We start from the raw sequence: 72,089 nt of genomic DNA, 5'->3' as shown, positions 1-72,089 counted from the left end.
CAGTTCCCTCCCTTCCCATTTCTTCCCTCCCCTTCACTTCCCTCCCTTCCTTCCCTCCCTTCTTTCAGTTCTCTTCAGTTCCCTCCCAGTTCCTTCCCTCCCCTTCACTTCCCTCCCCTCCCTTTCCCTCTTTCCATTCCCTTCAGTTCCCTCCCATCCCATTTCTTCCCTCCCCTTCACTTCCCTCCCTTCCTTCCCTCCCTTCTTTCAGTTCTATTCAGTTCCCTCCCAGTTTCTTCCCTCCCCTTCACTTCCCTCCCCTCCCTTTCCCTCTTTCCATTCCCTTCAGTTCCCTCCCTTCCCATTTCTTCCCTCCCCTTCACTTCCCTCCCTTCCTTCCCTTCCTTCTTTCAGTTCTCTTCAGTTCCCCCCCCCAGTTTCTTCCCTCCCCTTCACTTCCCTCCCCTCCCTTTCCCTCTTTCCATTCCCTTCAGTTCCCTCCCTTCCCATTTCTTCCCTCCCCTTCACTTCCCTCCCTTCCTTCCCTCCCTTCTTTCAGTTCTCTTCAGTTCCCTCCCAGTTTCTTCCCTCCCCTTCACTTCCCTCCCCTCCCTTTCCCTCTTTCCATTCCCTTCAGTTCCCTCCCTTCCCATTTCTTCCCTCCCCTTCACTTCCCTCCCTTCCTTCCCTTCCTTCTTTCAGTTCTCTTCAGTTCCCCCCCCAGTTTCTTCCCTCCCCTTCACTTCCCTCCCCTCCCTTTCCCTCTTTCCATTCCCTTCAGTTCCCTCCCTTCCCATTTCTTCCCTCCCCTTCACTTCCCTCCCTTCCTTCCCTCCCTTCTTTCAGTTCTCTTCAGTTCCCTCCCAGTTTCTTCCCTCCCCTTCACTTCCCCCCCTCCCTTTCCCTCTTTCCATTCCCTTCAGTTCCCTCCCTTCCCATTTCTTCCCCCCCTTCACTTCCCTCCCTTCCTTCCCTTCCTTCTTTCAGTTCTCTTCAGTTCCCTCCCAGTTTCTTCCCTCCCCTTCACTTCCCCCCCTCCCTTTCCCTCTTTCCATTCCCTTCAGTTCCCTCCCTTCCCATTTCTTCCCTCCCCTTCACTTCCCTCCCTTCCTTCCCTTCCTTCTTTCAGTTCTCTTCAGTTCCCTCCCAGTTTCTTCCCTCCCCTTCACTTCCCTCCCCTCCCTTTCCCTCTTTCCATTCCCTTCAGTTCCCTCCCTTCCCATTTCTTCCCCCCCCCTTCACTTCCCTCCCTTCCTTCCCTTCCTTCTTTCAGTTCTCTTCAGTTCCCTCCCAGTTTCTTCCCTCCCCTTCACTTCCCCCCCTCCCTTTCCCTCTTTCCATTCCCTTCAGTTCCCTCCTTTCCCATTTCTTCCCTCCCCTTCACTTCCCTCCCTTCCTTCCCTTCCTTCTTTCAGTTCTCTTCAGTTCCCTCCCAGTTTCTTCCCTCCCCTTCACTTCCCTCCCCTCCCTTTCCCTCTTTCCATTCCCTTCAGTTCCCTCCCTTCCCATTTCTTCCCTCCCCTTCACTTCCCTCCCTTCCTTCCCTTCCTTCTTTCAGTTGTATTCAGTTCCCTCCCAGTTTCTTCCCTCCCCTTCACTTCTCCCCCTCCCTTTCCCTCTTTCCATTCCCTTCAGTTCCCTCCTTCCCATTTCTTCCCTCCCCTTCACTTCCCTCCCTTCCTTCCCTTCCTTCTTTCAGTTCTCTTCAGTTCCCTCCCAGTTTCTTCCCTCCCCTTCACTTCCCTCCCCTCCCTTTCCCTCTTTCCATTCCCTTCAGTTCCCTCCCTTCCCATTTCTTCCCTCCCCTTCACTTCCCTCCCTTCCTTCCCTTCCTTCTTTCAGTTGTATTCAGTTCCCTCCCAGTTTCTTCCCTCCCCTTCACTTCCCCCCTCCCTTTCCCTCTTTCCATTCCCTTCAGTTCCCTCCCTTCCCATTTCTTCCCCCCCCTTCACTTCTCTCCCTTCCTTCCCTTCCTTCTTTCAGTTGTATTCAGTTCCCTCCCAGTTTCTTCCCTCCCCTTCACTTCCCCCCCTCCCTTTCCCTCTTTCCATTCCCTTCAGTTCCCTCCTTTCCCATTTCTTCCCTCCCCACCCCTTCACTTCCCTCCCTTCCTTCCCTTCCTTCTTTCAGTTGTATTCAGTTCCCTCCCAGTTTCTTCCCTCCCCTTCACTTCCCCCCTCCCTTTCCCTCTTTCCATTCCCTTCAGTTCCCTCCCTTCCCATTTCTTCCCCCCCCTTCACTTCTCTCCCTTCCTTCCCTTCCTTCTTTCAGTTGTATTCAGTTCCCTCCCAGTTTCTTCCCTCCCCTTCACTTCCCCCCCTCCCTTTCCCTCTTTCCATTCCCTTCAGTTCCCTCCTTTCCCATTTCTTCCCTCCCCTTCACTTCCCTCCCTTCCTTCCCTTCCTTCTTTCAGTTCTCTTCAGTTCCCTCCCAGTTTCTTCCCTCCCCTTCACTTCCCCCCCTCCCTTTCCCTCTTTCCATTCCCTTCAGTTCCCTCCCATCCCATTTCTTCCCTCCCCTTCACTTCCCTCCCTTCCTTCCCTCCCTTCTTTCAGTTCTCTTCAGTTCCCTCCCAGTTCCTTCCCTCCCCTTCACTTCCCTCCCCTCCCTTTCCCTCTTTCCATTCCCTTCAGTTCCCTCCCTTCCCATTTCTTCCCTCCCCTTCACTTCCCTCCCTTCCTTCCCTCCCTTCTTTCAGTTCTATTCAGTTCCCTCCCAGTTTCTTCCCTCCCCTTCACTTCCCTCCCCTCCCTTTCCCTCTTTCCATTCCCTTCAGTTCCCTCCCTTCCCATTTCTTCCCTCCCCTTCACTTCCCTCCCTTCCTTCCCTCCCTTCTTTCAGTTCTCTTCAGTTCCCTCCCAGTTTCTTCCCTCCCCTTCACTTCCCCCCCTCCCTTTCCCTCTTTCCATTCCCTTCAGTTCCCTCCCTTCCCATTTCTTCCCCCCCCTTCACTTCTCTCCCTTCCTTCCCTTCCTTCTTTCAGTTGTATTCAGTTCCCTCCCAGTTTCTTCCCTCCCCTTCACTTCCCCCCCCTCCCTTTCCCTCTTTCCATTCCCTTCAGTTCCCTCCTTTCCCATTTCTTCCCTCCCCTTCACTTCCCTCCCTTCCTTCCCTTCCTTCTTTCAGTTCTCTTCAGTTCCCTCCCAGTTTCTTCCCTCCCCTTCACTTCCCCCCCTCCCTTTCCCTCTTTCCATTCCCTTCAGTTCCCTCCTTTCCCATTTCTTCCCTCCCCTTCACTTCCCTCCCTTCCTTCCCTCCCTTCTTTCAGTTCTCTTCAGTTCCCTCCCAGTTCCTTCCCTCCCCTTCACTTCCCTCCCCTCCCTTTCCCTCTTTCCATTCCCTTCAGTTCCCTCCCTTCCCATTTCTTCCCTCCCCTTCACTTCCCTCCCTTCCTTCCCTCCCTTCTTTCAGTTCTCTTCAGTTCCCTCCCAGTTTCTTCCCTCCCCTTCACTTCCCCCCTCCCTTTCCCTCTTTCCATTCCCTTCAGTTCCCTCCCTTCCCATTTCTTCCCCCCCCTTCACTTCTCTCCCTTCCTTCCCTTCCTTCTTTCAGTTGTATTCAGTTCCCTCCCAGTTTCTTCCCTCCCCTTCACTTCCCCCCCTCCCTTTCCCTCTTTCCATTCCCTTCAGTTCCCTCCTTTCCCATTTCTTCCCTCCCCTTCACTTCCCTCCCTTCCTTCCCTTCCTTCTTTCAGTTCTCTTCAGTTCCCTCCCAGTTTCTTCCCTCCCCTTCACTTCCCCCCCTCCCTTTCCCTCTTTCCATTCCCTTCAGTTCCCTCCCTTCCCATTTCTTCCCTCCCCTTCACTTCCCTCCCTTCCTTCCCTCCCTTCTTTCAGTTCTCTTCAGTTCCCTCCCAGTTCCTTCCCTCCCCTTCACTTCCCTCCCCTCCCTTTCCCTCTTTCCATTCCCTTCAGTTCCCTCCCATCCCATTTCTTCCCTCCCCTTCACTTCCCTCCCTTCCTTCCCTCCCTTCTTTCAGTTCTATTCAGTTCCCTCCCAGTTTCTTCCCTCCCCTTCACTTCCCTCCCCTCCCTTTCCCTCTTTCCATTCCCTTCAGTTCCCTCCCTTCCCATTTCTTCCCTCCCCTTCACTTCCCTCCCTTCCTTCCCTTCCTTCTTTCAGTTCTCTTCAGTTCCCCCCCCCCAGTTTCTTCCCTCCCCTTCACTTCCCTCCCCTCCCTTTCCCTCTTTCCATTCCCTTCAGTTCCCTCCCTTCCCATTTCTTCCCTCCCCTTCACTTCCCTCCCTCCCTTCCCTCCCTTCTTTCAGTTCTCTTCAGTTCCCTCCCAGTTTCTTCCCTCCCCTTCACTTCCCCCCCTCCCTTTCCCTCTTTCCATTCCCTTCAGTTCCCTCCCTTCCCATTTCTTCCCCCCCTTCACTTCCCTCCCTTCCTTCCCTTCCTTCTTTCAGTTCTATTCAGTTCCCTCCCAGTTTCTTCCCTCCCCTTCACTTCCCTCCCCTCCCTTTCCCTCTTTCCATTCCCTTCAGTTCCCTCCCTTCCCATTTCTTCCCTCCCCTTCACTTCCCTCCCTTCCTTCCCTTCCTTCTTTCAGTTGTATTCAGTTCCCTCCCAGTTTCTTCCCTCCCCTTCACTTCCCCCCCTCCCTTTCCCTCTTTCCATTCCCTTCAGTTCCCTCCTTTCCCATTTCTTCCCTCCCCTTCACTTCCCTCCCTTCCTTCCCTTCCTTCTTTCAGTTCTCTTCAGTTCCCTCCCAGTTTCTTCCCTCCCCTTCACTTCCCTCCCCTCCCTTTCCCTCTTTCCATTCCCTTCAGTTCCCTCCCTTCCCATTTCTTCCCTCCCCTTCACTTCCCTCCCTTCCTTCCCTTCCTTCTTTCAGTTGTATTCAGTTCCCTCCCAGTTTCTTCCCTCCCCTTCACTTCCCCCTCCCTTTCCCTCTTTCCATTCCCTTCAGTTCCCTCCCTTCCCATTTCTTCCCCCCCCTTCACTTCTCTCCCTTCCTTCCCTTCCTTCTTTCAGTTGTATTCAGTTCCCTCCCAGTTTCTTCCCTCCCCTTCACTTCCCCCCCTCCCTTTCCCTCTTTCCATTCCCTTCAGTTCCCTCCTTTCCCATTTCTTCCCTCCCCTTCACTTCCCTCCCTTCCTTCCCTTCCTTCTTTCAGTTCTCTTCAGTTCCCTCCCAGTTTCTTCCCTCCCCTTCACTTCCCTCCCCTCCCTTTCCCTCTTTCCATTCCCTTCAGTTCCCTCCCTTCCCATTTCTTCCCTCCCCTTCACTTCCCTCCCTTCCTTCCCTTCCTTCTTTCAGTTGTATTCAGTTCCCTCCCAGTTTCTTCCCTCCCCTTCACTTCCCCCCTCCCTTTCCCTCTTTCCATTCCCTTCAGTTCCCTCCCATCCCATTTCTTCCCTCCCCTTCACTTCCCTCCCTTCCTTCCCTTCCTTCTTTCAGTTCTCTTCAGTTCCCCCCCCAGTTTCTTCCCTCCCCTTCACTTCCCTCCCCTCCCTTTCCCTCTTTCCATTCCCTTCAGTTCCCTCCCTTCCCATTTCTTCCCTCCCCTTCACTTCCCTCCCTTCCTTCCCTCCCTTCTTTCAGTTCTCTTCAGTTCCCTCCCAGTTTCTTCCCTCCCCTTCACTTCCCCCCCTCCCTTTCCCTCTTTCCATTCCCTTCAGTTCCCTCCCTTCCCATTTCTTCCCCCCCTTCACTTCCCTCCCTTCCTTCCCTTCCTTCTTTCAGTTCTCTTCAGTTCCCTCCCAGTTTCTTCCCTCCCCTTCACTTCCCCCCCTCCCTTTCCCTCTTTCCATTCCCTTCAGTTCCCTCCCTTCCCATTTCTTCCCCCCCCCTTCACTTCCCTCCCTTCCTTCCCTTCCTTCTTTCAGTTGTATTCAGTTCCCTCCCAGTTTCTTCCCTCCCCTTCACTTCCCCCCCTCCCTTTCCCTCTTTCCATTCCCTTCAGTTCCCTCCTTTCCCATTTCTTCCCTCCCCTTCACTTCCCTCCCTTCCTTCCCTTCCTTCTTTCAGTTCTCTTCAGTTCCCTCCCAGTTTCTTCCCTCCCCTTCACTTCCCTCCCCTCCCTTTCCCTCTTTCCATTCCCTTCAGTTCCCTCCCTTCCCATTTCTTCCCTCCCCTTCACTTCCCTCCCTTCCTTCCCTTCCTTCTTTCAGTTCTCTTCAGTTCCCTCCCAGTTTCTTCCCTCCCCTTCACTTCCCCCCCTCCCTTTCCCTCTTTCCATTCCCTTCAGTTCCCTCCCTTCCCATTTCTTCCCTCCCCTTCACTTCCCTCCCTTCCTTCCCTTCCTTCTTTCAATTCTCTTCAGTTCCCTCCCAGTTTCTTCCCTCCCCTTCGCTTCCCTCCCCTCCCTTTCCCTCTTTCCAGTCCCTTCAGTTCCCTCCCTTCCCATTTCTTCCCTCCCCTTCACTTCCCTCCCTTCCTTCCCTTCCTTCTTTCAGTTCTCTTCAGTTCCCTCCCAGTTTCTTCCCTCCCCTTCACTTCCCCCCCTCCCTTTCCCTCTTTCCATTCCCTTCAGTTCCCTCCCTTCCCATTTCTTCCCCCCCCTTCACTTCCCTCCCTTCCTTCCCTTCCTTCTTTCAGTTCTCTTCAGTTCCCTCCCAGTTTCTTCCCTCCCCTTCACTTCCCCCCCTCCCTTTCCCTCTTTCCATTCCCTTCAGTTCCCTCCCTTCCCATTTCTTCCCTCCCCTTCACTTCCCTCCCTTCCTTCCCTTCCTTCTTTCAGTTCTCTTCAGTTCCCTCCCAGTTTCTTCCCTCCCCTTCACTTCCCCCCCTCCCTTTCCCTCTTTCCATTCCCTTCAGTTCCCTCCCTTCCCATTTCTTCCCCCCCCTTCACTTCTCTCCCTTCCTTCCCTTCCTTCTTTCAGTTCTCTTCAGTTCCCTCCCAGTTTCTTCCCTCCCCTTCACTTCCCCCCCTCCCTTTCCCTCTTTCCATTCCCTTCAGTTCCCTCCCTTCCCATTTCTTCCCCCCCCCCCTTCACTTCCCTCCCTTCCTTCCCTTCCTTCTTTCAGTTCTCTTCAGTTCCCTCCCAGTTTCTTCCCTCCCCTTCACTTCCCCCCCTCCCTTTCCCTCTTTCCATTCCCTTCAGTTCCCTCCCTTCCCATTTCTTCCCTCCCCTTCACTTCCCTCCCTTCCTTCCCTTCCTTCTTTCAGTTCTCTTCAGTTCCCTCCCAGTTTCTTCCCTCCCCTTCACTTCCCCCCCCTCCCTTTCCCTCTTTCCATTCCCTTCAGTTCCCTCCCTTCCCATTTCTTCCCTCCCCTTCACTTCCCTCCCTTCCTTCCCTTCCTTCTTTCAGTTCTCTTCAGTTCCCTCCCAGTTTCTTCCCTCCCCTTCACTTCCCCCCCTCCCTTTCCCTCTTTCCATTCCCTTCAGTTCCCTCCCTTCCCATTTCTTCCCCCCCCCTTCACTTCCCTCCCTTCCTTCTTTCAGTTCTCTTCAGTTCCCTCCCAGTTTCTTCCCTCCCCTTCACTTCCCCCCCTCCCTTTCCCTCTTTCCATTCCCTTCAGTTCCCTCCTTTCCCATTTCTTCCCCCCCCTTCACTTCCCTCCCTTCCTTCCCTTCCTTCTTTCAGTTGTATTCAGTTCCCTCCCAGTTTCTTCCCTCCCCTTCACTTCCCTCCCCTCCCTTTCCCTCTTTCCATTCCCTTCAGTTCCCTCCCTTCCCATTTCTTCCCTCCCCTTCAATTCCCTCCCTTCCTTCCCTTCCTTCTTTCAGTTGTATTCAGTTCCCTCCCAGTTTCTTCCCTCCCCTTCACTTCCCCCCCTCCCTTTCCCTCTTTCCATTCCCTTCAGTTCCCTCCCTTCCCATTTCTTCCCCCCCCCCTTCACTTCTCTCCCTTCCTTCCCTTCCTTCTTTCAGTTGTATTCAGTTCCCTCCCAGTTTCTTCCCTCCCCTTCACTTCCCCCCCTCCCTTTCCCTCTTTCCATTCCCTTCAGTTCCCTCCTTTCCCATTTCTTCCCCCCCCTTCACTTCCCTCCCTTCCTTCCCTTCCTTCTTTCAGTTCTCTTCAGTTCCCTCCCAGTTTCTTTCCTCCCCTTCACTTCCCTCCCCTCCCTTTCCCTCTTTCCATTCCCTTCAGTTCCCTCCCTTCCCATTTCTTCCCCCCCCCCTTCACTTCCCTCCCTTCCTTCCCTTCCTTCTTTCAGTTCTCTTCAGTTCCCTCCCAGTTTCTTCCCTCCCCTTCACTTCCCCCCCTCCCTTTCCCTCTTTCCATTCCCTTCAGTTCCCTCCCTTCCCATTTCTTCCCTCCCCTTCACTTCCCTCCCTTCCTTCCCTTCCTTCTTTCAGTTCTCTTCAGTTCCCTCCCAGTTTCTTCCCTCCCCTTCACTTCCCCCCCTCCCTTTCCCTCTTTCCATTCCCTTCAGTTCCCTCCCTTCCCATTTCTTCCCCCCCCCCTTCACTTCTCTCCCTTCCTTCCCTTCCTTCTTTCAGTTGTATTCAGTTCCCTCCCAGTTTCTTCCCTCCCCTTCACTTCCCCCCCTCCCTTTCCCTCTTTCCATTCCCTTCAGTTCCCTCCTTTCCCATTTTTTCCCTCCCCTTCACTTCCCTCCCTTCCTTCCCTTCCTTCTTTCAGTTCTCTTCAATTCCCTCCCAGTTTCTTCCCTCCCTTTCACTTCCCTCCCCTCCCTTTCCCTCTTTCCATTCCATTCAGTTCCCTCCCTCCCATTTCTTCCCTCCCCTTCACTTCCCTCCCTTCCTTCCCTCCCTTCTTTCAGTTCTCTTCAGTTCCCTCCCAGTTTCTTCCCTCCCCTTCACTTCCCTCCCCTCCCTTTCCCTCTTTCCATTCCCTTCAGTTCCCTCCCTTCCCATTTCTTCCCTCCCCTTCACTTCCCTCCCTTCCTTCCCTTCCTTCTTTCAGTTCTCTTCAGTTCCCTCCCAGTTTCTTTCCCCCCCCCGTCACTTCCCTCCCCTCCCTTTCCCTCTTTCCATTCCCTTCAGTTCCCTCCCCTCCATTTCCCTCCTTTCACTTCCCTCCCCTTCACTTCCCTTCCTTCCTTCCCTTCTCTTCCCTTCCTTCTTTCCCTCCCTTTCCTTCCCTCTATTCCCTTCAGTTCCCTCCCTTCCCGTTCCTCCCCTTCACTTCCCTCCCTTCCTTCCCTTCCCTTACTAGAGAAAACCGACTTCCTCGCCCCTTTTTGGCAGGAGGCTCTGGCAGAAGTGCATTCCTTGGGCAAGTCTCTCTGTGAGGAAGCAATGCCCACCCCTCCCTCTCAGTGAATTTACCCAAGGGAGGCCTTCTGGCAGCAGAGTGGGTTCCTCTGAGGCCGAGAGAGCAGGACTCGCCCCATTGCCCGCCCTGGGTTTCCCTGGCTGAAGGGCCCCCAGAGTCCGAGTCTCAACCCTCCCCCCTTTTCTCCCCCCCCCCCCCCCAATCCTCTTCTGCCTTCCTTTCTGATGCCGAAAGAAAAAAAGGGGGGCTCCAGGTCTCCATTTCAGGACACTTTAGATTGGAAGCAACTTCACCCTTTGGCCAAAAGATCGCATTGGTCCAACCTGGTGACCTGCGAGGAAACCGCCCCACTTCCCTTGAGTTCCAACGTTCCTTCCAGATTCAGAACCTTCAGGGAAACCAACGGCAGGAAAGAAACGTTTTTCAACTGCCGTTTTTCCTCGTCCCAGCTCTTTCTCTTTTGCGCCGCCTTTCAGAAACCCTCTTTATCTTCTTTGAAGAAAATGTTCTCAAGGCACAACACACTTGACATTTATAAGTACAACATCTTATATATATATAAATAAAAATATGTTAGTTTGTGGGATTAACATAACTCAAAAATCACTGGATGAATTGACACCAAATTTGGCCACAATACACCTACTAACCCAAGTAGTGACCATCCCATCTCATTTGGAAGTTGTAGTTCCTGGGATTTATAGTAAACCTACAATCAAAGAGCATTCTGAACTCCACCAAAGATGGAATTGAACCAAACTCGGCACACAGGGCTCCCATGACCAACCGAAAACACAAGAAGCGTTTGCTGAGCATGGTCCTTGAGTTTTGGAGTTGTAGTTCACCTACATCCAGAGAGCACTGTGGACTCAAACACTGAATCATTATCTATCTGTATCTATGGCTGGGTGGCTCTTTGTCAGGAGGGCTTTGATTGAAGAGAATTGGACTGGATGGTGTTTAGGCAGCATTTCTCAACCTGGGGGGGGGGGGGGGGTGGACTCCTGGGGGAAGTCATGAGGGGTGTCAGATGGGTTTTCAAAGACCACCAAAAAACACTATTTTCTATTGGTCATGGGGGTTCTGTGTGGAAAGTTTGGCCCAATTCTATCGTTGGTGGGATTCAGAATGCTCTGTAGGTAAATTACAAATCCCAGCCACTACAACTCCCAACTGTCAAGGTCTATTTCCCCCAAACTCCATTGTGTTCATATTTGAGCATATGGAGCATTTCTGCCAAGTTTGGTCTAGATCCTTAATTGTTTGAGTCCACAATTTCTCTGGATTTAGGTGAACTACAACTTCAAAACTCAAGGCTAATGCCCACCAAACCCTTTTAGTGTTTTCTGTTGGAGTCTTGTGTGCCAAGTCTGGTTCAATTCCCTCTCTGGTGGAGTTCAGAATGCTCTTTGATTGTGGGTGAACTATAAATCCCAGCAACTACAACTCCCAAATGACAAAATCATTTTTTTTTTAGTGATGGTCACTCCTTGGGTTAGTAGGTGTCTTGTGGCCAAATTTGGTGGCAATTCGTAGGAAGGATTTTGAGTTATGATGTCACCCAAAACAAACAGAGTATATGTGTGTGTGTGTGTCTCTGTGTGTGTATAGATTGTTAAGATGATCGATTTACTAATAGTAATCTTAACATTCCCACTCCTCTCTCTATTCCCTACCACACATTTTGGAAAAATATGAATGAAAAGAAGTATTCAAAAAAATTGCTAGGCATGCTGTGTGGGAACCAAATCTTGAGGTGTGGGTGTAGGATATGGGGTGAAATCCTTGTTCTCTTGCTTTTGGAGACTAACTATTTATACTCTGAAGGTTTTGATGATCAATTCAGGGAGTGCTGTGGTTTTGAACTTGTTAACTTTGGATATGTTTTAATGGTTTTGAACTGTGCATTTTTAAAGACTGTTTATGTTTACTTCTGTTTTAATGTTTGACTATTGGTATATTTTAAATTATATGCTTATGCTTTTATGTTAAGTTCCTTAAAGTCTCCTACAGGAGAGATAAAGTGAGGAATAATAATAATAATAATAATAATAATTATTATTATTATTATTATTATTATTATTATTATTGGCCATGTCCAAACTCCTTGTTCTGTGGCATCTGACAGAGAGCATTCTTCTGGATTGAAAAGTACATGCTTCCAGGTGGATTTTGGCTTATTTGGGGGGGGGGCAGACACCCCCTTGATTTATCATTGGCAGTTGGGATCTTTACACATCTCTCCATGTTTTCGACAAGGCTGCATGCTGGTGGCATCTATTCTAAGAAGTTTGTTTAATCTTCCAAGTGTGAGTTTGGAGACTATGGCAACAGGCCTTCTGGGTATTTCAAAACTGGATTTGGGGTTCAGGGGAAAAAACCCTCCCCAAGTCCTTATTCAGGGGAATAATTTGCCTTGTGAGGTTTTATGTAAACAGGGAGTTGGGATTTAGGAGCCAAACCCAATTCTTGCAACACTGACTCCCAGATCTGATTCCAGGTTGGGAAAGAGCCTTGAGTGGCCCTGGAGTGCGACCTCAGACTCTTTTCAAATGCAAAACATGTTCCCCAGACATTAGCTTAAGAGTGGAGGGTGCTTCACCTTGATTAATGGCACCTGGATTTGCTTGTGGGTCGTAAGCAAATGTCCTGTGTGTAAATGCCTACGTGCAAGAATCCAATCCATGGATTAAAATAGCAGGGCTCTGGGGGACCTCCTCCAAGTCCAAAGGTGAGTTTGTTGGAGGCACTCTGTACTTGCCCAGAATTCATCCCTCCTGGAGTGCCCCATTCATACAAGACCTGGTCAGAAATCAAATCCCACATCTGAGACTTTGGGGGTTCTTACTCACACCCTGAACAAGGAAACCCTCTGGTCTGGATATCTAAATATCTGGGAAAAGACACTAATCGGAAAAATATGAAAAAATAAACTATAGTGAAAGATGATCTCCATTCTGTTGTGGAAAGAGCTGTTGTGTTGCTGTGAGTTTTCCAGGCTGCATGGCCATGTTTCAGAAGCATTTTCTCCTGACCTTTCACCCACTTCTATGGCAGGCACCCTCAGGGGTTGAGGGGTCTGTTGGAAACTAGGGAAATGAGGTTTATATATCTTTGGAAAGTCCAGGATGGGAGAAAGAACTCTCATCTGCTTGAGACAAGTGTGAATATTGTAAATGGCTACCCTGATTAGCATGTAATGGCCTTGCAGCTCCAAATCCTGGCTGGTTGCTGCCTGGAGGAATCCTTAGTTGGGAGGTGTTAGCTGGCCCTGATTAATTCTTGTCTGGAATTCCCCTGCTTTTTGAGTCTTGCTCTTTATTTACCGTCCTGATATTTGAGTTGTTGTGACTTCCTATAGAAAAGCCTCCTGTGAAAATGGGGGCAACCAGAGTGTTTTCGAGCAGAGAGGGCTCTGGATCCACACACACTCCGTGGAAACAGTCTCTCTCCGGCAGCACCATCTCCAGAAACATGTGAATTTGTAACTTCTACAGAAACCAGGTCCTTCTGCTCTCTAATGTCACTCCTTAAAAACCAAAGCTGCTGCTTCTGGGGTTTGATGAGGATGTTTGTGGCAGGAAGAGGAAGGAAAAGAACTCAGGAATGCAGGACGAGAGAAACAGAAACTGGAGAGGAGGGAGGCCACACAGGGAACACCCCCCCCCCCTCAGTTTCAGGACTCAGGAGAGCAGCCCGGCCCCGCTTTCCTTTCCTTTCCTTTCCCGACTGAACAGGGATTTCAAACTCATGGCCTACCATTGAAGCCACTACATCACCATGGCTCTCCACTAGATAGATAGGCAGACAGATATATGTACGTGTGTTTGGGTATGTCTATATAAGGTAAAGGTTTCTCCTCGACATTTCTAGTCGTGCCTGACTCTGAGGGTTCCATTTCTAAGCCAAAGAGCCGGCGTTGTCCATAGACCCCTCCAAGGTCATGTGGCTAGCATGACTGCATGGAGCGCCCTTCCCTTCTCACTGTTGATCTACTCACATTTGCATGTTTTCGAACTGCTAGGTTGGTAGAAGCTGGAGCTAATAGCAGGAGCTCACCCCTCTCCCTGATTTGGACCGCCAATTTTTTGGTCAGCAAGTTCAACACCTCAGCTGTTTAACCCATTGCCCCCGGGGGGGGGGGCATACACACACACACACATATATACATACATACACACACACACACATATATACACACACATACATATATATATATACTAGCCGTCCCCTGCCATGTATTGCTGTGGTCCAGTCTGTTGATCTGGAAAATAAAGTAACGAGAAAGCGTTGGTTTCTTGCTGTTTCTTTGTCAGTGTTGATGTGGAGATTGACTAGTTTGACTAGTTTGTCATGGTTTAAAATAGCATATTATATATATATATATATATATATATATATATATATATATGCCCCCTGGGGCAGCGGGTTAAACAGCTGAGGTGTTGAACTTGCTCACCAAAAGGTTGGTGGTTCAAATCAGGGAGCGGGGTGAGCTCCTGCTGTTAGCTCCAGTTTCTGCCAACCATTGGAGACTGAGTTGCGCCCGGAGGCTGGGGTTGAATTCCTTGGGTAGCCTCTCTCTCAGAAAGCAATGGCAAGCACTACCTCCAAGAACTTGTTCAAGAAAGCTCTCCTGGTAGCAGAGTGGGTTCCTCTGAGGCTGAGAGAGCGTGACTTGCCCTATTTCCCGCCGTGAGCTTCCCTGTCTGAAGGGCCCCCAGAGTTTGAGGAGAAAGGGAGGCCCCCCCCTTCCTTCCTTCCTCCAGATCCTCCCTCATCTTCCATTATTATTATTATTATTATTATTATTATTATTATTATTATTCTGACACAAAACCACAGTATGCCACAGCAAACGAGATGTATATGCTGGATTTCGTATCAATTATTATTATTATTATTATTATTATTATTGCATAAATATTGTAAAGCAAGGCTTTGGAGTTGGGAAGATTGGCCATTTACAAGACAGTTTGCCCAGGGGAGCATCTTTTGACTCAGTATTTACTCAGTCTTGGAGGAAGGCTCTTTCCTGCCTTCCCTCCTGAGGCCGAAGGAAAGAAAGGGGGGCCCTTCATAGTGTCTAGATCTAGGGAAGTCATGCTACCCCTCTATTCCGCTTTGGTTAGACCACACCTGGAATATTGTGTCCAATTCTGGGCACCACAATTGAAGAGAGATATTGACAAGCTGGATTGTGTCCAGAGGAGGGCGACTAAAATGATCAAGGGTCTGGAGAACAAGCCCTATGAGGAGCGGCTTAAGGAGCTGGGCATGTTTCGCCTGAAGAAGAGAAGGATGAGAGGAGATATGATAGCCATGTGTAAATATGTGAGAGGAAGCCACAGGGAGGAAGGAGCAAGCTTGTTTTCTGCTTCCTTGGAGACTAGGACGTGGAACAATGGCTTCAAACTACAAGGGATCCATCTGAACATGAGGAAGAACTTCCTGACTGTGAGAGCCGTTCAGCAGTGGAACTCTCTGCCCCGGAGTGTGGTGGAGGCTCCTTCTTTGGAAGCTTTTAAACAGAGGCTGGATGGCCATCTGTCAGGGGTGCTTTGAATGCAATATTCCTGCTTCTTGGACTGGATGGCCCATGAGGTCTCTTCCAACTCTAGGATTCTATGATTCCTACAATACATTCAGCTTCCCCCTTTGGCCAAAATATGGCCCTGATCCAGCCTGGGGACCTGTGAGGAAACCCTCCAACTTTCCTTCAGTTCCAGATCCGGGGCCTTCAGAGAAATCTCAGCCAGGAAAGAAACGTCGGTTAAACGGCCGTTTTCTTTCCTTCCTCTCTTTGGAAACTTTTGTGCTGCCTTTCAGAAACCTTTCCCCAAAGCACAGCACAATGTGGAAACGATTTAAACCTTCAGATGTCATTGAAAACAAAGATATCTAACATTTCATAGGAATCACACAAAAAACTAAACCCGAGGGGGGAGGTGAGAGGAGACAAGAGAGAGAATGGACTCTTCTGAAGGAAAGAAGGTGAAGAGAGAGAAGAGAGTCCCCCAAGGAAGGAAGGAAGGAAGGAAGGAGACCCAGCCAGGCTGGCCCTGGAGGGAGAGATTCAGGCCTCTCTCCCTTTACATCTGGTATTTCAGACTGTGGTTTGGGAGGAAAAAGGAACGAGAAGGGAATTCGGTTTGAGACTGAATGTGTAAGTTGACATTGAAAGGTCTTCCCTTTCTTTCTTTTTAGAAACGAACTTTCTATCTTCTTTGAAGGAGGCACAACACTCTTGACCTTTTTAAAATACTATATAATTAAAGAAAATATGATACACCAGGACAGAAGATGTAAAACATGACAGAGAGCACCAAAACCAGGGGGGAAAGAGCCCTGTGGAAGAGAAAGAGGGTCCAGAATGGCCTTGAATGAAGGGCCAGATGACTTTTTCCCTCCTGAATTCCCTTTTTTTACATTCAGAAGGATTTTACAGGAGGGAAGAACCCATTTGCCGACACTGTAAACAACGAAATTATTGTATTGTCGAGAATCACTGGGTTGTAGGTTTTTTAGGGCTATATGGCCATGTTCAAGGGGCATTCTCTCCTGACATTTCGCCTGCACCTATGGCAAGCATCCTCAGAGGTAGTGAGGTCTGTTGGAAGTAGGAAAATGGGTTTATGGAAAGAAATTGTTCATTTCAAATGCTTCCCACAGATAGAGAAAAGGGAAAAAAGAATACATAAAAAGATGGAAAGAAAGCATAGGAAGAAATATAAGAAAAGAAGAATGGGAGGAAACATGGAGCAAAAAACGAAAAGAAAATTGGATAAAGATGGCATTTGACACCACAAAAATTGGAAAGTATTACAAAAATACAAACACGAAATGCAGGGAAATAGAAGGTTCATATTTCTACATGTGGTGGATGTGCAGTAAAGCCAAAAACTACTGGAGAAATTCAGAAAAATATTCCAGAAATTTTAGAGAGAAAAATTCCATTAAAACCGGAAACCTTTCTACTGGGGCTACATGAACCAAAAAATAGATACAAAGAAAGATAAATTATTACTTCTATTAACTACCGAGGCAAGAAAATGAAAGAGATATCCGAAGAGGAAGGCTGGATGATTTATTTTATATTTATTTATGTATTTATGTATTTATTTATTTATTTATTTATATTTATGTTTATTTATTTATCGTGTCAGGAGCAACCAGACATTTGCATTACATGTTTAACAAAGCAAACAAATAAACAGACAAAACACAAAGTTTGCAAGCTTGGTAGTTGATTAAATGTCCTTTGGCCAGGATCTGGATGATAAAAAATCAAGGTATAAGATATGTGGATCGATTAACATTCCTGATCTCCAAAAACAAAGGAAAACCAAAAAAAGAGAGAGACAAATTGGGACCCAGTTACAGAATATTTAAAAAGGAACAAGTAAGAAATATTGATATGAGAAGAGGAAAAGAAAGAAGGGGGGTGGGGGGGAAGAGAAAAGAAGAAAAGAAAAGAAAAAAAGGGGGGGGGGGGAGAGAGAAAAAGGATGTGAGAAGAAAGAAGGAAAACGGAAATAGAAGGAAAAGGGGATACCCGGGAGCCAAACACCAAAAAAAACCACCTTTTTTGGTGTTTTTTTGGGGGGGGAAGGGGGTTCTTTAGGGCACCCTTTTCTTTCAGTATTTATTATTATTGTTGTTGTTATATTATTATTATTATTATTATTATTATTATTATTATTATTATTTCTTCCACGTTTTCTAGCTTTTCTTCATTGCTTTTAATTGTTTTTATGAAAATTTTTCAATAAAGATTATTTTTCAAAATGTTTTCAGAGTTTTAAAAGGCAACGGAAGAGCAAATGGTGAATCTGGATCCTGTTATAACGGGTGGTTGGGCCACTGGGAGAACTGGTTAGGGAGAACTGGTTGTGCTTCAACTCATGAATGCAGCATGCCCTCACTACCTCTGAGGATGCTTGCCATAGATGCAGGCGAAACGTCAGGAGAGAATGCCTCTAGACCATGGCCATACAGCCCGAAAAAACCTACAACAACCAGCATGTCCTTGGTTCCATCCTTCCACTTTCTGGGAAACTTCTGGGTTGAAATAGCAAGTTATTTAAATTTTATTTATTATTTGTTTATTTGAAACACTTAACATTCGGCCCTTCTCACTAAGGAGAGCCTCCCTTCTTCTTCAACCCCCAAAGAAATCAGAGCAGAGGAAGGAAAAGGGCAGAGAAGGAACGGGGAGAAATGCGATCCAGAAGCACAAAAGAGCAGCCTTGATCTCAGAGCCCGTCCACACAGACCTATATCCCAGGATATCAAGGCAGGAAATCTCATATTTTTCTGAGTGTGGACTCAGCTAACTCAGTTCCAAGCAGATACTGTGGGGTTTTCTGCCTTGATATTCTGGGATATAGGGCTGTGTGGAAGGACCCCAAGAAGGATAAGATTGGTAAACATCAGGGAAAGATTCCCTGTTTATATTAACCAATATACATTCTACGGTTGTGTCGTTTTTATACACACACACACATTACAGTAAATGTGTGTAAAAACAGTGTGTCTATATTGTTGTGTAGTATATATATTACAATATATGCATTGCTGTTCTTTGCCTTTAATTCGTTTCGGGCTTCTGGCGACCCCCAGACCAACCTATCACGGGTTTTATATCCTCATGCATAAACTATATAGTGTATATTCTGATATAAGCCAGTCAAAGGGAAGTCTCAGGCTAGTGAGCTGCTTTAAAATGTGATAAAAACAATGTGGTGTAGAAATAACAGGAAAGAAGTATTCCTTTTGCAAACCCGCCTTTGAAAATGCGAGTTGTAGCCCCCAGATATCTAACATTCAGAGTGTTTGGCCTCAAAAATAGGGATAGCCTTTTCGTACCCCAAAGCTGAAGATGTAATACTACCCACGACTTTATATAAATTCGTGGGCAAGAAATACATATATGTGTGTGTGTAATACTACCCACGACTTGTGTGTGTGTGTGTGTCGTGGGTAGTATTACATCTTCAGCTTTGGGGCAAGAAATATATCTTTGCCCTATATATATATATAGGGCAAAGATATATTTCTTGCCCCAAAGCTGAAGATGTAATACTACCCACGACACACACACACACACACACACACACACACATATATATATATAGGGCAAAGATATATTTCTTGCCCCAAAGCTGAAGATGTAATACTACCCACGACACACACACACACACACACACACATATATATATATATATAGGGCAAAGATATATTTCTTGCCCCAAAGCTGAAGATGTAATACTACCCACGACACACACACACACACACACACACACACATATATATATATATATATATAGGGCAAAGATATATTTCTTGCCCCAAAGCTGAAGATGTAATACTACCCACGACACACACACACACACACACACACACACACACATATATATATATAGGGCAAAGATATATTTCTTGCCCCAAAGCTGAAGATGTAATACTACCCACGACACACACACACACACACACACACACACACACACATATATATATATAGGGCAAAGATATATTTCTTGCCCCAAAGCTGAAGATGTAATACTACCCACGACACACACACACACACACACACACATATATATATATAGGGCAAAGATATATTTCTTGCCCCAAAGCTGAAGATGTAATACTACCCACGACACACACACACACACACACACACACATATATATATATAGGGCAAAGATATATTTCTTGCCCCAAAGCTGAAGATGTAATACTACCCACGACACACACACACACACACACACACACATATATATATATAGGGCAAAGATATATTTCTTGCCCCAAAGCTGAAGATGTAATACTACCCACGACACACACACACACACACACACACATATATATATATATAGGGCAAAGATATATTTCTTGCCCCAAAGCTGAAGATGTAATACTACCCACGACACACACACACACACACACACATATATATATATATAGGGCAAAGATATATTTCTTGCCCCAAAGCTGAAGATGTAATACTACCCACGACACACACACACACACACACATATATATATATAGGGCAAAGATATATTTCTTGCCCCAAAGCTGAAGATGTAATACTACCCACGACACACACACACACACACACACACACATATATATATATATAGGGCAAAGATATATTTCTTGCCCCAAAGCTGAAGATGTAATACTACCCACGACACACACACACACACACACACACACATATATATATATAGGGCAAAGATATATTTCTTGCCCCAAAGCTGAAGATGTAATACTACCCACGACACACACACACACACACACACACATATATATATATAGGGCAAAGATATATTTCTTGCCCCAAAGCTGAAGATGTAATACTACCCACGACACACACACACACACACACACATATATATATATATAGGGCAAAGATATATTTCTTGCCCCAAAGCTGAAGATGTAATACTACCCACGACACACACACACACACACACACATATATATATAGGGCAAAGATATATTTCTTGCCCCAAAGCTGAAGATGTAATACTACCCACGACACACACACACACACACACACACATATATATATATATATAGGGCAAAGATATATTTCTTGCCCCAAAGCTGAAGATGTAATACTACCCACGACACACACACACACACACACACACACATATATATATATAGGGCAAAGATATATTTCTTGCCCCAAAGCTGAAGATGTAATACTACCCACGACACACACACACACACACACACACATATATATATATAGGGCAAAGATATATTTCTTGCCCCAAAGCTGAAGATGTAATACTACCCACGACACACACACACACACACACACATATATATATATATAGGGCAAAGATATATTTCTTGCCCCAAAGCTGAAGATGTAATACTACCCACGACACACACACACACACACACACATATATATATAGGGCAAAGATATATTTCTTGCCCCAAAGCTGAAGATGTAATACTACCCACGACTTATTTTTATATATTGTTATACATATATATAAAACGAAAGGAAGGAAGGAGAAGAGGGAAAACAGGGAATGAAAGGTACAAAGAGACAAGACCAAAACGCCACATTGTTCCCCCAACTCAAAAGTTTAAAAGCCTATATATAGGCTTTAGGGCACGCCTTTTTCTTTCAGTATTTTTATTATTATTATTTATTATATTATTATTATATATTATATTATTATTATATAGGCTTTTAAAATTTTGAGTTTAAAAGCCTATATATAGGCTTTAGGGCACGCCTTTTTCTTTCAATATTATTATTATTATTTATTATATTATATTATATTATTATTATATAGGCTTTTAAAATTTTGAGTTGGGGGAACGGGTGGCGTTTTGGTCTTGTCTCTTTGTACCTTTCATTCCCTGTTTTCCCTCTTCTCCTTCCTCCCTTTCGTTTTTTCTTTTGTTCTTTCCTTTTTTCCTTTTTTCCTTCCTTCCTTCCTTCCTTCCTTCCTTCCTTCCTTCCTTCCTTCCTTCCTCCTTCCCTGTTTTCCAACTGCCTTCCAACTAGAGTCTCTTCTGTCCAGTTCTGCCCCAGGCCAGTTGCCAACCAAAATCTGTCTTAGAAAAACCTCCCCAAACCTGGTTTCAATGCTTTTGAGAGAACACTCTGAAATCTCTATGCAGACTTCTCTCTTCGATTACCTGAATGCAATTGCCATTAGTTTCTATGGAGATAAATGGTGGGAAGAGTGGGGTGGTTTCCTTTTCCTTGGCGTCTCCTTCTGGGGCCCCTTTGGACGAGGGACTTCCTCTGCCCAGGCCTGGAAGAAGGGCCCTGGGGCCACAGGCAGGAACCAAGCAAAGGCGCCCCTTTTCCCATCCTCTGGGGTGCTTTGGACTGCTGGCTGCCTTCAAATCCTTTGAGAGCGGTGGCGACCTTAAGGGACACCCATCAAGGGGTTTTCTGGTCCAGATAGCTTTGCCTTGGCTTCTCTTTGAGGCTGAGAGAGTGTGATCAGCCCAAGGTTAACCCAGGAGTTTCAGCAGGTCGACTTACCAGACGAGCAAGCCAACAAAACACACATTCCCAAGTTCTGTTTATGTGTGGTCCTGTATGGTAATAATAATAATAATAATTATTATTATTATTATTATTATTATTATTAATAGCCAAGAGGGGAGGGGGATCTGCATTTTTCCCTCTTGTTAAGGTTGTGGTCAATAGTCGAGAAAGAGGAAAATAAGCACCTTTCTCCCAATTCCCAAACAAACAAGACTAACAGTAAAGTGTATTGATATCCCTCTCCCTCTCTCCAGGGGACTCGGGGCGGCTTACAACAGAAATAATATATTAAGAAGTCAATTCACGAAGCACATTGGGCCCCGCTTTTAAAAAAATCCAGTTTTTAAATAAAACTATACCCAAAGCTCTGGTCAACGGTCAAGAGCTTTCCCTCAAAGGGAAGCTGTGTTCCCAAGGCCCCCCCCCCCCTCCTCGCCCTCCCCCAACCCTGGCTATGGGCCTGAGTGGCCTCCTGGCTTCTCTCCCTGGAGGCAACGAGGTGCAAAGCGGGTCTTTGGGTTGAGCCCAAACTAGGGAAATTGGGGGAGGGGTCAGAGGGGGGGGGCAGGGGCGGGGCCAAGGGAGGACTGGGCTATAAAGGTCGGGGTCCTGCCAGGGTCCCCGCATTCCGTCGCCCAGGCAGAGACACCAGAGCAGCACCTCTTTCTCCTCCTCCACGATGAACAAGATGAACAACTGCAACCCAGCCGGGAAGCCAGCAGGCCGTCCAGGTGAGGCCGGGGGTGAGGGGGTCTTGAGAGAGGCCTGCGGGGTCCCGTCCCTATCCTACCCTAACCCTACCCTAGGCTGGCCAAGCAAGGCGTTGACGGAGGCCCGTGCAGTTGGGGCCAATGGGCCTTCTGCCCAGACCCTGACCTTAACCCTGGCTTCTTTTCCCGGGAACAAGCGAGGCAGGGCCAGGCCTGGATCTCTAGTTCTCCTCCCTCAGCCCGGTTGTGCGGCGAAGGTGGGGCGGAGTGAGAAGGGGGGCAGGAGGGGCTGGAGCCGGGATGGCTTATAAGGCAATTTGATGGGATGGAGGCAAAGACACAGAATGCCGCCCAGTCCCCTTCAGACGGCATTACACGAGAGTCGACGCTGACCAGACAACGGGTTTCACTTGGCGGCGTGGATCCAGCCTCAGGCCCCATCTCCACTGCCCTATAACTCCGTTTCAGCATGCAGTTAACGGCATTGAGCTGGATTATATTACATGCCGGTGTGTAGATTCATATAATTCAATGTAGTTCCCCTTCATTCAAAACCCGCATGATAGGGCAGTGCAGATGGGGCCCACCGTCTCCTTTTAAGGGGAAACAGAGCCAGGATCTCGGGGTCCCTTGAATTGGCCCTTGGAAGGGGGCGCCCCTATCGTTTCCTTGGCTCAATCGAAAAAACATATGGGGGGGGGGAGGTGTAGGGATCTCCGAAGCCTTTGCTGGGGCGTCCCTTGGGTTGTTCTCCCCCCCTCTCTCTCCCTCCCTCCCCCCCCCTCTCTCTCTCCCTCCCTCCCTCTCTCTCTCTCTCCCTCCCTCTCTCTCTCTCCTCCCTCCCTTTCTCTCTCTCTCTCCCCCTCCCTCCCTCTCTCTCTCTCTTTCTCTCTCTCCCCCCTCCCTCCATTCCCCCCTCTCTCTCCCCCTCCCTCCCTCCCCCTCTCTCTCTCCTCCCTCCCTCCATTCCCCTTTCTCTCTCTCCCCCTCCCTCCTTTTGAGAGTTTTGAAATTTAGTTTGAGGACCCCTGTTCTAAATGGTTCTAAAGTACTTACAAAACTAAAGTTCTGCTGGTGAAAATTTCAAAACTCTCAAAATTTCATTATAAATGGCAGTTCCTAATTGGTTCTGTCATAAAAATCGCCAATAATGAAATCATAATTAAATTTTGAAAAGTTTTGTTAGAGTTCTGAAATTTTCACCACCAGAACTTTAGTTTTGTAAGTACTTTAGAACCATTTAGAACAGGGGTCCTCAAACTAAGGCGGCCCTCGAAGGTCATTTACCCGGCCCTCCCTCGCTCAGGGTCAACCTAAGTCTGAAACTACTTGAAAGCACACAACAACAACAACTATCCTATCTCATCAGCCAAAAGCAGGCCCACACTTCCCATTGAAATAGTAATAAGTTTATATTTTGAAAAGTTTTGTTAGAGTTCTGAAATTTTCACCACCAGAACTTTAGCTTTGTAAGTACTTTAGAACCATGGATTGCCCAGGCCTAGTGTGTAGGGATCCCGAAGCCTTTGCTGGGCCGCCTCTGGGGTTGCTCTTCCATTGCCAGCCCCGAAAGGGAGGGGGTCTGGGGGTCCAAGGGGTGGGGGGTCCCTTCCTGAGCTTCTCCGGGAGCCAAGCGCCGGCTGCGGGGTGACCCTTCTTCTTTGGGTTATTGTAAGTTTTTTCGGGCTATATGACCATGTTCTAGAGGCATTCTCTCCTGACGTTTCGCCTGCATCTATGGCAAGCATCCTCAGAGGTTCTTTCTTTCTCCCTTCTTCATTGACTCCTTTCCCTTTGGCAGGAAGCGCCCCAGGAGGGGAAGGGCCGAAGCCCACCAAGCAGCGACGTCAGCGGACTCAGTTCAGTGCTGAGCAGGTGGAGGCCTTGCGGGCCTTCTTCGACGAGGACCCCTACCCGGACCACGGGCAGCGCCAGGAGCTCGCCAAGCAGATCGGCGTTGATGAAGGAAGGATCTCGGTAAGGCAGGGAGGAAGAGAAAGAGAGAAGCGGGGAGGGGGCTTTTTTGGGCAGGAGCCTTGTTCCCTTCTGCCTTCCCGGCCAAGGCCATAGGAGCCTCTGCTGGGAACCGACGGTCAGGCTGCTCCTTTCCAGCAGGTGCTGCCTCTGCAAGGACAGCTCCTGGTGCCTTCTTTCTTTGCAGGGACTTTTGCAACCCCCCCCCCCCACTCCTTCTTCTCTGAGCCACCAGTGTAGACTATCCTGAAGGTCTCCAAAGGGGGGCTGCAGGCCTTAAGCCTCCACCTGGTTTGTTCTTCCTTCACTAAAGGAGAGCAGAGTCCAAAATGGAAAGCTTGCCATTCTTTGGGTTTCCTTTTTATCATGTAATAATACATTAATTTATTATTTATTTACGACATTTATATGCCACCCTTCTCACCCCTATGGGGACTCAGAGAGTGGCTTACAAGTTATAAGTAAATAGGTTAAGGTAAAGGTAGTCCCCTGACATGTCTGACTCTGGGGTGTGGTGCTCATCTCCATTTCTAAGCCGAAGAGCCAGCGTTGTCCGTAGACACCTCCAAGGTCATGTGGCCAGCATGACTGCATGGAGCACCGTTACCTTCCCGCCGGAGTGGTACCTATTGATCTACTCGCATTTGCATGTTTTCGAACTGCTAGGTTGGCAGAAGCTAGGGCTGACAGCAGAAGCTCACGCTACTCCCCCAGAATCGAACCTGCGGCCTTTCGATCAACAAGCTCAAGAGCTCAGTGCTTTAACCCACTGCGCCAATACCATATATTGTATTGTATTGTATATATTGTATAATACAATATATTATATTATTAGCATAGCACAATATTAGTAACATACTTTCCCATATTGTACTACATCAGTATATTATTAGTAATATTACATGTAATATAAAATATTCTTATATTGGATTACTACTAGTATTATATTGTATTACATTTTAATATTATCATTATTATATGTGTATACAATATATTTTATTATTAGCACAGCACAATATTAGTATTATGTATTACTATATAGTACTATACTACTATACTGTAATATTGCTAGTAATATTACATGTAATATAAAAATATAATTCTTATATTGTATTATTAATAATATTAAATTGTATGCACATAACACAATATTAGTAACATACATTCCCATATTGGACTACACCAGTATGCTGTAATATTATTAGTAATATTACATGTAATACAAAAAATATACTTCTTATATTGGATTACTACTAGTATTATATTGTATTACATTATATTATCATTATTATATGTGTATACAATATATTTTATTATTAGCACAGCACAATATTAGTATTATGTATTACTATATAATACTATACCAGTATACTGTAATATTATTAGTAATATTACATGTAATATAAAAATACAATTCTTATATTTTATTATTAGTAGTATTATATTGTATTACATTATAATAGTACTATATATTATATAATATTATTATATATTGTATCACCAAGCTGAGAGCCTTCCAATTTGTTTTGCTGGCCTGCAGCGCCCCCTGGTGGTCCCCTGGTGGAGAAGAGGCTGCCAAGAAGAAGGTGGCTTTGGGACAAGAAGGGATGTCACCTCATCCCCATCAGTGGCCCCTTCTACACTGGCCAACATCCCAGGATCTGATCCCAGATTACCTGGCAGTGGAGACTCATCTACTCCAGTTCAAGGCAGATAATCAGGGATCAGATCCTGGGATATAAGAGCAGTGTAGAAAGGTCCTCCAAGTATGATGGTCCTCCAAGATTGAAGTGTAGAAAGGACCTGTGTCTCATCAAATGATTTATTTGTTTACAGTATTTATATTCCACCCTTCTCACCCCAAAAGGGGACTCAGGGTGGATCATGGAACACATATACAGCAAACAGTAGAGGTATATATAGGCGTTCCCATTTTTCAGCATCTTGGAGGCTGTGCTCAGTTTTGGCCACAGGGAGTGCTGTTGCTCCACCTTCCCTGCCAAAGAGCTCTCTTTTTTGGTTGTAAACTTCCTCCTTTTTGGTAGAATCATAGTGCCTAAATACCTCCCTGCTTTTTAAACGTGGTACATATTTATCTACTCACATTGCTGTTTCTGATCCATTAGGTGGGCGGGAAGCTGGTCTGAAGGTCAGGAGTTCACCCTGACCCGGACTTGGAACTGTCAGTCTTTTGGTTGGCAGGATTTACTGCAGTTGGTGACTAACCTGCTGTGCTAAAGCCCAGCCTTTAATCTATAAGAGGGAAATGTCATTGGTGAGAGGGGGCCACCATTCTGAAAACTCACACAGAGGGACCTGGATATTGTATCTGTATTCTCTGCAGCAAATAATAATGATAAGCAAGTGCTTCCTATCAATGTGGAGAAAACAAGCAAGGCAGGCATCAAACCTAGTAACATGTAAATTTCCTCCACAAGAGAGGAAATGAGCACAAGGAGGATGCAATGGAAACTAGCCCCATGTCACACCAGCTACACTGTACATTCGCCCTCCAAAAGTAATTTTCACAGAGGAAAGGGGAAGGGGAGGAAAGAGTAATCCTAAAAACTAGGTAGGCTCTCCTGGGCTCCAGTGCTCCTGAGAGGCAAGTCTTTGATGTGTTACTGTCTCAAGAAGTATGTATTCCCTGTCTGGAAATAATAAACAACATTCTCTTGTTTTAGGTCTGGTTTCAGAATAGGAGAGCCAGGCACCCAAAGGGTGAGGAAGGAGAGCCGGGGAAGCAACCGAAGGCGAAGCAACCCCGGCGTGCCAAGAGGGCGGCCCCCCAGAGCCAGACAGGAGCCCTCCCTCCCCCCACAGCAGCAGCAGCAACACAGAGGGCAATGATGGGGCAGTGCAGCTGGACCGGACAGCTTGGAACACATCCTCATTTAGGACAGACCTGGGCAAGCCAGGACCCTTTCTTCACACGAGGCTATCAGTATGGGAGCAACCAATTTGGCAATGGACAGACCACTGCTTTCAACAACAGTTCCCACTGGAGCCCCAGTATCCAAAATCCTCATTTTTGTTTTGGCGCTGGTGCTCAAGATTGGTCCTGGAAACCACAACAACAGAGCCAGATGGACTACACTCCTTGCTACTCAGGTTTTCATTTGGGCGCCTACTATCAAGGCCAAGTTCCTATTGAGGACCAACAGCTGGGCGGGCAAGCTTCGGTTGCCCCAGACTCAATGGTTAATACAGAACAGGCAGAACCCATAATGGACATAATCAGGTATTTAAAAGAGGATGGTGGCAGTGCAGTGCCCTCTACACCTGAGATCAGCCCAGCCCTCCCTGGAGAGGTGCCCTCCGTGAGGCAAGAGCAGAGTCCCTCAGGCACTTCCAGCGCTTGCCAGTCATATCTACCATCCACAGCACAGTGGCCTCCATGTCCACAGTGGGGGACCCTGCCAGGGCAGGACAATTCTTCTCATTGGCAGATCCATCAGGGTCCCTCAGAAATGGCACTTGGCAACAGGCATCAAACCAATCAATGATATCTATTGTTTTTATTGTTGACTTCTGGCCATCCTGCTGTTCATGGAGTCAACACAAGGGATGAGTGGGATGGCTTGATGGGACTTCACAACCAGTAAACCCTTAGTCTTGCCCATAAATAATTTTAATATTTAAGTTTTTTTCAGTAATTTATGGAATATTCGTGAATGAAATGTGTTACTAAAGTTTTGTAATAAAGTTTTTTTCTTCTTAAAAATTGGACTGTGTGATTTTCCTGCAATTTTCATTCAGCTCTTTGCTTCTTTCCTGGGCTAAAGAGTAGAAATCGGCTGCAGTTGTCATCAAGGGATTAGTCTTCTTCTCAGTACAGGCATGTAACGGGGGGGGGGGGGGGGGGGGGGCTTGAGGGGCTTCAGCCCCCCCCCCCCCCCCCAATTCTCATGGTGGTCCGCGAGAAAGCCTTACTGGTGCATTATTTAAACTGTTTATTCATATCATGATCTGATCACCATACTCAATATATCCCATATGCATGGGGGTATTGGGGTAACAATACAAAAGGTTTGCTAGGGTAGACCCTCCTTCACTCAGACTCAGCCCCCCCCCCCCCCCCAATCAAAATCCTGGCTACGGGCCTGTCTCAGCAATAAAAGTTTTTATCCATCTAAGGTGGTTTATGTTTGGGAGGTACTGGCCCTGAATTAATTGGAAGGCAATGATGTGTCATTCTCAAGTTTGCAAAAACCATTCAGGATGCAAAGGTCAGTAGAATGAAGAGATGGGAAGTTAAAGTTGAGCACAAGCTTATCGGTCTTCCAAATGGATCAGTGTGAGCTAAAAGTGCTTTGCCTTGCCATTGTTCTTTCCTATATCTTAGTCTATAAACACAGACAGGCACTAATAAAAAGATTACCGGCTAATTCTGTAATCATATCTACTGCTGAAAAATCGGTGGCTGTCACAACCTTTTCCCTTTTCATTGCAAGTTCAAATTTAGACCTATCTCCAACCAGAATGTTCAGAATTTAACTCAGGAGGCTACCAAAACCAGACAAAAACTTTCTTGGGGACCTGGAACTCCTTTCATATATCAAATCCCACAATGCAGTTTTCAGAAATGCAGTTTCTTGAGAAAGGTATGTTTGGTTTCATCTCTCAAAATCCCCCATTCAGCCTGGCAACTAGTTTGAATGCAGCCCTCTAGGAAACACCAAAAATTAATAAATGTTGGAGCATATGGTAATATATATTAATTTTTGGTGTTTCCTAGAGGGCTGCATTCAAACTAGTTGCCAGGCTGAATACTAATGAAATCTGGAACAGGAGTGCTCAAGCAACATCAGAGTCCTTTAAGATGGCAAAAGTGATCAGTGAGGAAGAAATGAACCCCAGGTTTCGGTGGTGATGAGGGGAGCATTTACACAGTTAAAACTTGTGCGCCAGCTGTGCCTGTACCTTGGGAAGTCTGACTTGGCCATGGTAGCCCACACTCTGGTTACCCCCCCCCCCCGTATAGACTACTGCAACATGCTCTATGTGGGGTTGCCTTTGAAGACTGTCTGGAAGCTTCAAATGCTAACAGGAGCCACGCTCAGTAAGCATACAACTCCTCTGTTGCACCAGCTCCATTGGCTGCCAGTTTGCTACCGGGCACAATTCAAAGTGCTGGCTTTGGCCTATAAAGTCCTAAAAGGTTCTGGCCCAACTTACGCATCTCCCCTTATGAACCATCTAGGACCTTAAGATCATCTGGGGAGGCCTTGCTCTCATTACCATCTTCGTCACAAGTATTTTGGTGGAGATGAGAGATAGGGCCTTCTCGGTGGTGATCCCTCGGCTATGGAACGCCCTCCCTATAGATATTAGATCACCTCCCTCCCTTTTAACATTCTGGAAAAAAGTCAAGACGTGGCTTTTTGAACAAACGTTTCCAAATGCAGAGTAACTGACATAGGAAAATGGAATGACTAGGTGCACTGTCTATAATGCACTGAATACAAACCAGAGAGATTTGAGCTTGAATCCTTTCCAGACAGCATGGGAGTTAGTCTCACATTACTTTGGGGTGCATCTACACTATAAAGTTTAAAATCACTTTAACTGACTTCTTTCCATATGGAATCATGGGAGTTTTAGTTTTGCAAGTGCTGGTGCCCCTCCAAATTGCAAACCCCAGGATTCCAGGGCAGTTAAAGTGAGGTCAACCTACAGTAATTCTGCAGTCAGCCTGGGAATAGGTTTGCCAAAACTGGGCCATTAATCTTTAACTTATCTTAAGAGAGAATGAAACAAGGATTGCCTAAGGCCATCTTCCAAGTTCTTTGACTACTAGATAAAGGAATACCTTGTGGCTGTTGGCATCCAAGTCAGTAGAGAGCAAAAAACAGAAGCATTTGGTAACCATTTATATCTTAATATGTGATATGAGCAGTTCTCTGATAGAAGCAACATCTCATAAGATTGGGAGGATGGCTTCTTCCAGTTAACTGCGTGCTGGTCTGGCCCAGGTTCTTACCAGCAAAGCCTGGACCATCTCTAAGGCAGATGATTAGAAGCATAAACTTGTCATAAGGCAAAGCCTATATTGTGAAAATATATTTCTCTAGACAGGCAAAACAAGGCACAAAACAAAATGAAACATCAGACCTCTTGTTCCAAGCAATAGTGCTGCCAAACATTCAGTTCTATAAATTAAATGGGTTCCTGATTATGCACTAAACTAATATATACCCACAACTATAACAGTATGTATAGGTCAATAATCAATAAACATGTATAAAATATAAACGTATCTATAAATATAATATAAGAGAATGTTTGTATGTTGAGGGTGGAAGGCAGACATAGGGCGGACAGAGGGAGGTGTATGTGACAGCTTTCTGATCGGCCCCCACTTTCACAGGCCACTGTGACCCGCATGAGCAACGGATCTGGACCAAGCTTGGCACACATAACGCCCATGACCCACTTTACGTCCTGGTGTGGTTTGGGGGAGGTGGACCACAGATTATGGGATTTATAGTACTTTCAAACCCTTCAGTTCCCACAGAACACTGTGGCCACCAACAAAGACTTATAAAGACCAAACTTGGCACACAGAGCCCCCATGATGCACTCTACATCCTATTGCAGTTTGGAGGAGGGCGGGCCATGAATGATGGGACTTGAAGTACCTCCACTCACTTTCCGAGACCGCTACGACCCTCATCCAATGACTGATAAAGACCGAACTTGGCACACAGAGCCGCCATTACCCCTTTTACATCCTGGTGAGGTTTGGGGTAGGACGGACAATGGATGATGGGATTTGTAGTACTTTCCAAACCTTCCATTCCCACAGATGGCTGAGGCCCCCAACAAAGACTTATAAAGACCAAACTTGGCACACAGAGCCCCCATGACCCACTCTACATCCTGCTGCAGTTTGGAGGAGTGTGGACCATGGATGGTGGGACTTCAAGTACCTTCACTCATTTTCTGAAAACACTGCAACCATCATCCATTGACCAATAAAGACCAAACTTGCCATACAAAACCCCCATTACCCACTCTCTCAAATAACCCAGGCAGTGCCGGGTCCCCAAGCTAGTATTGAATAAACAAGTGCATAATTTACAATTATAATATTGGTGCTCTGTACATCAGAATGAATATCAAACCAAACATATAAAAAGATATAAGAATACTAATTGAGAAAGGAATGGAAAGTGTTTGTCATAGGAATATACTATTGGGAGTATTTATACCTGATTTATAACTGTATTTATAAGAAAATGTTATACTTTCCAATTAATGTATTACAATATTCTTAGACATAGTCACCTGAGGAAAACTAAAAAAAGTCAAAACCGGTCATATGCTATGCTCTACAGACTCTTCAGTTCAACTTCCTGACTTCACATGCGGCAAATTTATGTTGAGTTCAATATTCATTCTAATGTACGGAGCATCAACATTATAATTGTAAATTGTGTACTTGTTTATTCAGTATAAGTTTATATTTTATACCTGTTCATTGAATATTGACCTATACATACTGTTGTACTTGTGGGTATAGATTAGTTTGGTAAACACTCCGTTCTGTCAGGTTTTTTTTTCTATGACAGGAGTGACTTGAAAAACTGCAAGTTGCTTCCGGTGTGACATTGCCCAGGGGATGCCCAGATGTTTTACTATCCTGTGGGAGGATTCTCTCATGTCCCCGCATGAGAAGCTGGAGCTGACAGATGGGAACTCATCCTGCTCCTCAGATTTGAACCGCCAACATTTCAGTCAGCAGTCCTGCTGGCACAAGAGTTTAACCCATTGCACCACCGGTTTAAACTTTTGTGATGATGCAAGATTTTTGCCAGGCTCTCACAAAGGTGTGCATAGCCTAAATGTAGGAATTTGTGCACCAGGATGGATTAGAACTAACAGAACGAATAAATACATAAAATTATTATTATTATTATTATTATTATTATTATTATTATTATTTTACTGATACAAAATCACAGAATGTCACAGCAAACGAGATTTATATGCTGGATTTTGTATCACAAAATCGCAACTCGAACACTTCCCAAGCGTCTAGGACTGTGTGATTATTATTATTATTATTATTATTATTATTATTATTATTATTCCATCTTTGCACAAATTAAAACCCAGCCACCTTCTGTCACCAGTTTCCCCCATTTCAGTTGCGTTAGGACAAGAGTTGTTATTCTATTTACTATTGCTCTTGTGAAGCATACAATCAAACAATTACATAGGTGTTGCAATCTACGTCAAGATTAGATTGAAGTCTTTGAGCAGTTAATGTAAACTCCATTTCAAAGGGACCGCTCTTAGACATCTTTATCAGTTTGAATACAGTCTTAACTATTCAAATCCAGTGTTGTCAGTGCTCTGTCAACACAGCAACCAGTTGGATGGATGACGCAATTATTCTTGCTGGCTTGGATGACATCAGACTAAACTACGTACACAATTAGGTTGTGTCCTAGATAATCTCTGACTGGTTATGCTTTATTTTCTTCCTACGATTACAGTAATAACAATAATTCAGATCTGGCAATTATTAATAGCATTGTTGCGGTGGAATTTCAGTCTTTCCAGTCTTTTGACATCATTTTTACTATGACATTATATCTATTGCAAAGTCATTAGAAAGAGTTATTAAAGAATTTGCTATTGTGGTGCTGAGGGTTGTGTATTTATTTCTCGTGTCAGGGCAGCCAGTCAGTTATAATACATTTCTAACAGAACAAAGCAAACAAACAGAGAAAATACAAAATGTGTGGGTTTGGTAGTTGGTTAAATGTCCTTTGACCAGTATCTGGCCACTTGGAGTGCTTCTGGTGTTGCCGCAAGAAGGTCCTCCATGTTGCATGTGGCTGGGCTCAGGTTGCATTGCAGCAGGTGGTCAGTGGTTTGCTCCTTTCCGCACTCGCATGTTGAGGATTCCACTTTGTAGCCCCATTTCTGAAGGTTGGCTCTGCATCTCGTGGTGCCCGAGCGCAGTCTGTTCAGCGCCTTCCAGGTCGCCCAGTCCTCTGTGTGCCCATTTGGTCTCTCATTTGGTATCAGCCATTAGTTGAGGTTCTGGGTTTGAGCCTGCCACTTTTGGACTCTCGCTTGCTGAGAAGCAATCCAGAAGCAACCAGTGAGAGTTGTGTAAAACCTTAGTGACTTCATGACAGTGTGACGTGGTGGTTATAGCTGCTTTGAGTCTCCTTATGGAGGGAAAAATCAGGATATAAATAATAATAATAATAATAATAATAATAATAATAATAATTTTTGTGTCAGGAGTGACTTGAGAAACTACAAGTCACTTCTGGTGTGAGAGAATTGGCCGTCTGCAAGGACGTTGCCCGGGGACGCCTGTATGTTTTGAGGAGCCCCCGGTGGCACAGTGGGTTAAACCCCTGCACCAGCAGGACTGAAGACTGACAGGTTGCAGGTTCGAATCCGAGGAGAGGTGGATGAGCTCCCTCTATCAACTCCAGCTCCTCATGCGGGGACATGAGAGAAGCCTCCCACAAGGATGATAAAAATATCAAATCACCATGGGCAACGTCCTTGCAGACGGCCAATTCTCTCACACCAGGAGCGACTTGCAGTTTCTCAAGTCACTTCTGACATGACAAAAAAAAGTGGTGCCATGTAATGAAGAGACTGCATGCTAAGGAGGCACAAAATCCACAAGAATATATAACAAAGACTTTATTTTGGAACTGTAATCAGTCAGCACAATGAAATTATAAAACTATGCGCCGCTAGATGGAGGTAGTTTTCAGCTCAAGCACAACTAATATCCAAAGCCTTCTGTTATTCACATTACAGCTGTTACTTGTTTGCTCCCAGGCTTCCTAACCCATATTCTGGACCATCTCTCTGTAAAATGAAATGCTGGGGAAAATCAGACATTTTCAATAACAACACTTTGTACAGTTTTTCTTTTATAATAATAATGTTTACTTGTTAACCACCTCTCCTCATGGCTCAAGATAGGACACAACAGTTAAAACACAGCAGCATAGAATAAATATAATAAAAATCCTATATTAAAACATGTTAATCTCCCTCTCGCTTTCTCTCTATGCCTTGTGCATAATGAGTACCTTAAAAACAAAAGAACCAATGAACGAAATCACACTAAATTTGGCAACAAGACGTCTCACAACCCAAAGAGTGACCATCACTCAAAAAATTATGATTTTGTCATTTGGGAGTTGTAGTTGCTGGGATTTATAGTTCACCAACAATCAAAGAGCATTCTGAGCTCCACCAATGATGGAATTGAATCAAACTTGGCACACAGATCTCCCATGACCAATAGAAAATACTAGAAAAGTTTGGTGGGCATTGACCTTGAGTTTTGGAGTTGTAGTTCACCTACATCTAGAGAGCACTGTGGACTCAAACTATGATGGATCTGGATCAAACTTGGCATGAGTACTCAATATGCCCAAATATAAACACAGATGGAGTTTGGGGAAAATAGACCTTCACATATTGACATTTGGGAATTGTAGTTCACCTACAATCGAGGAGCATTCTGAACCCTACCAATGACAGAATTGGGGCCTACTTCCCGCACAGAAGCCTCCTGACCAAGATAAAATACTGTGTTTTCTGGTGGTCTTTGGTGACCCTTCTGACACTCCCTCGCAACCCTCCCCCCAGGGGTCCCAAACCCCAGGTTGAGAAATGCTGCCTTAAGGCCATCCAGTCCAACTCCCTTCACCAGAGCAAGAAAACGTAAAGCCCTCCTGACAAAGAGCCATCCAGCCATAGATATAGATAAATATATATGATTCACACACACGCACATGTTTATGACAGATATAGTACCATAGATTGGAAAGGGACCCTTAAAGAAGGACAATGTTGCATGTTCCAGAGTAGGCAAACCAGACAATCTCCACATCAGCACTGACAAAGAAACAACAAGAAATACCGTTTATGCATGAGTATAGAGAAATTACTTACATTAGAAGCCAATACTTTCTCATTACTTTATTTTCCAGATCACCAGACTGGGCCACAGCAACGCGTGGAGGGGACAGCTAGTATATATATATTCTATCCCACCTTACAAATTGGCAGCAATTTGATGCCATAACAATACACAATATAACATTAAAACATTACAATATAACATTAAAGTGTCCAGAGGAGGGCGACTAAAATGATCAAGGGTCTGGAGAACAAGCGCTATGAGGAGCGGCTTAAGGAGCTGGGCATGTTTAGCCTGAAGAAGAGAAGGCTGAGAGGAGATATGATAGCCATGTATAAATATGTGAGAGGAAGCCACAGGGAGGAAGGAGGGAGCTTGTTTTCTGCTTCCTTGAAGACTAGGACGCGTAACAATGGCTTCAAACCACAAGAAAGGAGATTCCATCTGAACATGAGGAAGAACTTCCTGACTGTGAGAGCCTTTCAGCAGTGGAACTCTCTGCCCCGGAGTGTGATGGAGGCTCCTTCTTTGGAAGCTTTTAAACAGGGGTTGGATGGCCATCTGTCAGGGGTGATTTGAATGCAATATTCCTGCTTCTTGGCAGGGGGTTGGACTGGATGGCCCATGAGGTCTCTTCCAACTCTTTGATTCTATGATTCTATGATTTAAAACAGCATTATAAAATCAACATAAAATCAATACAATACAAAAACCATTAAAAGCATATAATAAAATGAAAATACAGTGGCATAGAATGAAAATTTAATATTCACCATTTAAAATTGACTGGGCTGGCCTGCCAGAAGAGGTTGTTCTTTAATTGTGCTTTAAATTCAGCTGCTGAATCTCTTCCAGCAAGTTATCTCAAATTTATGAATTTGAATAGCTAAACCTGTGTGCATTGATAGGCTGCCTTAGAGCTGTTCCTTTGAAAAGCAATTTACATAATTGTCCAAAGACTCTGAGGAAATCTTGATATAGGCTGCAACTATTGCAATTATTACATAATGCAGTTTGGAACTCCGTTATATGGTCAGTAAAGACACATAAAGTGGAGAAACATTATAAGGCAGTGCAGATAAAGTCATAGATTACAACCTCTATTTATTTGCTTTCTTGCTTGCTTAAGAAGTGCAACACATAATCTTAAGTATGAGTATATACATCTTTGTGAGAGCCTGGCAAAAATATTATATTGTCATTATAGAACGTCTGGCAACACCATTGTTCAGAATAAGAGGTCTGAAGCTACTTGTGAACTTTTTGTAATAAGACCTCTTTTGTGTGCCTTAATTTGCTTGGTCTTTGCTGGCAAGACCTTGGCCAGATTGGCACATGACTTATCTGCAGACAATAATAATAAATAACAATAACACTTTATATTCTGCCCTATCTCCCCAAGGGGACTCAGGGCAGATCACAGCACGCATACATGGCAGACATTCATGCCATTTTGGATAGACAATAAAGAGACAGACAGAATAGTAGTATCTTGTGTCAACTTCAACATTCAGCTTTTTGGCGCCTTGGAAGGATGTGCTCAAAATCCAGCCACAGGGAGGTGCTGTCGCTCCATCTTCAATGACGAAGAGCCATCAGGAGTTCCTCCTTCCTTTTGGTCACCCAGCATTTTCTGATCTTTTTTTCTTTATGGTATCGTAAAATACCTCCCCTGCTTGTTTTAGTGGTACCTATTTTCTCCCATTACGGCACAGTTCAACTATGGAGTCCTGCCAGAAGTGAGTGTGCACTGTGTGATGGGCAGCGTGAAACTCCGTAGATTAAGTATGCATTGTGCGATGGGTAACGTGGAGCTCCTAGGACACTTGCAAAGATCTGTGTGATGAAGTCATTACGCAATTCTTGTTTTCCTTCCCTCTCTTGAGCCAAATTAAAGTTTAACAGCACAGTCCTATCAAGCCTATTTTCAGAATAATGTGGAACTAACTCCCATCTTGCCTGGAAAGGACTGAATCCCAAGTCTGGTTGTGCAACTTATGACCTCATCAGACACAGTCTTTTCCCTGCTTCTCTACGTTGCCCCACGGAATCCATCACATGATGCAAAGCAACTCCGGTGGAACTCTGTAGGGTTCTGTTTTGGCGATGTAGAGAAACTCAGAGAAGCTTTTGAGAATTACCTGACCCATATGACACTGGGGATCAGAGTTCAAAACTCCCCTGAGCCATGGAAACCCATTAAGGACACTGTCCTTCAATAAGAACTCTGTCCCTCAATTAAATATTTCTGAAATCCTCAAATGTCTTGTAATGGAAAGAGTGGGTTACTGATAATACAGTCCAACAACAACAAAAGATTTTTGGTGTCTTGGTTTTTAGGCCTGTTCCTGGATTATTTGGGATGCTAATTCAGAAAATGGCATTGGATAGACAACATCAGCTCTAATGTCTAAGATACAGTTATCACTCTTTATTTGTGAGAAGATGACAACTCGTATATGGCGTATTTCAAAAACTAGAACTGATAGGTGAAACTGGTGCAATTTTTGGAATCAGCAGGTCAAAAATACTCAGAAACAAGTCTAATATTTGAAACACCAAAATGTGTGTTGGCCATTGTAATGATTCAAACTGGAACTCGTCTGTTGCACCCACATACTCTTCATAACATTTCCTTCTCCTTTTCTCTGAGTGCCTAAAGAGTATTTCTAAATGCTCAACTTTAAGGTACTGCAATGCTAGAAATTTGGGGATTGATGGCAAATGTCATTGTGCACCAAATTTTTATTTGACATAGCCAATGCCCTCATTTTGCCCCCTTCTCTAGCTACTTCCTTGAATGACAGTCAGCTGTTTTGCAGCATTCAACCCCTTGAATACTTTCTAGGCAAAAAGAGGGGTGAATTGTCTCTTCTACTTTGAGGAATTAACAGTTGATCTTTTAAAAAAAGTTTGTAAGAGTACCTTGTATTGTTTAACTAAAATAACCTCCAGCAATGTTCAAAAATTAGTAAGTTAACTTTTAGCCATTTCCAGTTTTGTTCTTGTTTGAGGGACCTTTTTGATCATCCATGTGGTCCTCCAGAGGACCCCAGAAACCCAAACGTGGCTACCAGACTCTCCACACCTGCCCACCTCATCCTTTGCATGTGTATGCACCTTCAACTCCCCTATCGACTTAAACACACCATTAATTTCTTAGGATTTTCTAGGAAAAGAATATTTGGGTGTGGTGTTGCCTGTTGCTCCCTCTGAAACAAAGCCTACGCCATCTGATATTCATTGCTACAAAAAATTGTTTTGAGGTTTTTAGTTGGTCTGTCTAAATAATGTGTCTCAGAAGAACAATAACTGAGTTTGAGGAGAAAAAAGTTAACATGGTTTTTCTTTTTTCTTTTTTTTTTAAAGATCCATGTAAGATAAAACCACAAAAACACTATTTTCGTAAGCTCAACTTACATGTACTGCATTAATATACCTACAAGGCTAGACCTGTTTTCATTTTAATCCTTCTGATGTGGATGTGCATCAGTCAGAGGTGTCATTATTATCCATTTAGAATGACGCTTTGAATTATCTAATTTCATCTTCATATGCAACAAACGTGTGCTGTTGTTTTTGTTATTCCTGTTTTTATAGTCTCTGATTTTGACACATTTTCAGCCCAGCTCACTGTCCACCTAACCAGTTCGAAAACAGCTGTGAGTAGATAAATTAGGTACCACTTAGGCAGGGAGGTATTTTATGGCACCATAAAAAGGAAATACCAAAAAATGCCAGCAATCAAAGAAAGGAGGTAGTCTGTGATCTTGGGGTCTTCAACATAAAGGATGGAGTGACAGCGCCCCCCTGTGACCAGAATCAAGCACAATCTCTAGGTCACCAAAGTTGGGAAATTGCCTATATATACTTCTATCTTTCGTTTGTCCTATCTGTTTAATGGCATTGAATGATTGCCATATATGTGATCCACTCTGAGTCCCCTTTGGGGTGAGAAGGGCAGAATATAAATTCTGTAAATAAATAAAAATAAATAAATATTTAGCTACAATGTTGTGGTATGGTCTGCTATAGGAGGCATTCTATGGTGTGACACTATGCATTCGCACACCAAGTGACACAAACTCTAGTGACACCACTGTTTGAGACTAGATTGAACTGATACAATTGAATTACAAAAAAACATAGTTTCCCACATCATTTCCATCTAGTCATATGTGAGAAGTGAATTACGTTAATACAAAAGTGGCAAACTGTTATAGTCATTCAAAGGTGTGTTTTTGTTTTTGCTTATTTTGGTTTGGGTTTGGGGATTAATAAAAGTGCAATACTGGAGAGGTTTCAGTTTCTCAGCTACAGTTCACAGGTTACCATTTCAACATTCCCGTATTATTCAATGTTGTTCCTACAACATTCCATTCTGTCTTTCAAAGCATCCCACAAAAGAAACCAAGTAGCTTAGTCCATAATTATTTAATGCTAATTGGTTATTGCAGCCAAACCTCAAGGCGTTGCCTAGGTTGGAGAAAGATGTTTTCATGCCTTAGAACAGGATGGATCTCTCCTGCCCACATACTTTGAATATGTTTTCGAACAACTGCTTCTTCTTTTGCAATGTTCATGAGCAATTAATCACAACTTAACAGCACATAATTCAAATTGCATGTATGCAAATTCAAAGTGTATACATGCAAATCAAGAAGTGGTCTCAGAGGTAGTTTGAAATTTTAACTGTGAGGAGTTGCAGAATTCTTCTGCCTGGTCTGGACTCTTAGGACCAGAAGTTTGCACGAATGCTGTTTGTTCTGATATAATGGTACTGCATTCAGAAGAAGACCTACAAGCCACTCTAAACACCTTTGCAGAAGCATACGAGAAGCTCTGCCTGTCATTAAACATCGAGAAAACCAAAGTGCTCTTTCAGCAGTCACCGGCCAATCCCTCTCCAATGCCAGAAATACAGCTTAATGGTGTAACATTAGAAAATGTCGACCATTTCCGCTACCTTGGCTGCCACCTTTCCACAAAAGTCAACATTGACACTGAAATACAACACTACCTGAGCTCTGCAAGTGCAGCATTTTTTCCAAATGAAGCAGAGAGTGTTTGAGGACCGGGACATCCGTAGGGATACCAAGGTACTTGGTTATAAAGCTATTGGCCTTCCAACCCTGCTATACGCCTGCGAGACATGGACAGTCTACAGATGTCACATGCAACTCCTAGAACGATTCCATCAGCGCTGCCTTCAGAAAATCCTGCAACTCTCTTAGGAAGACAGACGGACAAACGTCAGCATGCTGGAAGAAGCAAAGACCACCAGCATTGAAGCAATGGTCCTCCACCATCAACTCCGCTGGACTGGCCATGTTGTCCGGATGCCCGACCACTGTCTCCCAAAGCAGTTGCTCTACTCCGAACTCAAGAATGGAAAACAGAATGTTGGAGGACAGGAAAAGATATGCAAAGATGGACTCAAAGCCAACCTTAAAAATTCTGGCATAGACACTGAGAACTGAGAGGCCCGTCTCCTTGAGCGCTCCAGTTGGAGGTCAGCTGTGACCAGCAGTGCTGCAGAATTTGAAGAGGCATGAATGGGGGCAAAAGAGAGAAAAGTGGATGACGAAGGCTTGTCAAGCCAACCCCGACTGGGACCGCCTTCCACCTGGAAACCGATGCCCTCACTGTGGGAGAAGATGCAGATCAAGAATAGGGCTCCACAGTCACCTACGGACCCACTGCCAGGATACTACACTTGGAGGACCATCATCCTTGGACTACGAGGGATTGCCTAAGTAAGTAAATACTGCCTTTGGAAGTTTTCAAGATTTGGACACTCCAGAAAATAAGACTATCAAAACCAGTGCAGAAAATATTTGCATAAAAGTAATCATAATTTCAGTATGCAAAGGGATCTTAGAGACTAATTTAGGGAATGAAATTGGTACTGTAAATTTTCATAGATCTAGCCTACTTCTTCAGATGCCTGGAGTGAAATGGCTATGAATAGTCCTTTACAGTCAGTCTGTATGGGTGAATAATAACCATAGAAATGAAAGACTTGTAGGTGTGGTGATGAGGTGACAAGTTCAATATTCATTATGGATGAACATTGGGAGACAAAAACAGATGCTGCCTAAAGATGTGTAGATAACCAAATGAATGTGGGAGGGAGTTCTTTGAATGTAGTGTGATTTATTTATCGTGCCAGGAGCAAGCCAAACAGTTGTATTGCATTTTAAACAAACAAACAAACAAACACAACACAGCACAAAGTTTGCAAGCTTGGTAGTTGATTAAATGTCCTTTGACCAGTAGCTGGCCACTTGGAGTGCCTCTGATGTTACTATAAGAAGGTCCCCCATTGTGCATGTAGCAGGGCTCAGGTTGCATCGCAGCAGGTGGTCTGTAGTTTGCTCCTCTCCACACTCGCATGTTGTGGATTCCACTTTGTAGCCCCATTTCTGAAGGTTGGCTCTGCATCTCATAGTGCCAGAGTCCAGTCTGTTCAGCGCCTTCCAAGTCACCCAGTTTTCTGTGTGCCCAGGGGGGGGGAGTCTCTCATTTGGTATCAGCCATTGATTGAGGTTCTGGGTTTGAGCCTGCCACTTTTGGACTCTCGCTTGCTGGGGTGTTCCAGCAAGTGTCTCTGTAGATCTTAGAAAACTATTTCTTGATTTAAGTCATTGACGTGCTGGCTGATACCCAAACAGGGGATGGGCGGAGATGTCACTGCCTTGGTCCTTTCACTACTGGCTGCTACTTCCTGGCGGATGTCAGGTGGTGCAATACCAGCTAAACAGTGTAATTTCTCTAGTGGTGTAGGGCACAGACACCCCGTGATAATGCGGCATGTCTCATTAAGAGCCACATCTACTGTTTTAGAGTGGTGAGATGTGTTCCACACTGGGCGTGCATACTCAGCAGCAGAGTAGCATAGCGCAAAGGCAGATGTCTTCACTGTGTCTGGTTGTGATCCCAGGTTGTGCCAGTCAGCTTTCGTATATTGTTTCTAGTTCCCACTTTTTGCATGACATTCAGGCAGTGCTTCTTGTAGGTCAGAGCATGGTCCAAGGTGACTCCCAGGTATTTGGATGTGCTGCAATGCTCCAGTGGTGTGTAGTGTGATGCTGGCTGGGAATAAAAGGGGAGGCTGGGCTGTTAGCTAGTGTTATAGTGTTCTGGTACGGCTGTACCAGGAGCTCCAATTTTATTTGCTTTGTATTAAATGTTTGCTTGCAGTCCAGGGTTCCAGGAATTCTGCAGTTAGATGGCTTCCTTTGGTTGCAGTCATAGGGCAAGTCACCTGTCCATCATCGTTAAGTTTTGGTTCCGCCCCTTGCTCAGGGCAATTGGGAAGGGAAGGGAACCATTTTTAGTTAGTCTCAGCAAGGAAAGCTAATGTACAGGACGTGTGCAAGCTTCCCCTGTACAAGAGCTTCAACCCTTCAGACCTTCCGGGGGAGAACAATCTTAAGAGTCTCCAAAGATTTCCAGGGAAACAGCCCTAAAGACCAAAGAACTCCAGCTGGAGAATCTACTAACCTTTCTGGTAGGTCCACTCAGCGTTCGAGACGCAATTCGACCTGGTAACAGAGCCCACATCAGTAAGAATTAAGATTACAGTCAGCCTGGGAGAAGTTAAAAGGGGGATTTTCCTTTAAAGCAAAGTATTAGTTATTGAAGACAATTGCCTGTCCTTCGTGGACAAGATTAGGAAGCCACCAGTTGCATAAAAGCCTGGAATCATTTGTTTAACTTTCTGAAGACAAGAGAAGTTTCTGTTTGATTGTTCATTAATAAAGGACTTTGTTATACTTCACAAGCCATCTAAAGACCATTTGTGGTGGAAAACCTCTGAGAACTTCTCTTCGGGGGGCCCTGGCTTCCCACTGAGCTCAAGTCGCAAGTCCTATTTAAAGACAATTCTTTACAGGCCCAGCGCGCAACAGAACATATAGAATGTGTAGCATGCCAGGAAACAATTGTTTCTGTTCAACGCACTGTCAATGGACCAGAGTTAACACTGTTTCTCTTTCAAATCTTCCTGTGCTTTTTCTGTTTGTTTGTTTGTTCGTTCAAGGAGAGCTGTTCTGAGGTCAAAGATATAATGCTCAGGAAGCCTGAAATGTTCTGTAACTGGCTTTTGTTTATTCCAATGCCTGATCTATGCCCATTAATTCTTTGGTGTAGAGACTACATTGATCTATTTGCCCGATATATTAGTGGTAAAAATATTGTTGACAGCAGATGGCATATATCATATTAGTGGATCAGCATGTAAAGGAAGCTTTAATTTTGTGGATGTGACTCGGTCCTGTGACATTTCCTGATGTGACGTTTCCTGGGTAGATAAGTGGGTAGAGTTGGCACCTGGGTTTATGATAAAGTGTTGGATCCAATCTCTGCATCCTTGTGTTTGAGACTGGGAAGCTGTCTGTGGACAAGGGCTACATCATTTCAATGTGATTTGTTTAGTTCCTGGTGTTCTTCTATAGTTAATGCCCTTAGGCTTTCTTTACTACAGTATAGACATTAATTACTCACATTAATTAAACAAAACAAGCGCTTTCACATCAACACCCTCAGCTTGAAAGATATATATTTTATACTGAACTTGCCCCCCTTCATCCTTTAGGCATGCATTTACTATATTTAAATAAAAAAAGTATTTTATCAAGAAATTCATAATGAAATTGTGCTATTGTGAACATAGCACCCAAGAAAGAGATAGACCAATGTTATATCAAATTTTTGTTGGGAATTACGAGTCCTACCTGACAGCCCTGCAACGCAACCCAGTGTTACTACCCAATTTCCTGGTGTCTAGGATTTTTGCGGGGGGAGATTTATTTATTTCGTATCAAAAGCATTGCATAAATTAGTATAAAACTGATAAAAATAGAAGGAGCACAGGTGGCTAAATATCTTTTGACCAAAAACGGGCAACAGCAACGGCATTGTCTGTAGCCTCCAACAATTCTTCCTCTGTACATGAGGCAGGGCATAGTGGGCAAGCATACAGATGTGGAATTGTCTGCTCTACTCCACAGTCACAGAAGGTGTGGGATTCCTTTAGGTGGTGCCATTTTGCCAGGTTGTCTTTTGATCTGCCCACTCCACTTCTGAGTCTGTTTAGGGACTTCTAGGTTGCCCATTCTTGGTTTGCCCCTGGAGGAAGACACTCGTGGGGGGCCATCCAGTTGGGATTTCTTGGTTTAACTGCACAGAGGGATACCCTTGCTGTTGCTGGGGGACACCAAGAGGAGTGGTAGTTCTCATAAAGCTTTTCCTTGATTTGAGTCTACTGGGAGGAGGTTGGTAGCCATGTAGTGGATGGCTTTCACAGTGTTCAACCTTATTTCTCTCACATTTAGCAGCAACTTCCTGTCACACATTGGCCGGGGGGGGGGGGGGGGGGGCAATGCCAGCTACCTTGTAGCATTTATCAACATCCTGTGATTATTCTGCATGTTTCATTCAACACTATGTTCACCTGCTTTGCATGGGCAGACTGATGCCAAACAGGGCAGACATACTTGGCAGTTGAGTAAGACAAGGCTAGGACTGATGTTCTTATTAATTTTGGGTCTGCACCCCATGTGCTGCCAGTAAGTTTCCGCAATATGTTATTGCATGCAGCTACTTCGTGCTTGGTGTTCAAGCAGTGTTTCCTACATGCTAGTGTTCAATCTAACATGACAACGAGATATTTAGGATGGAAACAATGTTCAATGTTCAAGCTCTTGACCTTCCCAGGTGACTTTCAAGATAGGAATGTAAATTATTGTAATAGCATAACATATTAAGAGATAGAAGGTTTAAGTTACATATATCTGTATTTATAGATTAAAATATTGCAACATCTTCCTCTTTTTCCTTTTAAGATTCTACTTGGTCATACTTCAGTGTATCTGTCCGAACGGATCTCCCTCTACGTCCCACCTCGGAGTCTAAGATCTTCTGGGGAGGCCCTGCTCTCGACCCCGCCTCTATCACAAGTGAGATTGGTGGGGACAAGGAGCAGGGCCTTCTCGGTGGTGGCCCCCCACCTGTGGAATTCACTCCCCAGGGAAATTAGATCAGCGACATCCCTCCTTTCCTTTAGGAAAAAATTGAAAACATGGATTTGGGACCAGGCATTCGGACAATCTGGCAGATAAAGAAAGGACTTTGATGATGGACAGGAACTGACTAAGTGGAATAGAATTATGGAACTCTGAAAGATGAACGCTGAGCATGAGATTAGTTTTATTGATTGTGTTATGTACCAATTGTTTTTAACTGTGATAATTGTTTTAATTGCTATTTTGTACGTATGTGTATTTTGTGTAGGCATCAAATTGTGCCTTTTTGTAAGCCGCCCTGAGTCCCCCCTCGGGGGTTGAAAAGGGCGGGGTAGAAGTACCCGAAATAAAATAAATAAATAAATAAAATAAATAAACATCAAGCAAGTTTTCCGCCACCAGCCAGTTTGCAACATCTCCCCTAACTAAATACCCATTCATATTACACAGTGATAGCACAATAGACTTAATCACGCAAGGGAGGCAAACTGGCATGGAAACAGGATGGTCACTATTGATGACGGTCCCTATCTCACATCTTCCTTTACTGACAGTCAAAACCTATCAATGGCTGCCAACACCACAAAGTTCTTGTCGCCTGCCTGGTCACCCACAGTTTGTGGGATTGGCAGCAATTGACTGTTCCATTTCTGTGTCAGCATGCTCACACTGAACTGACAACAGGAGGCAGAACTCTCCTCCTCATCTACTCTTCCTCACGAAGGACCTCATCATAAAGCCCTGGCCAAGCATCCCGCTTCACCAGGCTTTTGCGAAGAGAGAACAGCAGGGTGAATATTGTTAGGATTTGAAAAAGGATGCTATGATATGGTGGGTTAACTGGAGAGAGATGTGTCAGCAGCCAATTGGCTAAGTGTGGCAGCGGCCGGGGTTCTGATTGGCTGTTGCCTCTGGCTGGCTGCTGAGGCTAACGGTTCTAACTGTCATTCTGCTGTTTGTTCTCACTTTGGACAGTGCTGGCTGCCAACTATCTTAAAGACTGATCATTTTATGGCATGATGTTTGTTTTTAAAACTATTTTAAAAAACTATTTTATTCCTCTGTTTCCTGCCGGTATTCAAAGAAACAGATGTATATATTGTTACCATGTTTAAACCTTTGAACTAAAGTAAAGATACTGTTACTTGTTTCACAAACCTAAGTGACATTTTATTATACAGCAGGATATGCCTTGGCTTAACTACTGTGGTAAAGCTTCTACTTATTCTGCTTTACTAACCCTCACAAATATGTCACAGCTTCCTCTCAGCTTTCTCTCATTACCTACTTACTTACTTAGGCGATCCCTCATTGGTCGAGTAGGATAGTCTTCCAGGATCAGTATTCTTGTGGGTCCGTAGGTGACTGTGGAGCCCTATTCTTGATAATAATAACAATAATAATAATAATAATAATAATAATAATAATAATACTTTATTTGTACCCCGCTACCATCTTCCCAAGGGACTTGGTGCGGCTTACATGAGGCTGAGCCCGAACACAACAATACAAGCAATAATTACAACAATACAAGCAATTAAAATAAAAAACATAAACAATAAACATATAACATTATCAACAAGACAACATACAATTAAAAACTGTGGGAGGGCCAAATGTAAAATTAAAATTGGAAATAGTGCTGAAACATGGACGAAAAGGTAATAGTGGCGTTTGTGGAAAGACATACGAGCAGACCTAAAAATGTAAAGTGCTTTGGAGGGACAAAGTGCTAAGGGATCATTATTCCGGGAAGGCACACTGGAACATCTTCTGCATCTTCTCCCGCAGTGAGGGCATTGGTTTCCAGGTGGAAGGCGGTCTCAGTTGGGGTTGGCTTGACGCGCCTTCCTCTTGGCACATTTCTCTCTTTCACCCTCCATTCGTGCCTCTTCAAATTCTGCAGCACTGCTGGTCACAGCTGACCTCCAGCTGGAGCGCTCAAGGGCCAGGGCTTCCCAGTTCTCAGTGTCTATGCCAGAGATTTTAAGGTTGGCTTTGAGCCCATCTTTAAATCTCTTTTCCTGTCCTCCAACATTCTGTTTTCCGTTCTTGAGTTCAGAGTAGAGCAACTGCTTTGGGAGACGGTGGTCGGGGATCTGGACAATGTGGCCAGTTCAGCGGAGTTGATGGTGGAGGACCATCACTTCAATGCTGGTGGTCTTTGCTTCTTCCAACACACTGACATTAGTCCGCTTGTCTTCCCAAAAGATTTGCAGGATTTTCCAGAGGCAGCGCTGATGGAATTGTTCGAGGAGTTGCATGTGACGTCTGTAGACAGTCCATTTTCTAATGTTACACCATTAAGCTGTATCTCTGGTATTGGAGAGGGGTTGGCTGGTGACTACTGGAACAGCACTTTGGTTTTCTCGATGTTCAATGACATGCCGAGCTTCTCGTATGCTTCTGCGAAGGTGTTTAGAGTGGCTTGTAGATCTTCTTCTGAATGCGCACAGATGACATTGTCATCTGTAAGCTGCTCTGAGTCCCCTTCGGGGTGAGAAAGGCAGTATTATATATATATATATTTGTCGTGTCAGGAGCGACCTGAGAAACTGCAAGTCACTCCTGTTGTGAGAGAATTGGCCGTCTGCAAGGACGTTGCCCAGGGGACGCCCGGATGATCTGATGTATTATCATCCTTGTGGGAGGCTTCTCTCATGTCCCCATATGAGGAGCTGGAACTGATAGAGGGAGCTCATCCGCCTCTCCCCGGATTCGAACCTGCGACCTGTCGGTCTTCAGTCGTGCCGGTCTTCAGTCCTGCCAGCACAGGGCTTTAACCCACTGCAGCATATAAATGTCGGAAATAAATAAACCTAGAAGTCCCTGAACAGACTCAGAAGCAGAGTGGGCAGATCAAAAGACAACCTGGCAAAATGGCACTACCTAAAAGAATCCCACACTTTGTGTGACTGTGAAGCAGAACAGACAACTCTGCATCTGTATGCTTGTCCATTTTGTGCCCTGCCTCATGCACAGAGGATGAATTGTTGGAGGCTACAGACAATGCCGTTGCTGTTGCCCGTTTTTGGTCAAAAGGTATTTAGCTGCCTGCAAACCTATTTTTATCAGTTTTATACTCATTTATACAATGCTTTTGATACGAAATAAATATATCCCAGTTCAAAGCAGAAAAAGTGGGATTTTTTTTCAACTGTGTGGAAGGGGCTTTGACTAGTTGGGTGATGTGAAATCCAGGAAGCTGTGGTTTAACAAGGTCCTCAGCCTTCTCTGCCAAAGAGTGCTGGTTCCTCTCCAAACTACAAACCCCAGGATTCTATGGCACTCAGCCCTGGCTGTCAGAGTGGGGAAGCTCTCCTTTTTCTATGGAGAGGAGGAGGAGGAGGTTTTCCCTCGTGGGAGGAGAGTAGGCGCACTTCATTCCTTCCTTCTCCCCGGCAGGAGAAGCACCTCCAGAGGCAAACACCCCGGAAAGTCCACGAGTGACTCCCCTCGCGTGGGCGGCCGGGGATAAGAGCAGGATGAGTCGAAAGAAAGAGCAGGAGGAGGAAGGAGATGCCACGACAGAAGATGGCCCCGGTTCCCGCAGCGCGACATGGGACCCCGAACCCCGCCACCTACTTCAGGAGAACCCCACTCATCCTGATGCTCTTGATCGGAGGCGTCAATGCCTACCACGCCGTAAGTGAACCGTGGGGTTGGGGGAGTCCTGCCGAAGGGAGAAACAAGCGATTGGGAACCTAGTAGTTCCTAGAGATGAAGCCAGAGAGGCAATGTAGCAGACTGAGGGTGCACCTCCACCTGTGATCCCCAAACGCTAGTCTTCCAGAAGGTTTGGACTTCACTTCCCAGAAGCCTCGGCTGCTCTCTCTAATGAGCAGGGAGCCTGGGAAATGAAGTCCAAACCCCTGAAGAGCCCAGCCTGGCAAGCCCTGCTCTACAGGCTCTAACTGGACACCGGGCTCAATGCTATGGAATCTACAACAGTGTTTCTCAACCTTCCTAATACTCTTTAATATAGTTCCTCATGTTATGGTGACCCCCCATCCACAACATTATTTTCGTTGCTACTTTAGAACTATCATTTTGCTCCTAGTAGGAATCGTAATGTAAATATTTGATAAGCAGGATATATTTTCATCCACTGGACCAAATTTGGCACAAATACTCAATATGCCCAAATGTGAACACTAGTGGAGTTTGGGGAAAAATAGACCTTGAAATTTGGGAATTGTAGTTGCTAGGATTTATAGTTCACCTACAATCAAAGAGCATTCTGTGATAGAATTGAACCAAACCTGACACACAGAACTCCCATGACCAACAGGAAATACTGGGTTTGGAGGGCATTGATCTTGAGTTTGGGAGTTGTAGTTCACCTTCACTCAAAGAGCGCTGTGGACTCAAACAATGATGGATCTGGACCAAACTTGGCACAAATACTCAATATGCCCAAATGTGAACACTGGTGGAGTTTGGGGGAAAGAGACCTTGATATTTGGGAGTTGTAGTTGCTGAGGTTTATAGTGCACCTACAATCAAAGAGCATTCTGAACACCACCAGTGATAGACTTGAACCAAACTTGGCACATAGAACTCCCATGACCAACAGAAAATACTGGATGGGTTTGGGGGGCATTGACCTTGCATTTGGGAGTTGTAGTTCACCTACATCCAGAGAGCGCTGTGGACTCAAACAATGATGGATTTGGACCAAACTTGGCACAAATACTCAATATGTCCAAATGTGAACACTGGTGGAGTTTGGGGAAAATAGACCTTGAAATTTGGGAATTGTATAATTGATTTATAATTCACCTACAATTAAAGAGCATGCTGAACTCCACCAACGACAGAATTGGGCCAAACTTCCCACACAGAACCCCCTAACCAACAGAAAATAATTAAGGCCATGCAGTCCAACTCCCTTCATTAGGGCAAGAAAACATAATCAAAGCCCTCCTGACAAAGAGACATCCAGCCATAGATAGATAGATAGATAGATAGACAGATAGATAGATAGATAGATAGATATATGATTTACACACAGAGAGATATAATATCATAGATTTGAAAGGGAAGGACAATAATATGTTGCATGTTCCAGAGTAGGCAAACCAGACAGTCTCCACATCAACACTGACAAAGAAACAGCAAGAAATACTGTTTATCCACAAGCATAAACAAATTACATATATTAGAAACCAACACTTTCTAATTACTTTATTTTCCAGATCATAAGACTGGGCCACAGCAACGTGTGGCAGGGAACCGCTAGTACATATATAAATACATACAAACATTCACTTTTATGATAGATAGATAGATAGATAGATAGATAGATAGATAGATCGATAGATCGATAGATTTTGGATATTTTTACCCCGACCTTCTAACCCCCTTTGTGGGGGGGGGGGGGGGACGGGGGGACTCAGGGCACATGTTTGATGCCTACAATAAAATACATACCAAATCAAAATACATACCAAAATCAATAATTATAAATAGTTAAAAACATTAAGTTAATACAATAAAATCTACAAAAATAAGGCAGCCTGGAAAACTCACAGTAACCCATACTTAAAATTCTTTGCTAGAGAACTCTTCCCACTCCCATGAACTACAGTTCCCATGGCTCCATAGAATTGAGCCATAGCAGTTAAAGTGGTGCCAAACTGCATTAATTCTACAGTGTAGATGAACTCTCAGGTATTCATCCTCAATTTATGAATGGGAGGGCTACAGTAGGATACATACTGAACTAAATTCTTCCAAATGGGGATGGAAGACAGGGCTCCTTGGCATGTGTGTCTCTTATGGAGTCTTCCTCCAAATTGAAAACATTGTGTTATAAAGCAGTGTTAGGCAGTATTTCCTCATCTGTTTTATTAGCACAAACTTGTTTTCTTGACCTGCCAACTTGGTATGTGGGTGAGCCGCTTGTAACTGTATGTTTGATCTGAAAATAGGTCTCTCCTTCAGTGGGAGGGAAGCATCATCTTTCATTGCAGATAAGTGACTATGAGTAACCATCCATAGGATAGGGATTATGAAATTTAGGGCCTTTCCACACAGCCATATAACCCAGAATATCAAGGCAGATAATCCACAATATCTGTTTTGAACTGGGTTATTTGAGCCCACACTGCCATATAATTCAGTTCAATGTGGATTTTAAACAGCTGTGTGGAAGAGGCCCTAGTAGTGTTTCAAAGACATACCTATACCTTCCCTTTCTCTGTTCTCTCTCCTCCCAACAGTCGTTTTTAAATCCCCTTCAAAGATGACAAATTAGTTGTGTGGGAAATATTCTTGCTCTTGGAGCAAACTGCATTTATCTTAGAGGAGTAAGGCAGCTCTCTGTTGGAAAGGAGAGGGAAATAAGACAGGCCCCATCCCTCCTCTCCTTTTGTAAGAGCTTGAAGACCTGGTGGTTTCAATAAGCCTTTGAAAATGACCAGTTCTAACTCAGCACTACACATTGTCGAATACGGCCTTATTCTTCCTACCAATTACCCAGATTCTTTCCTCGAATCGCCCTGGAATGAACAGCCACAGACCCGTACCTAAGCATTGCACTGCCATAGCATTGCACTTAATTCCCAGCCCGCCTAGAATTTTTGGGCTTGCACAAATCTTGGCCCAGCCTTTTAAATTTTTTAATTGCTTTGAACAGGCAGGATTACTTTTAATATATGTTTGTTATGGTGACAATTTTTATGCTTATATTTTGTTTCGTTAATCTTATGGTTACTTTGTATGTTTTGTGATGTTACCTGGGAACTGCTCTGAGTCCCCTCGGGGAGATGGAGGGGTATATAAATAATGTTGTTATTATTATTATTATTATTATTATTATTATTATTGCTCTTAATTTGTGTTGCTGTTTTGCTCAAGACAAGCTGATCCATGTCTACTTGCTCACATAAAAAGTGCTGAAAGTCTGAATCGCATTGATTCAGCATAACAACAACAACAACAACCCAGGATGCCCTTTAAGAAGTATATGCATCCTCAATTTGGAATAACATTATCAGATGGCTGGATAACCTCAGCACCATCAGGCCAATATATTTTGCAACCACAAGCAGGAAGCTTGAGCATATATATCATTTGATATTCCATATATAAGACCAGAGCTGTAATCAGATGAGTGAGACACGGGCTATATAAGCCTGCTTAGCAAGTTTCTGGTTTACTTCTGTACCTTCAGACTTGTGTGTAGGTGGTATATAAATAAACACTTCATTTCTCTCAGCTGCATTTGGTTGTAGAGATTTACACACTCTGAGACCAGTTCTTAGAGAGTCCTAGTGCTTTTATTTCACAGAAAACAACCATATTGTATTTAATAGTGAATAGGTCCAAAGTGGGACAATGTGAGGAAAAATTGATCTAGTTTTCTGGCTGTTTTGGACTACAAGACCCTTCATTCCTTACTATTGGCCATGCTGCTTTAGATATCTTAGGAGTAAGAGGCAAAAACATTTAAAGAGCCAACATTTCTACAAGCCTCTTTCCCCACTTCTGTTTCCCTTAAATATAAAAGCTACAACAGTAATAACTGGGATCAGTTTAGAATCATGGTTAAAGATTACAGAATGTATTCATCTTCAAATGTTTATCTTGCTATTTCATTCATTTTCCTGGTTGGGACACAAGTGAAAGGATAATATTTTGAATCCTAGAGAAAGTGACATATTTTGAATCCTAGAGGATCCAGATTCAATTCCTGGCATCTCTACCAGGCATGTAGCCGTGGGGGGGGGGGGGGGGGGGGGGGGGGCTTCAGACCCCCCCCCCCCCAAATTCTCATGGTGGTCCGCGAGAAGGCCTTACTGGTACATTATTTAAACTGTTATGTTTATTCATATCATGATCTGATCACCAATATATCCCATATGCATGGAGGTATTTGAGTATTGGAGTAACGATACAAAAGGTTTGCTAAGGTAGACCCTCTTTCACTCAGAGTCAGCCCCCCCCCCCCCGAATCAAACTCAGCTCCCCCCCCCCCCCCCTGAAACAAAATCCTGGCTACGGGCCTGATCTCTACATAAAACACAAAAGGCTGCAGCATCCTAAAGCCGATCAGGCCAGATTTCAGGGGTAAAGATAGAATCGTAGAATCGTAGAGTTGGAAGAGACCTGATGGACCATCCAGTCCAACTTCCTGCCAAGAAGCAAAACAATTGCATCTAAAATTGGTTATTGAATCCTACAATGCTCCAACTAGTGTTTGGGACAAAAAATAAAAAAAAAATCTAGTTTTGACTTGAAAAACATCAGAAAGAACTCCCAATTTTGCCACACAAGATTTTGCTGATCTTCTGTAAATTTTCCAGGGATCAGTTTTTTGATCCTCATTGCCTTCTGTCGACTGGTTAGTAGCTCTACGGAGTCCCCCCCCCCCCCCCCTACTCTTGGAAGCTGTCCCTAAATACTCTTACCTAAAGATTGGAGAAGTTATTTTTCAGACAACAAACACCAGGCTTTGAAGGTAGTCGGTCAACCACACATTTTTTGGAGATTCATAGGGGGATCTTGAGCTATACGTTTGAAGAGTAAGGAGAGAGCATGAGAAGACTAAAAATGGAAGACACCATTTAATCCTCAACTTCAGTGAACAAGGCATGCTGAGATCATAGTGTAACTCTCTACAAATGTTGAGTCTATGCACAAAAGAAATTGAGAAGCAACTTTCCTCCTTTAATGTTGCACATGGAAATGCGTTCCGACAGAAAATTATAGAGTTGGAAGGGAACATGAGCACCAACCCCTTTTCATGACTATCCAGCCTCTGTTTCTAAATCTCCAGAGAAAGAGACCCCACCATGCTTAGAGGCAGCATATTTCACTGTTGAACAGCTTTTACTATCAGGTGGAATCTTTTTTCCTAGTAGTGATGTGAACTCAGCAGGCAATATGCTGTGATAAAGTGTCTACAGTAATGCATAATTGATAAAATCTGTGCCTTTTCCCTCTTTTCACCACAGTGGACATTCTTTGCACCTCAGACCATCCCCTATGACAAGCTGGGACAACTGGGCACTTTAACAAAGTATCTTTTGGAACATTATAACACTCCTTTGAGAATATGGTAAGCTAAATTCCTTGTTCTGCCTTGCATTTGTTCAGGTGTGTGTGTAGTAGAGTTGGTCAGGTTCGCTTCATTAAAACCTAAAAGTAATAAAAAACCTACCAAATTTGGGCTTCCGAATCAATTTTGAACCATGCATGAAAAGTAGGAGATACAATTCCGAATTTGAGCCACTTACCTTTTTTATTCGTAAATATTCCATAATGTTCGGATGTCTCCCAAGGTTATTTTAATTTTCACAAGCATTAAGCAAGTTTTGTAAAGCCTAACAGTTTTAAAATTTCATGCTTCTTCTCTCCGGGCGATGCAAGGGAGGGATGAAGTGGGCGTCGTTAAGCACAGCCATTGTTGTAGTTTGTGAAGGGCAGGCCCCCAATGGTAGATATTGCAAAAGGCCCTGCCGTTAAACTACATTTCCCACACTGCCTTGCTGCACATTAGCCAAAGTGGCCGAGCATCAACCTTTGTCTAATGCGGAGGAGGAGGAGGAAGCTACTTGGCCATCCTGTGAGTGTATTGCCTCCTCTCGGGCTGAAGCCTGGCAGCGGGAGCCAAGTGGCACCTGAGGGCTGCCTTCCAGAGCTGCTTTCATTTTACTTCTCTCTGTCTCTGTCTCTGTCTCTGTCTCTGTCTCTCTCTCTCTCTCTCTCTCTCTCTATATATATATATATCTCCCAGAAAACTCAAGTTGCCAAGCAGGCCTGTAGCGAGGGGGTGGTTTTAGGGGTTCAACCCCTCTCTCCCCCCCCCCGAAATGTTTCAGATTTTTTAAAAAAACCTGGTTTACTCATGAATTTTAACTGGTTAACCAAATCCCCATGCTAAGTCTATGAGATGCAAAGAATTAAGAGTCCTTCCAGAACTGTAAGCACTATCTCAAGCAACTATTGACAATTTATTCACACTGTCATTACTTGCAGCAATAGCCGATGTAGTGAAGCAACCAAGTTGGGGGTGTGTGTGTTGAATGCTCTTATTAAGGAGGCCAGACTTGGTGGAGGTGGTTGACAGGGGTGGAGTTGCAGGCTATGGAAGGCTGCTCTGCCCTCTGCTGTGCTCTTTGCTTCAGCGTGAGCTAGGAGGCAGGTTTCAACCCCCTCCTCCCAAAATTTTCAACCCTCCCCGAAATTTTCAACCCCCCCCCGAAATTGTTAACCCTCCCCGAAATTTTTTTCTGGCTACGGCCCTGCCAAGTGAGTTTCCAAGGACATATGTACACACTGCCATATATTCCACTTCAGAGCAGATAGTGTGGGATTTCATTCAGCTGTGTAGAATAGGCCTTGGTGTTTGTCATGCCTTTAAAAACTTCTCTATATTGATCTGATCACAGTGGCTTACTTCTACTGTTCCCAAAATCTCTCCTCATTACCAGATTTACCATTTATTGGACTATACAACTTGCTTTTATGTCAATGATTTTAAAACATTTGATTTTCCCAGCCCAAAATTTAAGAGCTACACACTAGGCTTGTTTGATAAAAAAAAATGGTTCAAAACTTGTTTCAGCTGTAGGGGGCGCTGGTGGTTCGGCTCTAAAGTCAATTCCAATTTTCACAGAAAAAAAAGTTCAAATCTTTTCAAAACTTCCGAGACTTCTGAATCCTTTGTTAATGGTTTCAAAGTGTTATTTCCTGTTTCATTGGGTGGTCTTTATTTTGAAAGTAGTTGTTTTACTCCAGAAAGTGGGGGGAAGCAAAGGGAAGAAATCCATCCACTCTGGTTAAAACGGTTGGGAAAGGAAAGGAATCCATCCACACTGGTTTAAACTGACACAGATCCATTTAATCCACACTGGTTTAAACTGACAACGAAATCATCCCATCCACACTGGTTTAAACTGACTCAGACAACCCAGTTCAAAGCAGATATTGTGGGTTATTCTGCTTTGATATTCTGGTTTATATGGCTGTGTTGAAGGGCCCCAAGTTACCAAATAATATGCCTTTCTGTAAGGCTGGGTACTGTACACAAGCATAATTTCTTTTAGAGCCTGGGATACATTACCACTATGAACATGGGAAACCTGGACCTGATCCACAATAAATGCATGTAAAGTTATGCATTACATACATTCTCTGAATAACACAAACCAACAAGTATTTTTCATCAGATATATTTTTAGGTCATCCATATAGAGGGTCTTTTTGCACTCAATTCAGATCTGTGTTTTTTTTTCTATCACATGTTGTTTTTGTGATGAGGCTAATTGAATAATTAATGTGTTTATGCACTGATATCAATAGAATCTAATTGATATAAGGGCGTAAATGCATTAATTATTTGATTGGCCTGATCACAAAAACTACGTGATAGAGAAAAAGGAAACATAGGTCTGAATTCTGCATCAAAAACTCTATAAGAATGACTTAGAATTATATCTGATGAAAAAGACTTGTTGGTTTGTAGTTAATTAGATTCTATTGATATCAGTGCGTAAATGTATTAATTATTCAATTAGCCTCATTGCAAAAACTACAAGTCATAGAGAAAAAATGAACACAGATCTGAATTCAGTGCAATTTTTTTTTATAAAAATGACCTAGAATTCTATCTGATGAAAAATACTTGTTGGCTTGTGTTACACAAATATGATATGAAATGTGCAGACTTTAGAGTAGTCCACTGTTTGAATGTTGCTCCTCTCCTTTGACCTTAGATACATGATATTGTGGTCTGAGAGTTGGGTTACATTTCTGAGAAGCATTGTAACCTTAAGCAAGTCATACCTGTTTACCATACTAAGGCCCCTTCTACACTGCCATGTAATCCAGATTATCAAAGCAGATAATCCACATTATCTGCTGTGAACCATATGAGTCTACACTGCCATATAATTCAGTTTAAAGTAGATAATCTGGATTTTATATGGCAATGTAGAAGGGGCCTAAGGAAAGGCAAGTTGATTTAAACCATGTTGCACTTGTGTCCCACTGAAAGGAGCATATCTATAGGCTGATAACGCGTTAGGGGTTATTACATGTCTCTTTTTCAGGCCTCAATGTCATTGTGTATGTTCTGAACTAGTATTCCATTAACACCATTCATGAATAGTGTGCTCTTCTCCTTTTTTACTCACAGGTTTGTGACGATCTGGATACTTCATACTCTGTACGCATTTATTGGTCTCAAGATTTGCAAGTAAGCAATTTCAAATTATTGCCCTTTGGTTTTTGGCCTCATTTTACTTCTTGCAGTTCTCATAAACAGCCCTGGCTGAAATGCCACTTCTTTAAATACTTTATTTAAAGTATTTTATATGTGCTTTCAGGGGGGAGATGATTTCTCGTGCAATCTAAAGTAGTTTTAAAAAGCAGATTATTTATTTATTTTATTTACTACAGTTATATACCGCTTTTCTTCCCCTAAGGGAACTCAAAGCAGTTCCCAACATTATAAAAGCAAAATTAAATGCTATACATTCATATGTACATACATATATACAAAATCCAATGCCATACATCCAGGGAAGTCATTCTACCCCTCTATTCTGGAATACTGTGTCCAATTCTGGGCACCACAATTGAAGGGAGATATTGACAAGCTGGATTGTGTCCAGAGGAGAGCAACTAAAATGATCAAGGGTCTGGAGAACAAGCCCTATGAGGAGCAGCTTAAAGAGCTGGGCATGTTTAGCCTGTAGAAGAGAAGGCTGAGAGGAGACATGATAGCCATGTATAAGTATGTGAGAGGAAGTCATAGGGAGGAGGGAGCAAGCTTGTTTTCTGCTGCCCTAGAGACTAGGAACAATGGCTTCAAACTACAAGAAAGGAGATTCCACCTGAACATTAGGAAGAACTTTCTGACTGGTAGAGCTGTTCAGCAGTGGAACTCTCTGCCCTGGAGTGTGGTGGAGGATCCTTCTTTGGAGGCTTTTAAACAGAGCCTTCCATCTCTATGATTCTATGATATGAAAGGTTAGTAGCTGAAGCAAAATTGTCTGTGGGAAGGAAGTGGTGAGCTCTAATTATCCCAGGGAAATGACTTGAAAGCAAACAACAACAACAACAACAACAACAACAACAACAACAACAATGTTGATATGAGCATAAGGAAGCAAGGGTGAGCAGCCTACTTGGGAGGAAGTTAGAGAGCCTCAAAGATCTTTCTTTACCTAGATTTTTTATTCTGTAATTCACTAGTGTCACATTTATTTGTCTCTTTCTTCTCTGCAGGGAGAAAGGCATCACTGATCACACAACCCAGGTTCGGTGGTTTGCTCAAACAGTTACGTATGGATTAGGCTCTCTGTTCTTCTTGTGGATTTACAAACCACCAATGAAAAAGAAATGAAGGATTCAAGCAGAAGACAACATAAAAACACAGTCTGGCATTTTGGTCTTGTTCTCAGCTTGGAAATAATTGGCTCCCTCAATAATCAATACATCCAAAGCACATCATGTTCATTCCTACCAGGAAATAACCACTACCTTTTACATGTCCCATTTGGATTTTGAAGCGGTGACGAAAGTGAAGTTATTTGCTTATAAAAGTTCTTATTGAAGTTCATAACAAAGAGGTGAGCTTTCAGTTGGCTCAGGGAAAGCCAGTATTAAATAATTGAGATCAAGCACTACTACCTGCATAATGTGGTGTAAAGGTAAAGGTCTGCCCCTGACATTAAGTCCAGTCGTGTCCAACTCTGGGGTGTGATGCTCATCTCCATTTCTAAGCTGAAGAGCCGGCGTTGTCTGTAGACACCTCCAAGGTCATGTGGCCAGCATGACTGCATGGAGCGCCGTTACCTTCCCACTGGAGCGGTACCTATTAATCTACTCACATATGCATGTTTTCGAACTGCTAGGTTGGCAGAAGCTGGGGCTCACTCCGCTCCCCGGATTTGAACCTGCGACCTTTCGGTCAGCAAGCTCAGCACCTCAGCGCTTTAACCCACTGCACCACCGAGAACTCCATTGTGATGTAGGGGTTGTTAAAAAAACTACACTAAAGCCTACTCTGAAGCTTAAAAAGGCCCTTATAGCCTGGCAGCAGAAGGCCTGGTTACAAGCTGTGCCATATAGACTGAAAGTGTGGAGGCACAGTGAGATTATGCTCAGCTATCTGGTACTAGACACACTTAGCTAGACTTTGGAGCAGCCAAGAAATCATGGCCCTCCAGATGCTGGAATGCGATGCGTAGCATCTCCCAGTTAGCTAGGCCTGATTGGACAATATTCAGAGGGTCACAGGTTGTCCACCTCGAATATATAGGGGAGATGCAATGTGTAAATTATTTGTAGTTGGAAGTGACTTGAAGACATAGAGGGACAACAACAAATGCCCAGGATTTCACCAGGCTATCTTCATCCAGACTGAATCTCAATTACCATCTTCATACACACTTCCATAAATGTCTATTTGTTTCTTAAAGCAGAGGGTGAAGAACCTTTTATTCTCAAGGTGCTGTTGAATTACAGTTTCTGCTATCATTTACAACTTGTAGTAATATCTGGACATGTGTCTTGATCCAGCCTGAGACAACAGGTTTGCTAGAACACTGAGAGAATCTATCTGTAGATCTATCTATTCATCCATCCATCCATACACGCACACATACATACATGTGTACAAAAACAAAGATGTGTTAATCGATGAAATGGATAGGGGTATTCCATGTATATAATACTCAGACTCTTTAATTGGTCTGTGAAATGGGTTTTGGAGCTAAACAAGGAAGGTTTGTAATTACATGTACCTAAGGGTGAGCATGGCCATGTGTTTTGAGTGTGGAACAAGGGTTTTGAGAGACCAGCCCTAGTCATGAATCAGTCATGAAACCCACTAAGTGACCTTAAATAAATCACATACCCTCAGGCTAAAAGGGCAAAGTGAATCCATTTGAAATATATCTTGTCAACAAAACTGTAGGACAGGGTCACCATATGTACAAATCAACATGAAGACACATACTGACATATCTAAAACTAAGAAAAACTGGGACATGCTGAACATGTAAGGGGTATTCCATGTAATAGATTCCACCTCACTAAATGTCTGGCTCTGAATGACTGCTGAATGAACTCCCCAAGAATATGGGGTACTACCAAGATGGTCTCCAGATGTCTGAAAAACGAGATGGTCTATAGCAGTGGTTCTCAACCCATAGGTCCCCAGATGTTTTGGTCTTCAACTCCCAGAAATCCTAACAGCTGGTAAACTGGCTGGGATTTCTGGGAGTTGTAGGCCAAAACAACTGGGAACCCAGAGGTTGAAAACCTCTGATCTATAGGGAGATGTGAATTTCTCAGGCAACCTCACCCTAAATTGCTGAAGGCTTTATAAATAACCAACACACTCTTAAATTTGGTCCAGTAGCAATAAGCAGCAATGCTGTTATTGCTGATGGTAGTCTACGTCATTCAGAAACCTACCTGAAGCAGCTGTAGTTCTCAGAACTGTTTTAAGAGCAGCTCTACATACATAGTGTACAGCATAGTGTGTTGGTCAAGCCTTGAGGTTATCACTATGTGGATCACTACAGACAGTGTATGTATATCTGTCCCAAGCAAGGGGCTGCAGCTGGCATGGCAGCCATAGGCATTTTCCACATTGTCCCTATATCGCAAGATCTGATCCCAGGTTGTCTGCTTATCCCAGATTATCTGGCTGTGGAGACGGGGCCCTTCTATACTGCCATATAATCCAGATTATCAAATCAAATAATCCACATTATCTGCTTTGAACTGGGTTATATGAGTCTATATAATCCAAAGCATATAATTTGGATTTTATATGGCAGTGTAGAAGGGCCTCATATAATCCAGTTTAAAACAGATAATCTGGGATCAGATCCTGGGATATAGAAGGGACCTAAATTGATGAAAGCCATTCCAAGCCATTGCAGTCAGTTGGATATCCATTGCCAAAGATCATGAAGGGTTTCCAAGATGATCAACAGAGGGCAAATCTATCCAACTAAAGCAGATAGACCTACTATAGGAACAAATGCACAAATGGTCTACTTACTATAGGAACAAATATGCCAATTAGTTATCTTGTCAGGATCTGGCATCTGTTTATTAGCTTTGATGCTGCCTCTGGCTGCACTGAGTTACTGGTCCAGAATTTGCACAGCCATACCCACAATGCCTGGAAAGTGCAATCTCCTACTTTTCTCCCAAGTTGTGTGGGTGCTTTGCTGATGTCAACAAAGGCACCTGATGATGGCCACAAGCTCTCTGTGGCTAGATGTCATGGCAACAACCAATAGTAAAGGTAGGTTCCATCACCTTTTCCCTGCTTCAAAGAGCAGAAGGAAAGGGGATGATGGCATTGGCACCGGCCCATGTGGAGAGTGGACCAATTCCAATTGGAACTGGTCCAGCTGTCCACAGCAACTTTGAAGTGCGGGCTGCAGTTTCATCCCCAACTTCTGCTACACATTAAGCATCTAGGAGTAACCTCTGCTCCATTTGGGGTTTCTGGTTAGTGTTGACAAGCCCTTAGATTAAAATTAAAAGTGATATGAGATTGTTATACATATGCAGTGCACGTACAAACAGAAACAGGTCAATCTGACCAACGTTCAGGACTTTCATAAGCTCTACATTTCAGTGGAAGGTCCAAACACTCCAAGCTAGTGCTTTTCATACTAATGTGGGAAACTGGCAATTCTGTTTTTTTCCCGCAATATTCCAAGAATCAGCACTAAATTTGTGCCCACTGGTTACAATTGTTTCTTTTCTTTTCTGGAAACTCTCCAGTGACAGACAGCCAATGGTTAGGGAGTGGCACAGATCCAGGGACGAGCACTTTGAGTAGTATGCCTTCAAGCCACAGACCTTCTAATTGTATTTTTTATGAAAGTGTGGCATCCAATTGTTGCCAATCTGTAACCCGCCTTGAGTTGCCTTTGGGCCCGAGAAAGGCGGGCTAGAAATACTGCAAATAAATAAATAAATAAATAAATAAATAAATAAATAAATAAATTCATCTACATGAGTGGTTGAGAGAGTGACACGTTCATTTTCTGATGGCTCACTGCACACACATTTTGTTTTGGGCACATGAAATACTAATAAATTCCATGTTTAGACTTGGGTTCAATTTTCAAGATAGATAATACAGGTATTCCAAAATTCCCCAAAATATATCAGAAATCCAAAACATCTGGTCCCAATCATTTTGGGTAAGGAATAGTCAACTGTGTAATTCTGGTCCCTTCTACACAGCCATATAAACTCTGGATTATTTATTTATTTATTTATTTCAAAGTTTTATATACCAAGCTTCTCACCTCATAAGAGGGACTCAGCCCGGTTTCCAACCATAAAAACACATACAATCGGTAAAATATCAAAATACACATTACAATAAAACATTAAAAAAGCACATATAATTAAAACTACAGTGGTCAGTCGTCATACTAAAATCTTACATTCTAAAATCTAAAATCTTACATACATTATCTTCTTGAACTGGATTATATGTTAGTGAAAAATCATATAATTCAGTTCAAAGCAGATAATGCAGATTATTTGAAGCTTTTCGAGTAAAACACCAGCAGAACAGTCCCCTGCCTTCAGGTTTATAATCTTAGGCTGGACCTACACTGCTTTATATCCCTAGATTTGATCCCAGATTGTTTGTTTTGAACTGGATTATATAAAACCCCATTTACAGCAACATTATCCAGGCTATCAAAGCAGAAAATCCACATTATCTGATCTGAACTGGACTATCTAGAGCCCCTTCCACACATCTGTATCAAATCCACATTGAACTGGGTTATATGGCAGTGTGGACTCAGATAATCCAGCTCAAAGCAGATATCTGGATCATCTGCCTTTATATTCTGGGTTGTATGGCTATGTGGAAGGGCCTAAACTCTACACTGTTAGATATCTGGGATATGCAGATAATCTAGGATCAGATCCTGGGATATAGGGCAGTGTAGATCCAGCCTAAATATGCAAGGTGAAGTATTGAAAAGATTACTTTGGTGGCATAGAGATTCAAATCACATGTCTCTATTAATCCAGTGTTGCTCTGTGCTAATTTTTCTCTTCAGTAATGAACTAGGGCCCTTCCACATGGCCCTATATCCCAGAATATCAAGGCAGAAAATCCCACAATATCTGCTTTGAACTGGGTTATCTGAGTCCACAAAAATTAATCCCAAAAGATGCTTTGGCCACTCTTAAAACTCACCTGATGCAGAAGTAACCATTAAGTTTAGTTCATTGATTTTCCATGGGTGCATGAATGCATTTGGACAATGGGGCCCTTCCACACCGTCCCATAACCCATTGTGAAGGAGCCAGTATATTACTGCTACTAATAGTAAAGGCTTGGCCACTAATTTGCAATGATGCCACCACATTGTAAGGATGTATAGGTATAACTGCTACTAATATGTAGAAAGTTGGCAAAAGGAGTCACCTCTTTGTGAGGGCTTTTTAAGTTGATGACACAACCAGTAGCTTATAATGGGACAATCTTTCTTTGATATGTAGCGTGACTTGACTTGGAAAAGAATGGCAACACAGGCTTGACTTCAAAAGGAAACTGTAACAAGTTTATTGAGATACAGAAACGTGATGGTTTCAAAGTTTCTCTTCTCTTAGAGGTACAGATCTTTAATGGTTACGTTCATAACAGTTCTTAAATAACTTTTAGGAGGTCTAATTCTTCTAACAAACAGGTCTCACACTTAGCTCCTTTAAAAAGAGATGTTTCTTTCTTTAACAGGTTCAGGCACACACTTATCCTTTCTTTATGATGGTTCTATTACTATAAAGATGCTTATCAGGGTTTCCCCTTGTAATAGATCTACCTTTTAGTCGGCTAGGCCGAAGCCTGCATAACAGTGGCTGGCATCTTGGTAGTCAAGCAGAGCAGGAGGAGTCAGGCTGACTCCTGATTGGGTGTAGCAATTGGGGGAGGATTCAGCTTAGAGAGGGAAAATAAGCTGCCTGTTTTGACAGAAAGGGGAAAGGATCTGAGATAGAGACAGAGAAGGTTGTGGATTTTTAGAGAGGAAGTTACAGCAAGGATCTGACAGGAGAAGAATAGCTTTTAGTGAGCCTCTAGATTCGGGAAATAGGCTGAGACAAAGGCTAGGAGTTTTACTGTGCTGGGAGAGCCAGTAAAAGAAAGCTTTGTCTCTAGAGCTTATCATCCTGTGGGGGAAACAGAGAGGGATCTGATTCTCCAGTGAAACTGTGTCTAAAGGTAGAACAGTTTGTTAAAGGGACTCACAGCTGTAAAAGCTATTCTGTCAGGGGAACTGTTTGTGTTAAGTAACCAAGATACTGCAATTGAATCAAGCTTCTGTACCACTCATTTCCAATGAGTTGTTGTTAATATCAAGTTTAAATAAACTCTTTCTTAGTTAAATTTTAACTGGTGTATGCCTCAATCCATTCGTTCCCCTCAGAACTCATCCTCTCAACATTTTTTTAAAATCCAGTCATCCAGTGTAAGAAGCCTTAGAAAATCAAGTGCTCCAACCTCTATTAACTATAATACATTCACACCCTTTTGGTTCCTCAGGCCAGTAATCTCTGAGGTGGTGGCGGCAAATACTACCAAGAACATTTGGTCACTTGCATTTACAACATAGGGTCAGCCTTTGTTCTTTGCCATATCGAAGGGCAGAGGTGTGATTGTGGTGTCCGCCCTGCCCAAGCTGTGGCCCTTAATTTCGTTATATTGGTGACCAGTGGCGGGATACGTGACTTAAAGCCTAAATCCAGTGGGGGGGGGGGTGATTTTGTGAGGTAAAAGTTTGAGCCAAATCATTTCTGAGGAAGTTTTACCTCAGAAACTGCCTAAATACACCATTGCACAGCAACATGGCACCTCCAAAACAGAGAAAAGCTCCTGTGGTTCACGCACAATCAGAGGAACAGGAGGGAGCCGAAATGGAGACTGAGATTGTAGAAAGAGGAGAAATGCCCAGAGACAGTGGCTACCTCTTTAGAAATTGAAAAGTTAAGGCTTGAGATGGAGTTGAGAAAGATGGAGTTTCAAGCCAGAGAGAATGAGAGACAACATGAGGCTGAGAGGGAAAGAGAAAAGATGCAGCTTGAGGCTGAGAAAGAAAGAGAAAGAATGCAGTTTGAAGCTAGAGAAAGAGAGAATGAAAGACAGCTAGAAGCTGAAAGGATGAAACATGAGGAAAGGATGATGGAGTTACAAGTGAAAGATAGACAACCCACATCCAATCCTAGTACAATCCCTGCTGGACCCGTAGCTTCCTATGTAAAACACTTTCCCAAATACACAAAGGGGGATTGTGTAGAGAGTTTCCTCGCAAGCTTCGAGAGGGCGTGTGCAGATTTTGGGGTGCCTGAGGAGAAAAGAATGGCACACTTGAGACCATTAATCTGTGGGGAACTGAGTGAAGTTTATGCCAACTTGACAACTACAGAATGGTCAAACTACTCTGTCTTCAAGGAGAGAGTGAAGGTTTGGTTTGGGCTAACCCCAGAGCAAAGCCGAAAGACCTTCCGAGAAATTAAGAGGAAGCCTGGGGAGACATTTTCCCAAGTAGGGGCTAGGATTGAAAGGGCTCTAGTACGATGGCTGGAGGGTAGTAAGGTGACCACCTTTGAGGCTTTGAGAGACCTGATATGTATGGAACAGTTTTATAAACTGGTCCCAGCTCAGTTACGGTGGTTCATTAAGGATAAGAAGATCCAGACAGTGGCCGAGTGCGCTTCAGTGTTGGACGGGATGGAGGGAGACTTTGAGATGGTCCCCCCAATGTTCAAGAAGCAGAAGGAGTGGGTCCCGAAGGGTAGAACTGACAAGGAAGGTCAGGGAGCCAAGCAAGGGGATGCCATCTCTAAGCCTGTGCCACGTAGGATCGTGTGTTTCCTTTGTAACCAGGAGGGACATGTTAGAGCCTCATGCCCAAAGCTATCTAAGGAGAGAGCTGGAAGCCCGCCGAAATTTGTTAAAGTGGTCAAAAAGACTGAACCACAAGATGAAGAGCCTACTCCTGAGGGAGAGCCCATCAAAATAATGAGGGTTTGGAGTATGGACCGTGGTGTTAACAAAGAATTCTTAGAAGAGGTCCAAGTTAATGACCAAATGCTAATGGGACTGAGGGACACAGGCACTGACGTGTCTCTGGTGCGCCCTCAGGTAGTGGAGAAGGACCAGATAGTGCCAGGAAAGAAGTGGACACTGAAAGGAATAACTGGTCCCAGCTTTGAAGTAGATGTGGCAGAAATCCCTGTCAAATACAAGGCTTTTTGTGGTAAATGGAGAGTAGGGATCCTGTCAGACTTGGAGGTCCCTGTGTTGATAGGGAACGATCTGTCAGAGCATACACTGAAGATCAATGCTGTGACTAGAAGCCAGGCAGAAAGAGCGGGAATTTCTGAGGAGGGAGAAATCGCCTCAGAAATGGCGCTAGGCTCAGAATGTAACAGCACTGAAGAGTTCCCTGTAATGTTGCCATCTAGTCAGCCAGCTGAGTTCCTGAGGGAACAGCGACGTGCTGAAGATTTAAAGGGCCTGTGGGAATCAGTACAAAATGAAAGAACTGAACCCAATGAATCAGAACCAGTTATCTTTAGAAATATAGATAACAAGTTGTTCAGAATGGTGAGACATGAAAAGGGCCCAGGGCTGTACGAGATAGTTACACAGCTAGTAGTACCTCCAAAGTACAGGGGAAAGATCCTGAAAATGGCCCATGACACCTCATTTAGTGGTCATCTAGGGATCAAGAAGACTAAGGATAGGGTGCAGAGCCGGTTCTTTTGGCCCCGAATGGCACAAGACATTGCCACCTACTGCAGATCTTGTCAGTCCTGTCAGTTTGTGGGCAAGGCGAAAGACAAAACCAAGGGACTGCTGCAACCCATTCCTGTTGTGTCGATTCCTTTCGAAAAAGTGGGGATAGATATTCTTGGCCCGATGTCGCCTGTGACCAAGGATGGACATTGCTACATCCTCACAGCGGTGGACTTCGCGACCAGATACCCTGAGGCGATTCCCCTGAAGGAGATTGACACCAAGACAGTAACACACGAACTTCTGTCGTTGTTTGCGCGTGTGGGGTTCCCTAAATCTATCGTGACGGATTTGGGAACGTCTTTCATGTCAGTTCTAATGAAGGAGATGCTGCGTTCCTGTGGGATTCAACACGTGACGACGACTCCATACCATCCACAGTCGAATGGCCTGACGGAGAGGTTCAATGCGACGTTGAACCACATGCTGAGAACCTACATACATCGCAACCCCAACGATTGGGACAGAAGAATCCAGCATTTCCTGTTTGCCTATCGTGAGGTACCACAAGAGAGTACCGGATACAGCCCGTTCCAACTGCTGTATGGCCGAACCCTGCGTGGACCTCTAGACATCGTGAGAGAGGCGTGGATCGGACGTGAGGAGATTCCTGAGAAGGACGTGGTCGAGTACATCGAAGACCTTCAAAGACATTTGACTTTGATCCGGGACTGTGCCGCTGAGAGCTTGTCAGCAGCTCAAAGCCGACAGAAGGACTATGCTGATTCTAAGGCTAGGCACAGAAGCTTTGCCATCGGAGACAAAGTGTTGGTCTTAAAGCCCAGAGCCAAGAAGAAGTTAGATGTGGCTTGGGAAGGACCATTTTCTGTTGTTTCCAAAGACTCTGAGGTGACTTACATAGTCCAAGAAGATGGAGGAGACCAGAGGTGCAAGAAGCTGCACATCAATAGACTTAAACCATATTTTCTCAGAACAAACTTTGTGTTAAAGCGTTCCGCAGAGAAGGAGGGAGATCTGACTCTGGCGGGATGAGGGAAAATATATGTGTAGAGGACTCTTTGCCTGTGGTGGAGGGAAACGAACACTTAACAGCTGCGCAGAAGGTACAGCTAGGAGAGCTGTTACATAGGTTTAAGGGTGTGTTCTCCAATGTTCCAGGGAGAACAAACTTAACTTGTCATAGGATTGACACTGGGGACGCCAAACCCGTGTCATCATCCCCGTATAGAGTGACCGGTGAACAGGCGCAGGTGATAACCGAGGAGATTCAGGAGATGCTTAGATTGGGGTTAATAGAACCTTCTATTAGTCCTTGGGCATCCCCAGTAGTCTTGGTGCCCAAACCAGACAATTCCATCAGGTTCTGCGTGGACTATAGAAAATTGAACCAGGTCACAACATCAGATGTGTACCCCATGCCCAGGATCGACGAGCTGATCGAAACCATAGGCGCTGCCAGATATATCTCCACCCTAGATTTAACCAAAGGGTACTGGCAGGTGGAAATGCATCCCGGGGACATAGAAAAGACTGCTTTTATAACCAGGGATGGGTTATTTCAGTTCACCCGGCTTGCTTTTGGTTTAAAGAATGCAGCAGCCACATTCCAACGGCAGATTGACAGAATGCTTGTAGGCATGCGAGGGTTTGTCCAGGCTTACATTGATGACCTGGCAATATTTAGTTCGACATGGGAGGGACACCTGCAACACCTAGAGATGGTATTAAAGAAGGTACAGGAGGCTGGTCTCACAGTCAAGGCATCGAAATGCCAGTTGGCCAGACCTCAGGTGAAATACCTAGGTCACTGGGTGGGAGGAGGTACCATCATACCCGACCTAGACAAGGTCCAAGCCATTAGAGGGTGGCCCAGACCCCACACCAAGAAACAGCTTAGGTCGTTCTTGGGAGTGGTAGGATTTTACCGAAGGTTCATCCCGGAGTTCAGCACTTTAGCAGCTGTGTTGACGGATGAAACCAAGAAGGGTTGACCTGATAAGTTGGAGTGGTCTCAGGGATGTGAGGTAGCTTTTGAGAAGTTAAAGGGGGCCCTAACCACAGCCCCTGTGCTGAGAGCTCCAGACTTTGAGAGACCATTCGTCCTTACCACCGATGCGTCTAATGTAGGGCTAGGAGCGGTCCTTAGCCAGGAAGACGACCAAGGAAATTCCCAACCGGTGCTATACTTGAGCCGTAAGCTCATAGAGAGAGAGCAACATCTTTCTGTAATCGAGAAAGAGTGCTTGGCTATTATTTGGGCAACCGCTAAACTTAAACCTTATTTGTGGGGGAAGAAATTTGTTTTATGTACTGATCATTCACCCCTGAAATGGTTGCACCAGGTGAAGGGCACCAACAGTAAGCTAATTCGGTGGAGTTTAGCCCTGCAAGACTATGATTTTGAGGTTAGACACCTCAAGGGAACCCAAAATGTGGTCGCAGACGCATTGTCAAGGTTGATATAATTGTACAGGTAAAGGTATAGGTAATTGTATTATAGAGCATATTGTATAAGGTATTGTATGATGTATTATATCTAACATGCTTTTTTTCTTACAGGTTTGTATATTGTATTGACTGTATTGATTACATTGCAGGAATGCTTAGATAACATGCATAGTATTGTATTGTGTACCACTGATGTTTAGCATGCAATGTAAGGTTAGTTAGGATTGTGAACATGTTAGATAGGATGTTTAGATAGGTTAGATAGCATGCAGGATAAGAAGATAGGTAGAATGCCCTTGCCTTAGTTAGTTTAGGTTAGGTTAGTGGGATAGTTGGGTGCAAGAAGAGGGAGTTAGTGAAGAAAGAGCTCTCTTCATGAGAAACCCTTTCTTGCAGCTTTAGATTAGAAATCTGAAATCTTACAGAAAGATCTTAAGGTGGGGAGGTATGTAATAGATCTACCTTTTAGTCGGCTAGGCCGAAGCCTGCATAACAGTGGCTGGCATCTTGGTAGTCAAGCAGAGCAGGAGGAGTCAGGCTGACTCCTGATTGGGTGTAGCAATTGGGGGAGGAGTCAGCTTAGAGAGGGAAAATAAGCTGCCTGTTTTGACAGAAAGGGGAAAGGATCTGAGATAGAGACAGAGAAGGTTGTGGATTTTTAGAGAGGAAGTTACAGCAAGGATCTGACAGGAGAAGAATAGCTTTTAGTGAGCCTCTAGATTCGGGAAATAGGCTGAGACAAAGGCTAGGAGTTTTACTGTGCTGGGAGAGCCAGTAAAAGAAAGCTTTGTCTCTAGAGCTTATCATCCTGTGGGGGAAACAGAGAGGGATCTGATTCTCCAGTGAAACTGTGTCTAAAGGTAGAACAGTTTGTTAAAGGGACTCACAGCTGTAAAAGCTATTCTGTCAGGGGAACTGTTTGTGTTAAGTAACCAAGATACTGCAATTGAATCAAGCTTCTGTACCACTCATTTCCAACGAGTTGTTGTTAATATCAAGTTTAAATAAACTCTTTCTTAGTTAAATTTTAACTGGTGTATGCCTCAATCCATTCGTTCCCCTCTCAACATTTCATCCTCTCAACATTTTTTTAAAATCCAGTCATCCAGTGTAAGAAGCCTTAGAAAATCAAGTGCTCCAACCTCTATTAACTATAATACATTCACACCCTTTTGGTTCCTCAGGCCAGTAATCTCTGAGGTGGTGGCGGCAAATACTACCAAGAACATTCGGTCACTTGCATTTACAACATAGGGTCAGCCTTTGTTCTTTGCTATATCGAAGGGCAGAGGTGTGATCGTGGTGTCCGCCCTGCCCGGATATCCCTTTAATTTTATTATACCCCTCTTTTCCACAACAGTTACTTTTAATATAAATAAGTCACTCGACTTATCTAAATTATATTGGCTTAAAGCCAAAACCTCCTGATTCTTTATACCAAAGAATCAGCCTTCCCCTGTAGTTCTTTGACTACAGAATTCTCTCTGGTTCTCCACACAGGACAGAACCAATCACTTCTGCAGTTCACCGACTACAGACAGTTTCCCTGATTCTCCTACTAGAGAATCAGTCTTCCCTGTAGCTCTCCGACTACAGACTGACTGCTTCCAAATGGCTGCTCTGCCAAGTGGCAGTTGGCTCTGCCCCTTTCTCCATAGCAACTCAGCTCAAAGCAAGCTAAGCTGGTTACCATCCCCCAATATTATGCAATGTTATATACTTACCATTATTAACCCTTATCTATAACAATACATAACTGTAGGAAAAAAATGTACACTTCATCACACCTCCCAACCCATAAGGATTATTTTTGACTTATGAGAGGATACTACTAAATTGATGAGGACCTGTAATTGAACCCCAGCTTATTGCACAACAAGCAGGTTTCAGACCAGGGAAAAACTGTACAGCCCAAATTCTTAATCTGACCGACTACATCGAGGAAGGATATGAGAAAGAATGCATAACTGGAACAGTTTTTGTTGATCTTACAGCAGCCTATGACATGGTGCAGCATAGGAAAATGCTGCAAAAAGTCTACCATATTACTCAGGACTATGATTTCACAAAAACTATCCAGACTCTCCTTTAAAACCATAGCTTGTATGTGGAGTTTCAGGGCAGGAAAAGTAGATGAAGGAGGCAAAAGAATGGCTTACCCCAAAGCAGCGTTCTTGCACCGACCATTTTTTAATATCTTTACTAACGATCAGCCACAACCACCACACTCACAAAGAGCGTTATATATGCTGATGATCTTGGCCTAACAACACACACAAAAGACTTTGAAACAGTTGAAATCCAACTTACTAATGCCTTGAAAGATCTCTCCAGCTACTTCAAAGATAACCACCTGAAGCCTAACCCTGCCAAAATACAAGTATGTGCTTTCCATCTACACAACCGTGAAGCCAACAGGAAATTGAAGGTCACCTGGGAAGATCAAGAACTTCAACATTGTTTATTTATTTATTTATTTATTTATTTCCTGCATTTATTAACCGCCGCTCTCAGCCCTAGGGCGACTCGTGGCGGTGTACAGCACATAAAAGACAATTTACAATGAACCAAGACAACAAAACTAACATATCACTAATACACAACATCTAATTACACTAAAATAATCCGCTCCGTCTTATTGTGGAATCATAATCAATCTCGTAGTCGTAATCCATTCCGGTTGTCATTTCCAGTAACATAGCACTCAGTTGAATGCCATCTCGAAAAGCCATGTCTTCAGGCCCTTGCGAAAGGCCATAAGGGAGGGCGCCTGTCTGATGTCAGCAGGGAGGGAGTTCCACAGCCGGGGGGCCACCACCGAGAAGGCCCTCTCTCTCGTCCCCGCCAGACGTGCCTGTGAGGCAGGCGGGATAGAGAGAAGGGCCTCCCCAGATGATCTCAAGGTCCTCGTGGGCTCATAGGCCGAGATGCAGTCCGCAAGGTACTTTGGGCCGGAACCGTTTAGGGCTTTGTAGGATAACACCAGCACCTTAAATTGGGCCCGGTAGCAAATCGGCAGCCAGTGGAGCTGGAACAACAAGGGCGTTGTATGCTCCCTGCGTCCTGCTCCTGTTAACAACATGGCTGCCGCGCGCTGGACTAGCTGAAGCTTCCGGGCTGTCTTCAA

The 72,089-nt window shown here is 44.2% G+C and overlaps 1 protein-coding gene across 1 annotated transcript; it reads left to right on the top strand.

The window, feature by feature from the left end:
* The first annotated feature begins 48,145 nt into the window (after positions 1 to 48,145).
* Positions 48,146 to 61,714, top strand: LOC132769937 (transmembrane protein 254-like). Its single transcript, XM_060766852.2, has 4 exons — positions 48,146 to 48,384; positions 53,700 to 53,803; positions 56,885 to 56,944; positions 57,979 to 61,714. Exons 1-4 carry the CDS (start codon positions 48,259 to 48,261, stop codon positions 58,094 to 58,096), a joined length of 408 nt encoding a protein of 135 aa, XP_060622835.2. The 5' UTR covers positions 48,146 to 48,258; the 3' UTR covers positions 58,097 to 61,714.
* The last annotated feature ends 10,375 nt before the right edge of the window (positions 61,715 to 72,089 follow it).

This window comes from Anolis sagrei, chromosome 3, assembly GCF_037176765.1.
Source record: "Anolis sagrei isolate rAnoSag1 chromosome 3, rAnoSag1.mat, whole genome shotgun sequence".
NCBI classification, from domain to species: domain Eukaryota; kingdom Metazoa; phylum Chordata; class Lepidosauria; order Squamata; family Dactyloidae; genus Anolis; species Anolis sagrei.
Note: the sequence above shows the minus strand (reverse complement) of the source record. Positions and strands in the feature narration are given on the sequence as shown.

What these genes read in the sequence shown, in the direction of transcription:
- LOC132769937 (XM_060766852.2), top strand. Translation starts at nt 48,259, where the DNA reads ATGCCACGACAGAAGATGGCCCCGGTTCCCGCAGCGCGACATGGGACC. An exon ending in AACACTCCTTTGAGAATATG is followed by an intron (nt 53,804 to 56,884) that starts GTAAGCTAAATT and finishes TTTTACTCACAG; the next exon opens with GTTTGTGACGATCTGGATAC. An exon ending in ATTGGTCTCAAGATTTGCAA is followed by an intron (nt 56,945 to 57,978) that starts GTAAGCAATTTC and finishes TCTTCTCTGCAG; the next exon opens with GGAGAAAGGCATCACTGATC.